This window comes from Miniopterus natalensis, chromosome 14 (assembly GCF_054644295.1).
Source record: "Miniopterus natalensis isolate mMinNat1 chromosome 14, mMinNat1.hap1, whole genome shotgun sequence".
Classification (NCBI taxonomy): Eukaryota; Metazoa; Chordata; class Mammalia; order Chiroptera; family Miniopteridae; genus Miniopterus; species Miniopterus natalensis.
The window spans coordinates 23,106,643-23,178,250 of NC_142094.1; the positions used below are offsets into that span (position 1 = coordinate 23,106,643).

At 43.5% G+C, this 71,608-nt stretch overlaps 3 protein-coding genes across 4 annotated transcripts in view; all 3 read right to left on the minus strand.

Annotated features, from left to right (window-relative positions):
* Positions 1-1,547: 1,547 nt before the first annotated feature.
* HKDC1 (hexokinase domain containing 1) lies at positions 1,548-35,776 on the minus strand. Its single transcript, XM_016198428.2, has 18 exons — positions 35,714-35,776; positions 30,644-30,806; positions 27,558-27,706; positions 27,336-27,455; positions 24,508-24,603; positions 23,344-23,443; positions 20,858-21,041; positions 20,157-20,312; positions 18,842-19,075; positions 17,804-18,108; positions 16,048-16,193; positions 15,837-15,956; positions 11,927-12,022; positions 11,636-11,735; positions 9,906-10,089; positions 7,480-7,635; positions 4,668-4,901; positions 1,548-1,692 (listed from the first exon to the last, which is right to left on the minus strand). Exons 1-18 carry the CDS (start codon positions 35,774-35,776, stop codon positions 1,548-1,550), a joined length of 2,751 nt encoding a protein of 916 aa, XP_016053914.1.
* Positions 35,777-43,843: 8,067 nt separating this feature from the next.
* SUPV3L1 (Suv3 like RNA helicase) lies at positions 43,844-66,227 on the minus strand. Its single transcript, XM_016198360.2, has 15 exons — positions 65,922-66,227; positions 64,569-64,646; positions 64,145-64,252; positions 62,860-62,974; positions 61,534-61,702; positions 59,822-59,933; positions 55,337-55,414; positions 53,758-53,849; positions 52,398-52,578; positions 51,756-51,849; positions 50,837-51,056; positions 49,045-49,125; positions 46,796-46,972; positions 45,109-45,257; positions 43,844-44,318 (listed from the first exon to the last, which is right to left on the minus strand). The coding sequence occupies exons 1-15, from the start codon at positions 66,187-66,189 to the stop codon at positions 43,883-43,885; spliced, it is 2,358 nt and encodes a 785-aa protein (XP_016053846.1). The 5' UTR covers positions 66,190-66,227; the 3' UTR covers positions 43,844-43,882.
* A 3,849-nt stretch (positions 66,228-70,076) lies between these two features.
* VPS26A (VPS26 retromer complex component A) overlaps positions 70,077-71,608 on the minus strand; it is a 28,494-nt gene continuing 26,962 nt past the window's right edge. For both annotated transcript variants that reach the window (XM_016198362.2, XM_016198361.2), the window contains exon 9: positions 70,077-70,496. In XM_016198362.2, the coding sequence (XP_016053848.1) occupies positions 70,383-70,496 (114 nt within the window). In that variant the 3' untranslated portion in view covers positions 70,077-70,382. The remainder of the gene's footprint in view (positions 70,497-71,608) is intronic.

Genomic DNA, 71,608 nt, shown 5'->3' on the forward strand with positions numbered 1-71,608 from the left:
GACAGCAAGGCCTGGGGCTCCCTAAGACAGCATCGACCAGGTGAAATTGTTCCCCAAAAAGATGTAACCTTAAAATACGAAAAGATAAATTGTTTTCTTTAATCCTCACTCCAGGATATTTTTTCCATTGCTTTTCAGAGAGAGTGGGGGGGGGGGGGGGGAGAAGGAGAGAGACATCGATTGGTTGCCTCCTGCACATGCCCCAGCTGGGGCTGGGGATGGAGCCTGCAACCGAGGTCTGTGCTCTTGAACGGAACTGAACCCGAGACCCTTCTTTCTGCAGACTGATGTTCTAATCACTGAGCCAAACCGGCTAGGGCCAAAAGATAAATTTAATAAATCCATACAACCTCTCTCCAGAGAGATATAATCTTAAAATACAGCAAAGTTCATTTTGATTAATTTAGCACCCACCCACAGCAGTATCTCCATACATGTTGACTGAATGTATGGGAAAATAATTTCCCAGAGAACCCCAGCTCCCTCATCTGTCCCCAGCCCCAGCAGGCCTCTCTCTCACCAGGGGCCCCCTCTCTCACTCTTTTAGACTGCGGGGCATGTGATAAAGCCTCTGTAAGTATTCATTCAAATGAAATTTGGAAAATCTGTTAAAGATATTGTAGAAGATCTTCTATATCTTTCCCACTGTTGGTAAGGAATTTAGACTAGAGAGATGCTCTCAGCAACATGACTCTGTGCCCCTTATTCCACCAGCAGAGCATGAAGTGACCAAGTAAGCTTCCCAGGTGAAACATTAATGCCTCATGAAAGATTTTGGGGAAATAAAATCTTTTTTATTAATTTACTGGATTTCATATATCCAACAGTTCTTAAAACAAGTATCAACAATAACAACATAAGCCACATGTAAAATGAAAAACAGGTGCCCCAAATGACACCCCTCCCAATGACACAAGCATATTGAGAAAAATCCCTACAGCGCGCTGACGCTACTGCCTACGAGCGTGAAAAGCTTCCTACAGGCTCCCTGGCAACCAGTCCTCCTTCATCCTGGGGCTGAATACTCCAAAGTCTTTGGAGTCAACATGACAAGTTAAGGACAAGTTAGGGTAGATCTCCGGTTTATGACATGAGTCCCTCGCCCTCTCAAGTGTGTATCCACAGTAGAGGGCCCAGTCTACTACCGCGATGGCCGAAGCGCACCAACGGGAGCTCAGCCAGCCAGGCCACAGGGGCAGATCGTGCATATGTTGCCAAGTCCAGTAGCCACAAGACCCAAAGCCATAGAGAACTGACAGATGAGGCCTCAACTGAAAAATTTGCTGAAAGGGGATCTCTTGAGCCATATGCTTTGATTTTACAACTTGACTCATCTTGGGCCCAAATATGCCAAATAGAGATATCATGTAATGCCCTTGAAAACCAGTAACAAAATGCTAAGAACACCGGAGAACCTTAGGTTCTCTTTCTGCCATCCAGAAGGCAAAGTCGGCCAGAAGCTTGCCTGTTGGCCCCTGATCATCTCGTCCGCCAGAGGAAAGGTTTGTGAGCATCCAAGTCGCAGCGGACCCAACCATGAGGGCTTCCTAGTTCTCCTGTGCCTGCTGTAACCTCTTGGCCACAGCAGTGATCAGAGCTGCTCCCTTTCCACTCCCATCTTCTGATAGCATGAATGTCACATCACATTTAGGGGCTAGTTCTTTCACAGTTTCTTGCAATATCCAAGAAAAGCTATGAAAAAAGAAAAAATTAATAATCAGCACTTACATATGGAATCAGCATATTTACAAATTGTCAATCTAGTTTGTTGCTCCCAGCTTGCTTCTCAAGGTTCTAGAACAGCTTACACAGTTTTTAAAAATAGCTGTTTTAATTTTACCTTTTATTGAGTAAATACTGATACCAGAGAATATTCTAGGTGTTTCATATACAGAACATCAAAGTATAACAAAAGTAGTTTGAAAATAATTATTACTATCTTTACTACATAAATAAACTGACACTCAAAAGTTAAGAAACTTGTCCAACTTTGTACAGCTAGTCAGTTTTCAATTCTCTTGAGTAGACCTAGAAATGAAGCTGCTGGGTCACAGGTGAACTCTATATTTCTCTTTTTTAGGAATTGCCAAACTGTTTCCCACCAGCATTGCATCAGGCCTCCAATTTTGTCACATCCTGATCAACACTTGTTACTGTCATTTTGTTGTTATTGTTGTTACAGCCATCCTAAGTGGATGCGAAATGGTGTTTCATGGTTTTTATTTGAATTTTTCTAGTGACTAATTATATTGAGCATCTTTTTGAGTGCTTATTGGCCATTTGTCGACTTTCTTTGGAGAGATGTCTATTTAAATCCTTTGCTCATTTGTTACTTGGCTTTATTGTTGAGTTGTTTTAAGTGTTCTTTGTATATTCTAGATATAAGTCCCCCATCAGATATATGATTTGCAAATATTTTCTTCCATGCTTTGTTTTCACTTTCTATGATATATAAAAATTTTTAATTTTGATAAAGTCCAATTTACCTATTTTTTTCTTTTGTTGTTTATGTTTTTAATGTCATATTTTAAAATATCGTCTAATCCAAGGTCACAAAGATTTACAACTATGTTTTCTGTTAGAAGTTTTATAGTTGTAGCTCTTAATTCAGGTCTTTGATCCATTTTGAGTGAATTTTTTACATGGAGTGAAGTTGGAGTCCAACTTTATTTTTTTTCTGTGGATATCCAGCGATTGCACCATTTGTTAAAAAGAATATTTTTTCCCCATTGAATGGCCTTGGTATCCTTGTTGAAAATCAGCTGTCCATAAATGTATGGGTTTATTCCTGGGCTCTCAGTTCTGTCCCAGTGATCTGTGTGCTTATCTTTACGTCAGTACCATTCTGATTACTGTAGCTTTAGAGTAAGTTTTCAAATAGAGAAGTATGATGAGTTTTGGGTTTTTTTAGCTGTTGGGTTTTTGTTTTTTTATGAGTTCTTCAACTTTGTTCTTCTTTGAAGATTGTTTTGCATTTGCATATGAACTATAGGATCAATTTGTTGATTTCTGCAAAGAAGTCTGCGAGAAATTTGATACTGATTATGTTTAATCTGACTATCAATTTGGGGAAATATTGCTATCTTAATATTAAGTCTTCCAATCCATTAACATGAATGTCTTTCCATGTATTTAGGTCTTCTTTCATTTCTTTCAACGACGTGTTATAGTTTTGAATGTACAAGTTTTGCACTTATTTTGTGAAATTTATTACTAAATATCTTATTCTTTTTAATCCTGTTGTAAAAATTGTTTATTCCAATAAGTTTTTTTGTGTGTGCCTGTGGATGCCTTAGGATTTTCTATCTGCCAAACCATGTCATTGCAAACAAAGAGAGTTTTACTTTTGCCTTTCCAATATGAATGCCTTTTACCTCTTTTTCTTGCCTCACTGCCCTGGCTAGATTTATCCCTGATTTTCCCCTTGAGGTCACATATTTTCGGTCCAATTCTTACAAACCTATCTCTCCTTGCATCAAGATTCAACTGTGAGACAAAAATCACACAACCACCTGGAGGCAGCATTACAAGCCACACAGTGTTCAATAGCAGCGGTGAGAGTGGACACCCTTGTCTTGTTCCTGATCTTAAGGGAAAAGCATCCAGTCTTTCAGCAGTAAATATGCCCACTGTGGGCTTTTCACAGATTCTCTTTATCAGGTTGAGAAGTTCCTTTATTCCTAGTTGGTTGAGTACTTTTTATCTTGAAAGGTTTTAGATTTTACCAAATGTTTTGTCTGTACCTATTGAAATGATCATGTGGTTTTGTTCCTTGGTCAAGTATTGGTTCAAGAGAGAGGCTTGTAAGCACCACAACAAAAATATGTGACCCCAAGGGGAAAACCACAAGAAGAGACCAGTCAGTTACTTTGAACAGTTAGCTAGTGATCGAGGATGACAATAATATGCTCATGTGCACATTTCAACGTGATTGAAAATTTGTATAAGCTTGTTAATGCTTTTCCTCTCCACCAAAACAAAATGTAAAACACTAAACGAAAATAAAAATTATAGCCGTCATCATTGAAGCCTTTGCGATGTGCCACGCACGCTACATACACTGTCTAATTTCATCCTCACAGCGACCTACGAGGCAGGCGTGGCTCTCGTCCTCACTTTACGGGGGTAACACACTGGGTTCAAACTCGTGTGGCCTGGCGGGGCTCTTAACCCTTCCGTCCACTTATTCTGAGTAAGAAAATTATAGCCAGTTCATACTAGACAATGTTCTATGTTATACAAAATAGTCAGTTCTCGTTGCTACCCTGTGAGGTCAGTTAAAAAACACTGCTTGGCCCGGCCGGGCGTGGCTCAGCAGTTGAGCATCGAGCTAGGATCCAGGAGATCGGGGTTCGATTCCTGGTCGGGGAACATGCCCGGGTTGCAGGAGGCAGCCGATCAATGACTCTCTGATCACTGATGTTTCTCTCTCTCTCTCCCCATCCTTTCCTCTCTCTGAAATCAATAAGATATGTTTAAAAAAAACCAACCTATCGCTTGTATTTACTGAGCACTGTGGGAAGCACCTTCCACCTATGAAGCCATTGATCTTCATGGAGCCCCCTGAGGTGGAGATTACCACTGCCCGCCTTTCACAGACGGGAAGCTGGGGCTCAGCCTTTCCGCCGGCCCTCTCCCCGCGCCCTCCCCGCCTCCCCAGCACTCACTGAGGGTGCAGCTTGTACAGGGTGCCGTCCACGCCCACGGTGATCCTCAGGCGCTCCAGCCCCTGGTCTTCCCTCCGCTTCTCCACGACGGCAGCCATGCCGGCGCCGCACAGCTGGGCCGCCCGCCGGGACACCGCGCCACACACCTCCTTCACCACCACGCTGTCCTCACACGTGCTGTCCAAGCCCAGCTGCTGCAGGATCCTCCTGACCTGGAGGAGCGCCAGCCGATCGCTGCAGGCGGGCGGACAGCAGGGCGTCAGGACCTGCGTGCGGGACCTGGAAGCCGTCCCGCAAGGCTGCCAGCTCCCCCCCAGGTGTCCCAGCAGGAGGCAGGAGAAGCCGATCCAGACAATGGCTAAGTTGGGGCAGAAAGTCTTAGAAGGTGAGTCTTAAGTTGTGCCACCCCCAGGGAGTCCCATCACCCTAAAAAATAAAGCGTGAGAACCTCTTATGTTAGGCACGTTCAACTGTCTCACCTCCCTAGGAGCTTTGATTCGTTTCAGCAACCAACACATCAGGCAGCCTTTTGAGAAGAGGAATCTGAGGTTCAGTGTGCTGGAGACTCGCCCACAGAGACTAGGGAGCAGGGGTTCAAACACAAACACAAGCACACACAGGCCCTCTCACACCAATCTGCCCCGTCCCCCGCAACGTGTTAGCTCTGGTGCCCGGGCCCATTCCGTTGGCCAACTTTCCTTCGTCACAGCTGCTCTGATTCTGTGCTTTCTCTTTCCAACCGGACTCCACGCTCTTTGGGGGTGAGACTGTATTCTCAGCAACAGCCAGCACGGGGCTGTGTACGTTCAATGGGCAAACGACTAAATGAATACACAATGTATAATCAGTGCATGGAAACCTGCAGGGCCATAGCACACGCACAGAAGCACCCATCGTGGGGACCTGTTAACCTCGAGTCTAGACCCTGCTTATCTCACAGTGAACTCACAGGGCTCTGACTCCCAAGCTAAACAATACGAAGCTACAGCCTTGACTGTCCGGGTAACACCCAGGAGGAAGGGTGTTATCAAGAGAGAACAACCGAGAGACAACCTCTGTGGCCAAGTAGCAGATTCAACAGGTAAACGGGGGTGTAGCCAAACAGCAGAATCCTTTGGAGACCTTAAAGATGAGTTTGCATGACAATATTTAATGCTGCCCAGCTGGGCATGGCTCAGCGGTTGAGCGTGGACCTAGGATCCAGGCGATCAGGGTTCGATTCCCGGTCAGGGCACATGCCCGGGTTGCGGGCTGCAGCCGATCAATGACACTCTCATCCTTGATGTTTCTATCTCTCTCTCTCCCTCTCCTTTCCTCTCTCTGAAATCAATAAAGATATTTTTTTTAAAAAAAAGAAAGAGTTTTCTTTGTTTCCTGAATGATTTTTGGCTTGCTGGTACCTGGCTATAAAGACCAGGAGAATTAAGTGAAGGGAAGCCAGCGGAGAGAAATTCCAAACACAAAGCCTCTGATCACATCCTGGGCTGGAAGGAAAAGCAGTGAAAGCGACACGTGTGTATAATCGGTGGTGGTGGGAACTGGGACTATCTTTTAAAAAGTGTGTCCACAGGGAAATGCTTCCTTTAACCAAATGCTTCTGCTCCTAAGGAAATCACTCATGAGGTGCAAATGACTATGTGTACAAAAACAATAATTATGGTGTCACTCAGAACTGCAGAAATTTCTTAAGTGACAATCTAGCCATCTTATACTAAAGGGAAAGTTTAATAAATCATAGGATAGCAAAAGAATGTAACAAGATGCAGCCATTTAAAATAATTACACCAAAGAATTGATCTAGGGGAGTTTCCAGAAGTATTTCAGCTAATAAATGCGAGAGTGATAGCATTAAATTATAATCATTTTACAATCTCTAGTGAAATCAGATTTAGGCAATGAGCATCAATAACTACCAACATCATAAAAGAGAGGCAGATAACATCAATGCACCTATGAAATAAATCTTGTCTAAAATTCAACACTAAATCTAACAATGGATCTGGGTCTAACTGTGAGTTTGAAGGAAATATAAGAGACAGACGAAAATGTTAAATACTACAGGCAGCAAAATCTATAACATAGGAAACTCATAGGGCAAAAAGATAGTCTCTTCATCAAATACATTATGAGGTGAAACGAGAGAGAGAAGGAAGTCTATTGATTTAAAAAATGTATCAACCAAATACAGTGTATGGACCTTGTCTGGATACTGATGTAAACTAATTTTAAAAGCCATTATTTTTAACCTTGGCTAGGTAGCTCCATTGGTTAGAGCATCATCCCGACAGGCCACAGTTGTGGGTTTGATCCCCAGTTAGGGAAAATACAAGAATCAACTAATGAGCATAAATAAATGAAACAACAAGTCAATGTTTATCTCTCTCAAGTCAATTTTCAAACAGCAACATTTTTAGGCAATTTGGGAAATGGGAGCACTGACTGAATATTTTGAGATTAAGGGTTTATCATTAGCTATTTTGGGTGTGATGATGGTACTGTGGTTATTTTTTTTAAAAAAACCTCATATTTTAGAAATATATTTTGAAATACTTATAGGTTAGCTGACATAAAATGTAACAGTTTAGGAACCTCGGGGCCCAGACAGGCTGCTGGCCCCTCAGCTGTGTGCACACCCTCGGGCTGTGGTCCTGATGCAGCTGGAGAGAGGGGGCGGCCTCAGGAGGAACCCCCCGTCTGATCTGGCCTTGCTGTTTTTATTTTTAAGTCTCAGACCTGCCTAACCCCGGCATGACAGCAGCACATCCAAATCAGCGCCTCTCACACTGAGCGGGGGAACTTGGCCACATGTTACCTTTCAATCTGGGACAGGAACTTGGTTTCAAAGATGCCCCTGGTCCGGAGGCGCTCCGAAATCTGCCCTCGGAAGAGGAGACCCTGCCTGGTCAGGTCAATCAGGATCTGCCGCACGATCTCCCCCAGGTACATCCCACTGGTCATTTTCTCATATCTGTTTGGGAAAGAGGGGCAAGGTTGGTAAGAGCAGGAAAATCGGTGCTGATGAATGGCTCCAAAAGGACCGTGGGCCGGGGTGTGGAGGCGCACCCTTGGCGTGCGCCAGCTGCCTGGTTCGCAGTGTTTCAGAGCAAGCGCAGGCCGAGAGAGATGCAGCGATGTGGAAAGCCTGGCTGTGGAACCATGTTGACCGGGCCCCAGGCCCCAGCCCTGCCACATGCTAGGGCGCGACCTGGGCAAGCACTAATCTAGCCTCTATGAAACATATATGCATAACCACCATGGACACAGACCGCAGTGCGGAGAAGGCCTCGGAGGGTGGGGGGGATGCCGGATTGAGGGCATCAATGGGGGGAAGAAGAGGACACCTGTAATACTTTCAACAATAAAGATACATTTTTAAAAACACAGGGAACAAAACACTGACTGCACAAGACTGCCGAGAGGCAAGCATGCAGCTTTCAGCAGGCGCTGAGCAGAGGCTAGTCCCTCTCCTGGCCTCAAAGCCAATTCCCCTTAGTTTGTACTACAAATCTGTCCCACTGGAGATTCTCGAGGCTTTATATTTGAAGAAATCTGCTCCGCTAGAGATTCTGCTCCATGAGGTAATAACGTTTATACTGTCTGCACACACCAGTGGTGCTCAGAAAGCGTTACCTCCCTGTCCCCTTTCCATCGGGCTGTGACACGGGGGAGGCAGCGAGAGGAGAAGGTGCTCTGTGACCAGCAGGCGCTGACCAGGCAGCCGGCACTGCTGTGAGTGGCCGTCATCAGTCACAGTGACGCAAGCTGGACTGCCGCTGCCTGCAGGGCCAAACGGAAGGCGGAGCGTGCCTGAGGCTTGGGTGCTGGACTGGTGTGTTCTCTTCACTGCTCAGGCCCTAATGTGAACCCAAGGAACCCAAATGAAACAGACAGTGATGCCAGCAAGTCCCAATGTGCTGCCTCACATTCTCTCTCCAAAAATGTAAGCTCCAGTGGGTTCAGACACAGAACTAAGTCAGAAGGAACTTGCCCCTTGAGAAGCACCATGATATTTGGATGCCCCAATGTGAGATTTAGAGATAAATACGTTTATCTGATTTTTTCTTTTTGGAGCAATCCCTGGTCCAGCTGGGCTTACCACAGCTCGCCTGCCTTCCAGCTACAAAGCCCAGTGCCAAAGGAAGGTGAGCGTTCTCAGTTCAACCATTACCAAGGCGTTTGAGGCCCAGGCATCCCATTGCATTTCTTCACCTGTTCAACTTCTTCACTTGAGTATCACCCATCATGACAAATCTATTTCATTCTTACTCTATTTATTAAGACACTGAGTTTAGTTCTGACCTGATAGTAAAACATTTACTCTCCCGTACATTATAGAAAGTTTGCCTGGCCGGTGTGGCTCAGTAGTTGAGCGTCAACCCATGAACCAGGGGGTCATAGTTCAATTTCTGATCAGGGCACATGCCCAGGTTTTGGGCCCGATCCCCAGTAACGGGCGAGCAGGAGGCAGCCCATCAATGACTCTCTCTCATCATTGATGTTTGTATCTCTCCCTCTCCTTTCCTCTCTCTGAAATTAATGAAAACATTTCTTTTAAAAAGAAAAAGGTTGCCAGCCCCTGTTCTAATGGACAAGCCCAGGTTAATGGTCAATTCCTAGCGTGATAGCTCATCCCTATTTACTCCTTTCTCCCCTGCTCAGGAAGGTGGGTATTTGAGAATGCAAGGGAAAATGCACTATTTTTTTTTAAAAAAGAACCATCCATTATTTTCAGTGTTTTTCGTACGGTTAGGCATTGAAATACACCTCACAAGTGATTGTCACCCTGTTGGGACATGACATCATGACTGAGAACCAGGACTCCCATTCTTCACCTGCGGCCACTTCCTCACCCAGCACAACACGTCAGCCACCTGGCAGCCAGCTCTTGGCAGGCGGAGGATGTTACGTCTCAGGCGGAAGCCCATCCTGAGAGGGCCCACGGGGCCACCCTGCCCCTGCTCTATGACACCCGACCCACAGACAGCCTCTGCCTCGCTTCCAAAGCCACCACTAGCCCGTATGGTGTCCCATGGGAATTAGAAAAAGGCAACCCTTCTTACTGCTTATTGAAAATTTGTCACAATATTTTGCTTCTGTTTAATTAAGATAATACAGTGACATCTGATATACAAAGCTATAGTGTCGATGATATGAAAATGGCACACACGCACACACCCCCCAGATCTGGAAAAGCCGTACGTGCACAACCTGCGTAAATGTACGCATCGGCCTTCTCACCTCTGTTTGCCGGGATTCAAGGACCCCTCGTCCACCTCCCTGTCATACTGGGTCCGGATGTCGTCTATGCAGCCGTTATCGCCAAACCCGCCCCACTCCGTGTTGATGCACATCTTCCCGTCGTCGCCTTCCACCGTCTCGATGTTCCTCATCTCCTCCATGTAGCACATGTTGCTGCCTGTTCCTGGAAGGAATCGTGAAGAGGCTTCAGTCTGTGGAAGACACCACCGGGTCTTAAAGAGGCAGCAGAGTGCAGGGGACAGGGACCTAGGCTTGGAGCCAGATACAGCTGGGTGCGGATTCCAGCTTTACACCACTGCTAAGTCACCTTAGGCGAGCATCTCATCTTTCAGAGATGCAGTTTCTTCATCTGCGAGAAGGAAACAATACCTGCCTTACGGATTGTTATGAAAAGTGAGATGATGTTCGTCAGCATCTTCCACACGTTAAGTATGCAATAAATGGTGATGTCGTCATCATCATCACCATTGCTAAGTTATAGGTACACAAAGTGTGCTTCCAAGTCGTCGCAGAGTTAGCAGTCAGAGCTGGACAAGGTTTGCACAAGCTAATGTTTGGCATCTATAAGCCACCTTCTTCTCTTTTGCCTATTACCTGGCCTCAGAACTATTCTCAACACAACAGTCAGGCAACTATTATATTTAATTAAACAAGTCTCCCCCCTTTGCTCTCCTAGATCTAACCCAATCCCCTGCATAGATGAGGAAATTCAAGTCCAGACAGAATAAGTAACCTGCCCAGGGTCACAAAGTGGGTAAGAGCTAGAGTGAGATGAAACCTCTTACTTGGCATTGAAGACATCTCAGTATATTCCTACCTGCTTGTTCCACCTACTACTCACCTCCAGGAACCCTAGACAACCAACTGGAACGACTTTCACAGATTGTCATTACTTAACCTGTGCCAGTCCGTTGGAATGCCTTTCGTTCCCATCTCCACTTGTTCAGCTCCCACCCTTTTCCCCACTTTTTTATTAAAAAAATATGTTTTTATTGATTTCAGAGAGAGGAAGGGAATGGGAGAGAGATAGAAACATCAGTGATGAGAGAGTCATTGATCGGCTGCCTCCTGCACGGCCCCTGCTGGGGACCCAGCCCGCAGCCTGGGCATGTGCGCTGACTGGGAATCGAACCATGACCTCCTGGTTCATGGGTCGATGCTCAACCACTGAGCCACGCCAGCTGGGCTCCCTACTTCTTAATGAGAATCATCCCACTGGAACCCACCCTAGCCTTAATCACTTCCAGACCTCTCCCAAAGACCCTGAAAATGCCTTTATCACCTCAAGGCACTCCCTTCTCCTTCCATCTCTTCCCTGTGCACCCTGATAGCCAGAAAAGGTCAAAGAACAGGAAGTTGTACATTAGAACCAGCCTCAGGCCAACATGATTCAACCTTGCTCTCCTTCCTCCCAGGGTGACCTGTTCCAAGGCCCTCATCTGAAAGTCCCCTCTTTTTATATCATTCTCCTTCAACAGAAAGAAGAACCTTGGCTTAGTAACCTTAATGAAGAAAGATACTAGGTAAAGACAGGAATTAGGAAACCCAGTGTCCCAATTTTAACTTCATCTCTGCTTTGGACAAAGCCAGCTTCAGAGCCTCTGTATAATGGAGCAATGCCTTCCCTTCCCCTGTCCCTCACTATGCTAAAAAGGAACCTCCAAAGAATCAGATGGGAGTAGGCCAATGGGACATGCCTGAGCACTTACCCGCAATCAGGCCAATCTCACAATTAGGATCTTCATAGCCACAGGTCATCATGGTCCCCACTGTGTCATTCACAACTGCAACTATGTCCAGGTCAAACTCCTACAAAGGAAGCAGCTTTACTGTAGGCAGAATGTGCAAGCCAAACAGACTCAGGAGGGGCATATCAACCCAAGGTGAGGGTGGGGGTGAGAGACACAGGTCACAGTCATAGGTCTGGATGTAGGATGGTGGAGCAGAAGGGTCTGGGGGAACGGACTAGGTCAGGCATGAGCCTCAGCACCATATCGTACATTTCTCCTCTTGATGGCTTCCCTGAGCATGTCCACCATGTCCTCCTCTTCACAGTCAGTAGCCTTAAAGCCTTTGGTCCACTCAATGAGTATCCCCTGAAAGAAAGGAGGGGAAATTCATTTGAGCAGTAGTTTTCTGGGACCCAGGGCACGACCTCAACATTTAATAGGTAGTTATATGTGTGTGCTTTTGACTGCTTCCATTTATGCAGCACTAACACTAGGCCCAGAAGCAATACAAAGCATGATGCTCAGACGGAGTCTACTGCTGAGCGGAATAATTGCAGCAATTCATATTCCATCATTGGTCAACTTGTGTTCTCTGGCCCTGACTGCACAGAACAAAGGCCTGGATCATAGTGATCCCACTTCTAATCTAGCCAAGGACAGATTAAGATGTGACTAAAGATAAAGCTACAGAATATTTATCAAAGCAGTGTTCCACAGTAAAACACTAGAGGCATCCTATCATTCCAACAAAATGGATCTATCATCTTGTACATCAATATAGGAAACGTCATATAGCCATAAAAAAATCATGCTGTAAGAGAACACTGGATGTTAGAGAATGATGTTCACCACACACTAAGCAAACACACATTAAACAAATGCAGATGGCGGATCATTCTATTACTCTTAAAAATCAATCAATCTCTCCTTCTCTCTCCCTTCTGACAAAACATCTGAAACAATGCATATTCCAGGGAGTTGATAGTGGTTTTCTCTGGGTGCAAGATTATGAGTGCCTTTTAGTCTCTCCTTTGTTTGTCTATATTTTCTAGTTTTCCTAAAATTAGCATGTATCATTTTTATAATACTAAGAAAAAAGTATTTTTAATTTTTACAAGGAAGCAAAGGCTATCTGTTAGCTGGGAATAGCAGTTAGTCTAGCCTCAGACTCCACAGCTGAGGTGGGGTGAGGGCAGATAGAGCTGTACCATCAAGGCCTGGAGAGTTCCTGGGATAGGAGAGGTGAGCAGCAACTCTGAGGGCAGTGCCCCCTGTCAGACTGGACAACCACCTCACCTGAGGCCCTCAACCCAGTGTCCCTCCTCTCCACAGTCTGGAAAACTGGGCTCCCTTGCTCCTTTCCTGGTGGATATTTGTAAAACATTAGAGATTTACTCCCAATTGAAAAATCTCTCTTATTAGTTGCAGTTACACAAAAGTAATGCTTTATTTTAATCTCTTTTTTCTCTCCAGCCATCAGTGGCTTTGCTTCATTGGTTTCCTCCTTCCTCTAAATTGTGTCTTCACGAACCTGTCAGAACTTCTGAGACAGGCCCGAAGGCCCAGTGTCCTGGGTAAAAAGGAGCAGCTAGCTGTGTCTTGTAGCCCATTGATTGTTCAGGACCATGGACAGCTGCACATGGCTTCACTCCCCCACCGTGTATTAATTTTTAAAGGCAGCAGTAATACAGGAATGCATTACCCTTGTAAAAAATTAAAGTCCCCTTTAACTTCTCATCCCCCAATCTGAGAGCTAACCTCTAGTATCACTCTAATATGAATCCTTCCAGATCTTTTGCTGTTTACATGTATTTTTAAATAAATTTGTATTGTATGTGGACTTCTGCAATTTGTTTTCCTCACTTCATAATGTATCTCCAGACCTTCCAGGTCAGTTAATATAGATCTGATACATTCCTTCACTGAGTGAAATATCCCTCAAATATAATTACACAAAATTTAAAAATCCGCAAAACATCACTATATGTTAAGTACTATTTTTATCTCCATTTTTCAAATGAATAAACCAAGATCCAGAGATGTCAAATCACTTGCCCAAGGTCACACAGCCAGTAAGTGGAGAAGCCAAGATTCAAACTGAGATTATGAGATTCCAGGCCCATGCACGCTCTTAACTAGTGCACTCTGCTGTCCCCCCACTAGGGAGGAATTCTGTGAGGCTCTTGGAACAGTGTCTGACACAGACCAAGCACGACAGGTGTGTCTGTTAAATAAAAATCAAGTAATCAATCCATATGATTGATATACTATACTTTATTTACTTAGTCTCTATTGCAGACATTTGGGTTGTTTCTAATTTTTCATGATTAGAAAGCAGTGTTGTAGTGAACAGCCTCATTTACTTCTCCTTGGGTACATGTTTAAGAAATGGAATCTTGAGAAGTGGATCTTCTGGCTCTTAGCATTTTGGCATTTTTAATTTTCAGAAATCAGCCTTATTACCAGATAATTCAGTCTTTTGACCCCTCTCTCTCCATTCTCTGAGCGGCTGGAAGCCTGCTGAAGCATTTGTTTTTATGGCATCCTCAGAGCCCCAGAGGGCTGCATTTCAGTTCTGATTTTGTACCTACCCATCAGATGAGCCCTGCATGCCTCAGTTTCCTTATAGGAAAAAAGGGAAGTAGGATAGAAAGTATAGTGTAATGTACACAATAAGGGTAAGTTTTATTTCTTGATTGGGGGGGGTGATTATACACACATGTAGGTGTACCGTGCATTATAGCCAAAATAGTTTAGAAACTCTGGTATGGAGAGCAGGCCTCCTGGCCTCTGGGCCCTGGTCTTGGGCGGTGGGCCGGGCTGGAACTCTCCACCACCATTTATAAGTTTGGCAACTTGGACAACTCATTAAGCCTCTATGTGCCTCCATCTTCCTCAGCTACAAAATAGTGATTTAGAACAGTGTGTATATTTACAGTGGAATGTTATTCAGCCTTAAAAAGGACAGAAATTCTCACACATGCTACAATATGGATGAACCATGAGGACATTATGCTAAGTAAAATAAGTCAGTTACAAAAAGGACACAGTATGATTCCACCTAGGGTCGTCAAACTCATAGAGACGGAAAGTAGAGGGTGGCTGCCAGAGGTCAGGGGCAGGGGTGGATGGGACGTGTTTGCTGAATGGATGTGAGGTTTCAGTCCGGGAAGATGAAAAAGTTCAGAAGATGGGTAATGATGATGGGTGCACAACAATGTGAATGTGCTTAATACCAAAAAACTGCACATTTAAAAATAAAGTGCTAAGTGTTACGTTACGTATACTTTACCACAGCTTAAAAATGATAAAAATATAACAAAACTAAAATAGTGTGTATCTCATGGAGACACTGAGTGAATTAAACAAAATCTTAATAAGTCTTTGGTGCCATTTTATTATTATTATTATTATTATTATTATTATTATTATTATTATTGTCGTGAGCCCTCTGGTTGACCTGCTGTGCTGACCAGAGCTCTCTGCGCAGATTCAGGAGGCGCACCCTGCTTTATGCCTGGTTGATGTGAGCCTGTCAGAGGGGGAGAGCGCTCCCTGCTCCATGAGCTGGTGAATGGTGTGTCTATCCAAGAACCTCAAGAAAGACCTTGTGATATATGTTTCTAAATTATTATGAATAATGTATTAAAATTATTATCCTTGACATTCACCAATGTCAATTAAGTAAGTGTCCATTTGATAAAGTCCTTCTGAGAGTCTCATGTCAGGAAAGAAAAGCATTTTTTCTGATGCACCAGCAAGCTTCCGTTCATCAGACAATAAACCCCACAATCCGCTGTGCTTCCTGTTTACCCTGGCTGCCCAGAAAGACACACATAACATTACTGCCTACGTGTCACAAGGGGCTGTCACTGGTCATGACCTCTTTCTACCTCTCCACTATGTGATTTGACCTCTCTTTTAACAGTACTCTTACGCACATGTCCCTTTATTGTATATTACCCTCAATTCTTTTGTGAACTTCAATCCAAAACCTAATAATGAAAAATGCAACATCATAAATAGAAAAATTAAATGGTTAAAATTCTCAGTCATGTGTCCCCAGCCGCCCTGACCTCAGGCCCCTACATAAGATGAACAGTGTCTCAGAGGCACCTTGAGATCCCCCTGGTGGAGCAGGGCAGCCCCTGGGCTGGCTGTGAGTGTGGGGGGCTCTTACCTTATCGATGCCTGTCTGCCTGCAGGGAAAGGAGAAGGTGAAGCCCAGAGGCAGCTGGGCCCCCTTGAGGCCCATGTAGTCCAGGAAGTCTGCGATGCACTGCACGATGTGGTCAAACAGCTAGGGGAGAGGGCGGCGGTCACACCGGCTGGCAGGGCCCCGGGTGGCAGGCGGGCGCCTGGGAGCCCAGAACCCTCAGCCCGCCGCTTACCTCCTCGCCGGTGCCCTGCATGATCTCCAGGGGGATGGCGAAGATCTTGTTGTACATTCGCACTGACCTCCGCCCACTTCTGATCTTCACCAGGAGGACTCGGAAGTTGGTTCCCCCCAGATCCAGGGCGAGAAAATTTCCTTTCTCTGCGGTGGAGAAAAGAGGCTCCGTGCCACCAGCATGCGCGGAGCAGGGGCTCGTGGAGGGTCATTGTGGGGGGGGGGGGGAGCAGACTCAGAGCCGCCCTCCAGGCTCAGGGCCAGAGGGGCGGAGGTCCCCGCGCAGTGTCAGAGTGCCTGGCAGGCACTCAGAGCCTGTCTGAGGTCAGCCTGCTTGTCCTGGCATCTGCTAAAGGCCACACCCGACACCTATGCGCCAGGAGCCTCTGAGGGTGAACCAGGCCAGGCTGCCCTGAGTGCAGGGGACTCTGGAAAGTGATTCCATCCTGTCTGTGTGGCTAGAGGAGCCGCTTACCCCCTGAAGAGAACGGCTCTTCCCATCCCCGCTCTCCCTCCCCGGATTCCCACACCCCACCTGACTAATAAGAAACCATATCGAGTTCAGCCCTCAGGGGCATCACGTATCTCACTTCTCCCGCATCGCAGGGCATCAGCCTGTTCTGTGAGGCCCCTCGCCCTGCTCTCTGCCTCACTCACCCTGCCGCAGCCACACTGATCATTTTGCTGTTCCTTGAATTTACCAAAGACATAACCCCAGCCGGTCCCCAGCCAGCTCTCTTTCCCCTCACCCTGCTCTATTTTTATTTACAGCACCTGTCTTACACGGCATCACACGGCCTTTGTTTAGTGTCTGCCAGCCCAACAGAACGTAAGCTCCACCAGGGTGGGGACTGTGTTTCCCTCACTGCTCTATCGCCATGACTAGAACAGAGCCTGACGTATAGTAAGTGCCTAATAAAACTCTGAGGGATGAAGGCAGGAGGGTAAAAGGGATGAAGGAATGAATAATTGAACAGCATCTTTACTGCTCTCAGTTTTTTCCCCATGGAGGCTCCAAGGTCATTGGCCCTGGAAAAGATCTTTGTTGTTGAGAGGTCCAAAGTACAGCTGTGTGACCTTAAGTATGTCACCTACCCTCTCTGAGTCTGTTTTGGCATCTATAAAATGGAGCTCATTCTCTCTTTATGTAACATACAGAGTGGCTGTGAGGATGGAAGAATGAAATGAAATGTTCACAAGCAAACTATAAGCTATAAAGCATTAGATGAAGGTCATCGTTTCTGGGTGCAGTTCATGAGGTTCAAAGAGGTGGAGTAACTTGTCTAAAGAACCGACTCCACTGTGGAGTGGCTCCCCTCAGCTGAGCAGAGAGGACCAGGGGTGGGATGGGGCTTGGAAAAGTCAGGGGCAAAAAGTGACGAGGGGAGAGCAAGAGAGCCAATCCTCGGGAGAGAAGAGAGGCGGAGAAGCCGGCAGGAAGCCAAGCCAGACAACTCCACGTGTCCAAATGGCAGCTCCCGGGGACGGCATCTGGGTCTTCTGTTTGCCAACAACATGGGGCACACTCCATGTTCTCAACGACACAGACACACCCCCCCCCAAGGGAGGTATTCTCTCCCTGCAAATGCCTTGGGTCAACCACGGAAAAAAGGTGCAGAAGGATTACTGACCTACCGTACCCCCCACCCGCCACCCGCCATTAGAGACGTGGATCCAAAGCTCTTAAAACAAAAAATCTAACTGGATCGTGGGAGTTTTGGGTGGCCCTTCAGAAAAGAGAGCTGTGCCCGGCCCACCTGTGCCATCTGGCATCCCACAGACGTAGGTGGGCAGCATCTTGACTGTGGCCCGCAGGTGGGTGTCCCTCTTCAGCCCGTACTCGAGCTCAGCCCGCATCTTGTCCCGCACACCCACGAGCTGCTCTCGGGTCAGCCGGAACAAAGCCAGCACCCGGTCAATCTGCTTCCGCTGGGCCCGCACGCGGGAGGCCACCGCTGTCACCATGGCTGCCCCCTTGGTGCTGCCGCTCTCGGACAGGAGGAAGCGCACGTCACAGTTCGGGACCAGTTTCCTCACCACCTTGTGCAGACGTTTTGGGTATCTGAAGGCAGGGGTGATGGCAAAATACATAACAGTCATACAGGCCCAGGCTCAGCCAATGGGACAGGCACGGGGTAGCAGGGGCCAGGTCCTGGGAGCCCTGCTGGGCCTGGGCTCACTCCTTTGGCTGCCAGATGGTAGGGGGCAGGGGGTGACTGGGGGAGGGACTGGGCAGCTAGCGCAGTGGAAAGGACACTTGAGAGACTCAAGGAAGTGGCTATTTTACCATTAATGTTTCAGCTAGCAGGGCATGTCCACGCATAACGTATTGGCCAAACATCGTCTCTGCCCAAAGGGGAACTTTCTTTCCCCAGCTCTTCCAGGTGTACCCACCTGGCCTCCAGCACCTCCTCTACTAGCCAGTGGGGCTTCTGCACTCCCTCCTTCTGGGGAATTCTCATTTCCACATGTTCTCCTACCAGCATCCTTCATGTGAACTTGGCAATCTCTGTCATCCCGATTTTCCCCCATCTATAACTGGGTGTATTTTTCTAATCTTACCACATAGTAGGTATTCAATGGTAATGGATAGATAGATGGATGGATAGAGGGATGGCCAGACGGCTAAACACAGAAATGGATGGCCTTGCTAGTCAGGCAACTGTTTCTTTAAGAATGACCCCCCACCCCAAAGCAGCCCAGCCAGCTAGCTGGATGCAGGCTCTGAATTCTGCCTTCCCCTGAACCCTCAGAACGGGGACTCGTCGGCAGGGTGGCCGGCAGGCGGCACTCACTGAGGGTGTATCTTGTAGAGCGTGCCGTCCATGCCCACCGTGGTCCGCAGCCGCGCCAGCTTCTTATTCTCCCGGAGACGCGTCAGGATGGCTGCCAGGGCCGCTGCGCAGAGGTTGGCTGAGCGGAAGGAGACGATGGTGCAGACGTGCTGGACCGCGACGCAGTCGGCCTCTGAAGGCTCCAGGCCCAGGTCGGTGAGGATCTCTCTTGTATTGGCAAGGCCTTCTTTATACCTGGCCAGGGGACAGGAATGACAGAACCACCCTTTTCCATCCCATGGGAGGCCCCCTCGGAGAGCCAGCTTTCTCACCTCTCAGGATGTGAAAATAAACAGGCCGGCATATAGTGATATAATAACAATATCAAAAATGATCCTAGGAGCTACCATTTATTGAGCACTCGCTATATGCCAGACACTTGTCTAAGGATTTGACATGTGTTAACTCCATGCTCACAACACTCCTGGGGGAAATTTTGTCATTACCCTGTTGTTCAGAAGAGAGACCTGAGGCACAGAGAAGGTAAGTAAATTGTCCACAGTCACACAGCTAGTAAGTGTAAGGGCCAGGATTTGAACACAGGTAGTTAGATTACAGAGTCCATCCTTTTAACTACTTTGTACTATACTTCCTTTCACTGAAACTCAGTCCTTGCCAAACTCTGTACAAATACAGACTCTGGGAGTCACGTGCCACTTCGCTGAGCTCAGAATCTAAACTAATTACAAAGCTCAGGGCAATGCCAGGGTTTCTAAGCTGGAGGAACAAGATCCTGAGTTGACTGGGACCTGGCCCCCTTGCACGGACCTGTGTATGAGGCCTCAGATCACCAAAGCCAAAGTCATTCCCCAACAGTACCAGGTAGAGAAAACTCTTGCTAACTCAGGAGTTATTAATTTGGATTCCATGCTTGGGCTTTTCTGGGTTCAAAGATGCCCTGATATTATAGGTAAAATTGTATGCAAATGTACCCTTTGGGAATAAAGGGTCCGGAACTTGAATTAGATCCTCAAAGGGGTTTGTGACCCTAAAAACTGTATATATCACCACTTTAGGGAGGCAGAAGGCAACAAACATGAGGAGTGCGTAGACCTCCGTCAACAGAATCCCAGGCTGATGGAACCAACCAGAAGCCACATGGGAGTGGGTCAGGCATTGCTAACCCACCTCAGGTTGTGAGAGGTCTAAAGTCACCCTGAGGAAGAAGGACCATCTGGTCCCTTCTGTAGCAACCTCATGAGAAGACCACGCCTTGGCTGCCCACCCTAAACTAACCCTCTGCGGTCAAGGTGGGGGGACGCAGCCAGCAGCTTACTTCTCCATGGCAGCCACATGCCGCGTTTCAATCTTGCCCTTAGTGTGGAGACTGGAGGACCTCTTGCCGCCAAACAGGAGGCCTGCCTTGGTCATCTTCACCAAGATGAGCCTGACCAGTTCGCCGAGGTACAGGCCGCTGATCATCTTCTCAAACCTACAATTTGGTGAACAGGTCAGTGGCAGAAAACCCTGTGGTTGTGCAGCATCCTTTCCCAAAGCCAGGAGCATGAGCAATGGAGGGACTGTTCCACAGATCAAGAGGCCTGGGAAGGGATCACACCAGGCGCTGTGTGACTAGGCCTCCAAGGAAGCAGGGTGTCGGGGAGCACTGGAAACACAAATGAGGAGTTTGGCCGATTCCTGCTTCCGCTGCTGCGCTGGCCTGGCCTGTGGCCACTCATCCAAATGCGCCCAGAGGTCAAGTCCCGTCATCTGGCCCACAGCTGAATCTCCCCTGCCTCACACACATGTGCTCCGGAGATATGGACTGAATTGGAATTAGGGTTATGACCAAGGCAAATCCATGTCCTTGGCCTCACTTTCCTCACCTGCCCAGTGAAACTGAAATGCAAACCTGGCCTCATAACTCACTGTGACGACCAACGAGTCACAACTAAAAAGCCTCCTGGGCATCACATGTCCCCGAGTGACCAGGTATCCCGCGGTGCCATGCCCAGATTAGAGCACCAGGGTACTCACAGTTGCTTCCCCGGGTTGAGAGAGCCCAGGTCCAGGTCGCGGTCAAACTCCGTGCGGATGTCTTCCAGGGCGCCATCGTCCCCAAAGGCCCCCCACTCGGTGCTGATGCACATCCGCCCCTCGTCGCCTTCCACCAGGTCAATGTTGCTCATGTCCTCCATGTAGCACGCGTTGGTGCCAGTGCCTGAACGAGGGACCAGAGAGAAGATGCAGAGACGAAGGGCTCCGGGCTGGGCAAAGCAGAGAGGCCGCTGGGCTGCCCGGGCTCTCTGAGGGCACCAGAGCGCTTTGGATCCACCGGCCCGTTCTCAAAGAGGCCAGCAGCCTGGGCAAGCCCGGGCACATGGAAATGAAGGCAACGTGTCAAGTCTGTACTTCTCAGGGCGTCAATGGGCTGCTGTTACAATGAAGTCAATTGTGAACACGTCCCTAATGAATATGTATGAAAGCTGGCAAAGCACACTTACAAAGAGAAGTTAACCTAACTTTATATATTTTTTAAAGAATTACCAACCCACAGTAATTTTAAAAAGCCTTTCCCTAAGTTATTTAACCTCTTTTCTATTTGATAATAAAAATATTCTTTATTCATGACCTGCCACAAATTGTTCCCAGCATAAGATACATCCTTACCTTTGACAGTGATTAGCTATCACATAAGAAAGCAAAATTTCATTGTTCCAATATAGAATCTCTCCGAGGAAGTGCCTCCCACACTCAAGCATTGGGGTGTGAGCGGAAATGTTTCAAAATTAAATACAGGTGGTGGTTACAAAACTGTAAATTTACTAAAATATGTTGAATTGTACTAAAATGAGAAAATTTTTATGCCTCAATAAAGCTGCTTTTTTTTTTTTTTTTTTAAAGCATCTTTCCTGGCTGATCTTCTGGTCTAAGGATTTTAAAGCCAACATGAGAAATAAGAATGCACAGAAGCAAAATGTAATACAATATTTGGGAAAAGCTTTCTCAGGAAAGCATGGGCAATGTTCAGGCGTGGCACCGATCCTAAACATCATCACTGTGTGGGGCTACCTGACACAGTCGCTAAGACAGACACAGTGGCCAGCAGCCGAAGCCGTGGCTGGCATGTGCCCGTCCATGCGGAGGTGTGGGGCTCCAGAAACAGGAGGCAGATCAAGCCCCTCAGGTGTCAGTATCCTGACCTTTGGGAAAGCCAGGCTGTGGCCAATGTAGTTGGAAAGAAAAAGCAACTCAGAAAACTTTTCCCAGTAGTGGTAAAGGGATGGGGAGCTGGGAGGACATAGTCAAGAACAGCCTATAGGCCTGGCTGGCATGGCTCAAGGGTTGAGCATCGACCTAGGATCCAGGAGATCATGGTTCAATTCCCGGTCAGGGCACATGCCTGGGTTTCGGGCCCGAGTCCCAGTGTGGGGCGTGCAGGAGGCAGCTGATCAATGACTCTCTCATCATTGTTTCTCTCTCTCTTCCTCTCCCTTCTTCTCTCTGAAATCAATAAAAATGCATTTAAAAAAAAAGAAAAAAAAGAACAGCCTATAAATCCAATCTATTGGACTTCAATTGACCCCCAAACTGCCTTCTCCTGGACCCTCCAGCAGAGTCCCTCCCAGCTCGGGGACCCACCCACTGGACGCCTCCACTGCACTGCAACCTCCCTGGTGCAGGCCTCTACCACGTCTCACCCACACAGTGCAACGGTCTCTTGGCTGTCACCTTACTTCCACTATTGCCCCCAAAGGTCAGTTCTCGACACAGCAGCCCAAATCAACTTTTAAAAACTACACAGCCCCTTTACTCATCCCCCACCCAAAGTCTCCCTTGGTAGACAGAACCTAAGCCAAAGACCTTCTGCCACTGTATCTGTCCTATGGAATCTGTCCAGTCTCGTCCCCTCCACTCTCTCTAACCTAAGTACCTTACTAGTCTCAGCCTCCACTCACTTTGACTCAGCCCCCATTCAGCCTTTCAGGGTGCTTCCTCGAGCACCCAGACTCATTCCCACCTCAGAGGCCACCGCCGTCCCCTTTCCTTTGCCAGTTACTCGCCTCCTGATCTCCACTTTGCTCCCTCCTCCTCGTTGCTGAGGTCCCTGCTCAGATGCACGCCTCGGAGTCCTGCCCTGACCGCCCACCACACTCACTCTCGGTCACATCACCCTGCTCCATCTTCCTCATCACAGTCACCACCACCTGAAATCATCAGGCCTTTGCTTGCCCTTCACCTGCCTCCCCACTGAAAGCTCCTCGAGCACAGGAACCCTGAGTACTAACTCCTCGCTGAGCACCCAGTGCAGAGACAGGGCCTGACACCCGGTAGGCACCTAGTAAATGCTTGTTGAGTGAATGAATGACGTGTGCACCAGCTTTTCGTCTTCCTCTGTGGTTTCTCCTAAACAGAAAGCGCCAATGCCCTTCCCACAGAATTTACTCTGAGTTTTTGCTGAAAATAAGCTCCAGACCAGCCCGGTTCCCGCATCTCCCAAAAAGCAAGTCAAATTGAGTTACCAATGATGACACCAACTTCACAGGCAGGATCATCATAGGCACATGTCATCATGGTTCCCACGGTGTCATTGACCAAGGCCAGGATGTCCACATCGATGTCCTGTCAGAACACAAGCCCCGGAGGGCGTCAGTGGGTAGGAGGGGGCACTACCCCTCCATCTGTCCCCACAGAGAAAGTAAAAGCAGTGAAGGTGGCTGGGTGAGAAAGTCACCAGGTCCCGCCTACAGGGCCCGCCTGAAAGAAGCAAGGCTTTGCCAAGGTCCAGGGGTCCAGGGGAGAGAAAGAGCAGTTGGGGGATCAAGGGGGAACCCACGCTCCTGCTTTATGGCCGAAGGCCTCTGTGCAATGGAAGTGGGAGAGAGCCCGCCAGGGCTCCAGCCCTGTCTCAGGGACCCCGAGGAAAGCATGTTTGGCCTGGAAGCAGTGGTGTCTTCAGGAGAAGACACGTCCTCACTTGTGGGGACATCTTAGCCAGCTTCAGCCACGTCCTCTCCACGGCCAGCACCATGGGATTCCCACCCGGGTTTCCCATTCTGCCAAGTCAACCCGGGTTACTGCACCATGGTTCCCCAAGGTTTGGGGGGAGTATTTTAAAGTAAAATGAAAACAATAAGAGCAAAACAAAGACTACCTGAGAATACGATTGCAGCTTTAAAGAGGAAAAAAGGACTGGAAGGGTACACACCAGAATAGTCCTCTGCTGTCAGGGTGACAATTAATCTGGATGTATTTGTGTACCAGCAAGGAGCATGTCTTACTTTTGCAATTACTTAGATTATAAAACTTATTTGACAAATAGAGATATTCAATGAACAGAGAGTGGAAAGTGGAATAGAGAGCCAGGCTGGAAAGAAAGTGATCTCTTGAGCCACTGTGAGGAGAGGTGGGGGCTGGAGCATTACACACAGCATGCGGGCTAACCAGGACCCCCGAAGAGGCTGTGGCCTCTGGGGAGGCCCCGGGGGAGTGCGGCCCACCTTTCAACAGTAACCAGAACAAGCTCCACATACCAAGGCCCACCAGTGGGTCTATCCAAATTGCTGCAACTGGACTACAGTGAGACTGCCTCGAGAGCAATTCCTCTTCTGATCCCCCTTCCAGGGCGGCACAGTGTGACACCCGTCCCCAGAAGAAAGCTCCCCAGGCTGAGACGGATTCCTCACCTCGTGTTTTCTTATGGCTTTCTTTAGACAGCTCACTACATCTGTGTCCTGAACTCCCCGGGCCTTAAACTTCTTGGTCCATGAAAGCAGGAGACCCTGGGGGAAGAATTCAGATTCAGTCAAAAAAAGAAGTGCTCAGTCCTGAAAATGAGCTGCGGAAATTTTATGCTTAAAGTACAACCTCATGTATTCTCTTCTTTAAGCTGAATCTTTCAGTATTTCTTCAAAGGCCTTTTCTAATATGTAAACATCTTTATTATTCCCGTCTGAACAGTTTGGACATTACACGTAGTGACAGAAAGAACAATTGCTGAAGAGTCAGAACACTTGGGTTCACAAGACATAGGGCAAGTCATTTAACCTCTTTGACCTCAGTTTACTCACCTGTAGAATAGAAACATCACTTCCCTGCCTGTCACAGCAATGCTCTGATGGAAATGCCTACTGTGTGGTAGACACATTATAGGATGTATGGTGTGTCAGCTCCACAAAACAGAACTAACATGGTGTTGCCTTATAGAACTCCCTTAGGAACTTAATTTCAATTTAGAAAAAATGGTTCTCAATTTGCATTATCAATTATTTGCTTAAAATTAGTGTTTCCCAAGTTTGTGTCTAAACTAGCAAATAATTACGGAATTTTTCAGGCTGGATGAGATCTTGGAGATTGAGAGAAGGCCACACAGTCAAGAGTAGCTGAGCCCAAACTCACAAACACCCTGACCACATCTTCCCAATCCCCTCAGTTTGTGGATAAAGAAGCTGAGATTTAGAGAGGAAGGAAAGCACTCTAGGTCTCACAGGGAGTGAGGGGCAGAGCTCACCTGAAACACGGGTCTGACTGCTGACAGGCGACCAGACTTTTCCCTGCACCACAGCACCACCTAGCGGCCACTCTCCCTAACTTCTGCCATCACAGGCATAAACTGAGCAATTGGCTGTTAACGTGTGCAAGTTTGGTTTTCAAAGTCAAATTAACTCTCACAGAGCTTGAAAATTGTCTTCCTTCTTCCTGGGGTCTCTGTTCCTGAGCTCAAATGAGATGTGTTGCACTATTTGGTGAATCTAGTCTCTAGGCCTGATTCCTGACTCCTCTTTCCACTTCCTCTACTGACTCCAGGTCCTCTACTCTTTTAGCCAGAAAGAGATGACACTTCAGAGCAAAGCTCCCCTTGGCCTCTTCTAACAGTCCCTGAAACCTTCTTCATACTTTTTTTTTTAATTCTCACCCAAGGACATTTTTCTTCATCAATTTCTAGAGAGAGTGGAAGGGAGGAAGGGTGAGGGGAGGAATGGAGGGAGGGAGGGAGGGGGAGAGAGAAAGAGAGAGAGAAATGTCATGTAAGAGACACATCCATCTGTTGTTTCCCGCATGTGCCTGGACCATGGCAGAGAACCTGCTACCGCAATACATGCCCTTGACCAGGCATCAAACCTGGGAGCCTTTGATCTGCAGGCCAGTGCTCTAACCACTAAGCCAAACCTGCAGGGCCCATCCCTTTCTTTATAAAATAGCAAAAAAGTAAACTTCAGTCCATCTCCTGTATAGAGAGATGAGATGATGGCAAATTCTCATTTAATGGAATCAAGAAAATGATAGATTATATCTTTCAATTGTCAAATAGCTATCGGGCTCCTGGAAATACAAGACATTGTGCTAGAGACCCTGGGGGTGGAGAGAAAGAACAACATAAAGCAGTGCCTGCCATCCAGAAGCATCTGCTGAACTGAGAACAAGGTACAAAAGCTGGAAGAGACAAGTCCCACAGGGACAGTCGCCCTCATCCTGCAGCAACCACAGGTGCACCAGGCACAGTGTTGGGAGTGGAAAATATTTTGCCTGAGCTTTACCCGGGCCCAGCAAGTAAATACTACTAACCATGTTTTACAGATGAGAAAGCAAGGAAAGAAGTTATATAACTGCCCAGGAGACACAACTTTTCTAAACAATGATCCAAAGCCAGGTCTTTGAAACGTGAAAACCCATTTCCTTTCCACTTTCTGACACCCATAAGTCAACAATATCTAGCACATCCCAGGGCGGTCCATGATGTCAAGGTGGTCCATGAATGACTGTCAGCTGGGTGTCACGACCAGTACGTGCGGTAGGAGGTCCTGGGCCTCCACCCCAGATAAGCGTGGCCTGGGAAGACCTGGCTCTTGACCGTAGCCCCTGGCCCCAGAAAGCTTATTACCCTTTTATATGGACTTTTATTTATTTTCATATATTTACATAAAATTGGGTTTGACAGCTCCGTTAAATTGAAAAGCTGAGGCATGTAGAGATGAATTACATGAGCCCCAGCTGGCTGGCTAGTGGAGCAGCAGAGGTGTGGTGTCTGCTCAGCAATACTGTCACCCTAGTGACCCCCACCTTCGTCTTCCTCCCAGGGGCTCTCTGTAGAGGAGAGATTCCCGGAGCCTCCCCACTCGTATCTAGTCGGCTGTCAGTTGGTCCTCAGACCAGCAGCACCCTGATTAGAAATGCAAATCTAAGGCCCCCCCACCGATGAAGAAACCCCCATGGGGCCCAGAAACCTGAGTTTAACAAGCCCTCCAGCAGATTCTGACACAACCGAGGTCTGAGACTCATTGAGGTAGGGGGTGGCAAGCACCCCACTCTCTCACGCTGTGCCCATGTGCAGTCAAGGCAGCCACGCCAACCAGCTCTCTGCCTCACATTCCCACTTCATCATTTACAAGAAGAAAAGAAACAAGCCAGGAAAGTCCTGCTGATCCCCCGTTTCCGACCTGACTCCTGCACATTCCCGAGCCCCAAACTCCATCCAAATCCTGCCCAGCTTCTTCCCTCCCCGGCACCGCCTTACCTCTTCCAGTTTAGTCTGCCTGCAGGGGAAAGAGAAGGTTAGGCCAAGGGGCAACTTCTTGTTCTTCAGCCCTTTGGTCTTCATGAAATCTGCCAGGCAGTCAGCTACGTATTCAAACAGCTGCGGAGGAGAGAGAGCACAGGACACGGGACTAGAGCACGGCCACTCACAAGCCAGGCGCCACGGCCTTCCCTCCCCTCCGCACAGCCCCTGCCCTGGTACCTCTGAGCCGTTCCCCCGGATAATTTCATTGGGTGTTGGGTAGAACTGACTCTCCATCTGGACGTTTTGTTTCCCATCTTCAGAGACTTGTACCTTCGAGACTCGAAACTTAGATCCTCCAAGATCCAGGGAAAGAAACTCCCCATTTTCTATTTAAAAAATAAAAAGCAGTTATCAGTTGTTGAGTATATGAATGAGAACATATAACACCACCCAGCCCAGGGCAAGACAGATGCTCTTGATAAAAAGGGGAAATGACCCACAAGTTGGGGCAAGGCAGCCCACCCTAACGACTTCCACTCGGGATGCAGACAGAATCCCTGCCCAGGACCCCCGCCAGCGTCAGATGTGGGATGAGAGCTCAGCTGTGCAAACCCTTGACCAACAAGCCTTTCTATAGAATTGTCTGGCCCTGAGCAGTGGCTACATGCACCAGGCATGTGTCATGATGTATGCCCAAAGCACATGTAAGTGAAACGCCATGCCCACAGATCCAGGCCCCCAAGTGGTCTTCTTTTGAACCATGTGGCCCCAGATGCACCTGCATGGATCTAGGGGGCCTAGGGGTCTGCCTGGAGGAAGAGGCCAAGAAAAGAGGCAGCTGAGGTGAGACCTACAGAATCACAATCGCCTTCACAATCAGGTGATGGGCAAGTCCCTCATGACCGGTAAAGGAGAGGCACACTGGTAACAACACTTTGAAGGCGCTTTGTAAGAACAGTAACTGCAGCTCCCTGACTGAAACACTGGGAGGAAGCTCCTCTCGGGTAGGTTCGGATGAAAGGAGCAGAAACTACAGAGTGGGTGAACTCACAAGGATTTCTCTGGAAACTGTATACATTTCTGAAATGGAGGCCCAAAGGGATTAGCAGAGTCCTATCTGTTGGTTAGTAATCATGAAATTACACCACCAGCTCACAAGAGTTACTGTGGACTTGAGACAACATTTTGGAGATTTTAAAGCACTCCTTCCACATAACCTCATCTGATCCAGGACCCTGAAATTGGTAGGCCAACTGGCCACAGCCCTTTTACTGATGAGGACAGGAGTGCAGTGGTCCTGGGACTTACCAAGGCCTCTGGGCTCAGGAACCTCACTGCACCAGAGTCACTGGTAAGGTTTATTGTGTGACAAGAGGATCTGAGGAGACCGTAGAAAGCAGGTGGTGTCTCCTGAGGAGGGAGTTTCTAAAACTTGGTCAGTTTTTCTTCTAAACCTCCCTAAAGCAGCCAGGACCAGGAAGGCACGTCAGGCAGGGCAGCCTCCAGACCACCAGAGGCCACTTTCTGATGCTCCTGGGGACACACCTCTGCAGAAGGTGCCGCAGCACAGGAAGCCAGGGGGACTTTGCCCTGTGCCTCCCTACACACACACCCCATGACTCAGACACTTCGTCTGAGTAGCTGGATGACCCGTCAAGGACTACAGTCCCCTCAGCACTCTCAGCACAGTATCGGGGATAGGGCAAGGTTTCAAAGCAGGACTGTCTCTTCCAAGGCTTATGTTCCTCCGGGGTGGTGCATTGCCCACCCTACGCACCCACCCACCTGCAAGGGAACAGGTCTTTCTCATCACAGTTCCCAGGGGATTCTTAAATGGCAGAGCCAAACTACTTTGACCCAAGCATTGTCCCAAAGGGGCCCAGAACCCGGCTAATCCAATCAGAGGCCCCTGAGAACCTCCCAAACTTCAATCCTTGCTCCTTCAAGATCCCCAAAGCCCCTGCTGGAGCTAGGTTGGAAACTGGGACCCTGACATTAGGGAAACCCCTTGGTCCTCAGTACTCTCATCTGACCTGGAGATAACAGTGACAGCATGGGGGTCCTATGGGGATTGTGTGAGTCCCTAGCACCCCATGACCACAGGAGGTGCCTGGTAGACTTTTACTCCTACGGCTTTTCCCAGAGGCTGAGAATGGAGGAGTGTATGGAACCTCAAAGATTCCTTCTAGAAGTCTCTAGACTGGCGAGCAAAATAACGGTCTCCCAGAGGTGCCTACATCCTAAACCTCAGATCCCGTGAATATGTTAGCATGGTGAGAGGGAATTAAGGTTGCAGACAGAATCAAAACTGCTCATCGGTTGAGCTCAAAGTTGGGAGATTGTCATGGATTATCTGAGTGGTGTAATCACAGGGTCTTTACATGAGGACGAGACGAAAGGGCGAGAGTCAGGGGCATATTTGAAGATGCTACACCGCCGGCTTGGAGATGGAAAGAGACTCGAGCCAAAGAATGTGGGCAGCCTCCTGACGCCGGAGAAGGCAAGGAACAGGCGCCCCCTGCAGAGCCTCCAGGAGGCGCGGCCCTCCCCACACCTTGATTACAGCCCTTGAGACCCACGTTCACTCCTGACCTCCACAGCTGTAAGAAAATAAATTTGTGTTGTTTTAAGCTGCTAAACTTGTGGTAACTTATTACAGCGGCAATAGAAAATTAATACATAGGCCAACTCTCTCATTTTACAGATAAAGAAACTAAGACTATACATCTTGCCAGAAGTCACTGAGGAATGGCAGAGCCCGTGTTTCTTGAATATTATCATTTAATATTTTTTCTACTATATCATACTATCTTCCATTACTTACTATTAGCCTAGACTCTAGATACCTAGGAGTGAAATGCCATTTATTATACATTCAACAAACATTTCAGGGCCTAGTATGCACCAGGCACTATGCTGGGTGATCAGAACAGTGGGGAGGCTCTCAGACTCAGCAGGGCCTTGGGCGCTCTGGCAAGCACCGAATCCAGCATGGGATGCTTCCCAGATGGAGGCAGTGATCTCTACAAGGAGACCAAAAAGCATGTTGGTACCCACCAGGGGGAGAATGTTGAGATGTTCCAGCAGGAAAGGGAACAGAATGTGTGGGGCCAAGGTGGGCAGAGAGAAAGTACGATACACTTCAACTTGGGTTCAAAGCTTTTGGTATTAAGTATGACTAAAGCACAGAGAACTGGAGGAGGGGGTGATGTGGAGAGAGGGCTGGAGAGGTAAGCCAAGGTACAGGAGCAAACTTCAGGTACCCATCAGCCAAGAAGGAGCCCGGGGGATCAGAGTCCCTGGCAGCCCCCAGCCCCACTCACCTGAGCCGTCCGGAATGGCCCTGACAAAGGTGGGCAGCATCTTCACTGAGGCTGTGGGGTTGGTATCCTTCCCCAGGCCCCTCTGCATTTCATCCTGGAACCGAGTCATGATGTCCAACAGGGTCTCATCGGAGAGCCGCATGTGATACAGGAACCTGTCCACCTGGAAAGACACCGGGGTGACCAGGTTGGCCATTGGGCATGTGCCCTCCAGTGGAGCTGTAAATCCCCACGCCCATGGTGAAGCTGCGTGGAGACAGCTTTGTGATGCAGATCCTAAAGTTTCCTTGCCTGACCCCTCATCAAGCTGGGGACAAGGTGGGGAGTTGAAAGAACAGAATGGAAACGAAAGGCTGGGGGAGGTGGGATTTATTCTTCCAAAGGGCAAACTTTGAGGGAAAATGATTTCCCCATTTTTCTGATGGGGCAATGGAGGGGCAAAAACCAAGAAAGATTCGAGGTTTCTAATCCCAAGTTCAGAGCCCTCACTATTGTCCCATTGCCTCTCCACTGGAAAAGACCAGCTATAGCTAGAATCTGAGATTCCTAAACATGGAAGTTTTCTTTTTGCCAATCATGGCAATATACTGCATATCCAAACATGTTTCCCTTTGTTTATGGACTACTAGGAAGCTCAGAGCTAAATTCCGTTTCCAACTACAGTCTCTAAAATCTAATCCTTCAGCCCAGCCAGGCATGGCTCAACGGTTGAGTGTCAACCTAGGATCCAGGCAATCGGGGTTCGGTTCCCAGTCAGGGCACATGCCCGGGTTGAGGGCTTGATCCCCAGTTGGGGGGGGGGGTGCAGGAGGCAGCCAATTAATGACTCTCTCATTGTTGATGTTTCTATCTCTCTCTCCCTCTCCTTTCCTCTCTCTGAAATCAATAAAGGTCTATTTAAAAAAAAAAAAAAATCTAATCCTTCAAATCTCCATTTTAACTGAGGTTATTCTAATTTAGATGAAGTTTAATTTCTAAAGCCAGCCCAAATTGCTATTGGAAATGAGTGGATGCCACTCAGGTAACCAGGAAATAGGATCATATGACCCAATGGAGGGAAGTTATAAAGATCACCATGGTTCTTTTCAGTGCACTTGAAGGTAATAATGTCACATCAAGAATGGCACAACAGCCTCCTCCCCTATGCTAATCATTTGGTGGCAGCAACCTGGATTCCCAGGGCTCACTAGGATGGATTATTGACCGGGGCAGGAAGAGGGACAGTGGCATAGGTGCCCTGCATTTGCCACCCCTACTTTGTATACTGAGTGGCCTCTCTCCATCCAGGGCACAAGACTTGGTCCCAACGGCTCTCCCACACTTTTTTTTCTCTCCTCACCCAAGGATATTTTTTCCATTGCTTTTCAGAGAGTGGAAGGGGGAGAGAAGGGGAGAGAGAGAGAGAGACCGATGTGAGAGAGACACATCGATTAGTTGCCTCGAGCACACGCCCTGACCAGGGCCAGGGATCAAGCCAGCAACCAAGGTGCATGCCCTTGGCCGGAACCAAACCCGGGGCCCTTCAGGCCATGGGCCGACGCTCTAACCACTGAGCCAGACAGGGAGGTAGGGCCCTCCCACACTTTCATCTAAGGGTAAGTACCTGCTTGCCATCTACAAAGTGCTTTCATGTATGTCACCTCATCTAATCTCTATGACACCCCTGCCCCTACTGAGAGATAAGGACTCCAAGGTTCAGAGTCACTGAGCAGCATCGGGAGAGCTGGAGGTCAGGGGCAGCACTGGGACTCTAGTGCAGTCTCCACAGTCCTCACCACATGGCCTAGTTTTGCTTCACAATTTCGTGCAGGACCCATAACCCCAACAGACAAATTATACCAAAAGTGTAAGAGCCATGTGACCTTCATCACAGGACTGGTGCCCAACCATCAGCCAGGCCCAGAGGGCAGGTGGGCATCCCAGCTCAATCAAGGCCAATTCGGAGACCCAAGCCAGTGAAACAGCCCATGGCTCCAGGGACTGGGGGCCAAAGAGAGGCCAGAAAACCATCAGAGGGCCATTAACAGAACAGGACAATTGGGCTTTCAGCGTGTTTGAGAAGATAGGACAGAACCAGGTCACGCTTCATTAAGGACTTTCATTCACCCTGAGTTTGTTAAGGACTAATTGGTTGGCACTGCCACACACAGAGAGAAAACTAACAAAAGGGAGGTGACCCCAAGTAATTGGGGCTTGGGAAGGATGAGATGTACTACATAAGAGCTAAGATTTCTCCCTCAATCACCCCAAAGCCCCTCAGACAGTGCCCCCAAACCTATGGCTCATTTTCACTCAGTCCCAGAGAAGTTCTCTGGGCATCCCCACGATGCCATCCCTTCTGTGCAATGGTTTTGAGGCCCCATTTGGGTCATTTGTGAGCTGCAGTTTAACAGTCATTCAGGACTTTGGGTTACTGCTCCTGCTGTTTCAACAAGTTAAAGTTAGGAGAAAAAGAATGTCAACTTAGGAACAGTTTCCTATTTATTTTTGTACCTTCCACAGCACCTGGTACAGCTGCTAGAAGGAAAAAAAAATGAAGCATAGGTTGGGGGGTAAACCCTATATTTTAGACTCAAATAGGTGATTTTGGGCCGGTGTTGCAAAAAATTGTTCCAGGGTCTGAATGGCAACACATGTTGCAGGCATTAAGGGGGGTGCTTGAGTGACAGAAGCCAGGCCCACTTGTGGAATGACTCACAAACCACGGGATATCCTCTAAACAAAAGAGCCAGCAAGCAGCAGGTTTAACGTAAGAAGAGCAAATTTAACATGTAAGCTCAGAGTTTACGGAATCAGAGGTGGGGAGCTGCAAGAGACTTCAGTGACCATGTAGTCCAAAGGTCCCATATTAAGAATCAAGAGTCATAAAAAGGTTCAACTCTTTGACCCAGTGATTTCACTTCTGGGAACCCATTCTTAGGAAATAATCGCAAGGTAAAGAACACGAAATGCATACCAACATTTATCACAGCAATTTTTAAGGGATAAAAAAATGTTTCTGAAAGTAGCCTAACAGAAGGGGAAAGTTAAGTTATGGCACATCCACTTCAATGGGAATCAATATTTCTGATTGAATATTAGGAAGATATTAAAATAACTATAAGGAAATGGAGAAATATGCATAAGGGGTTATAATCTAACAATAACTGAAGGACACAAGTCCAGAAATGTATGTACAGTATAAGTGTAAAAACCTACACAGCGAGAAAAGACTACGAGGGTTTCCACACGGCACATACGACTGAGAGGGGTGGGACTAAAGGTATCGTTTCCACTTTTCGTAATGTTGACTTTCTAAACTGTAAAAAAGACGCTTTGAACACCTAACCAGTCCTTCTCTTGTGAGTGAGCAATCCATAGGTCAGTGACCAGGCCCAGGCCAATGTTATCTATAGGTCAAATAATGTCAATATATTGAGTTGGAAGGGAAGCTGTCAGGGTAGTTTCTTTCGTCCCTCCTTTCGTCCCTCCCTCCCTTTCTTTCTTCTTGCCTTCCCTCCTTCATGTTTTATTTTGTTTTAATGTTGGTATAGGGAGTTTTTAAAAAATTGTTCCAGGGTCTGAATGGCAACCCTAGCAGGCAAGTACAGCTCTGGATGTTGGCACCTGCAGAGACAGGAAGCACAGGCACGAAGGAGGGGACTTGCCACCTGAGTGGGAGGGGAAGAGCCTGTGCCTTTTGACCAGGTGTGTTTTCAACACATGAAGTTCTCAGAACCTGTGACTCATCCCAGCAGCCCATAAACCAGCCTCCCATACTACTGCAGAGACCTGTCGGGTCACTTGCTGAAGGTGGCTCAGTGTTCCCGGCTGTCCCTTAGCTCGCTCTCACAAGCTTTTTTGCCTCCCACAGGGAGAGGAAAGGCCAACTCCAGGCCTTGAGAGAGGACCTGGAACAGATCAGTGGAGGCTGCATTTCCAGTCAGAGGGGCCTCCGCAGCCTGCACGGGGTTGGTGGACAAACATATCTCCTGATTCTAGGGTGTAACAGAACATTAACCGACAGAGTCCCAAGGAAAGGAAACTAATCTGCAGAACTACCAGTCAAGGTTCCAAAGACTCCCCTTGGGGGCATGTTTCACCTTTACTAAGCGGGTAATAGCAGAAAGTGGATCTTAAGCAGTGCTGTACAGCACGTTTCCACCTCAAGAAGCCAGTGAAGGGCTTCGTGAATCTAATCAACAAATGAAAATTAGGACGGGTTAAATCTGGTGGATTTATAATATTTTAAGATTTGCTATAACCTCTAACCCGCTCTCTAATGACCAGGATTTAGTGAGAGTCGATCTTACACATGAGAGCTGTAGGAGCCCCCGCTTCCTCTCTCTGTTGGAAAAGCCCAGACGCATCGTGGCACAACCACAACGGAAAGAACGCAGGACCAGGAGTCAGCAACCTTGGTTTACCACCCCCAGCGCCACCTTAAATACCTGCGTGACCTTGGCTAAGTTCACCTAATGGTGTGGCTGGAGTGGCTACAGTGGCAGGCTGGGCTCATTCCAGCCACAAAAACCCTGACGGCCCCAAGTTGAGCCTTGGCAACTTTTAACCAGCCACCTTGGAATGAATTTTGTAGGCAAGTTTCTTGGACAAAGTGGCAAAATAATGCACACCGTTAATAGCATACCATTGGCAAACAGCACACGCAAATCAGTATTTCAATTATTGTACATTAAGGTTCACATCCCTCTTTGGTGCCATATTCATATTCTTTCAAGCACATGAAAAATCATGTAAATTACAAGTTCTCAACATTTCTTTAAAAATGACTCTCCTCTCCTTCTACCCTTCCCCCCACACATCCCTCGCATCGAACTATCTAAACCGGGTCTAAAGATTCCTCCTCACCCCCTTCCCGTCTGAGCCCTGCAGGAGGTTCTGAGTGAAAGTCGAGGCTCAGGGACTCCACGTGCAGCCTGCGGGAGGCTTACTCCCTCCCCCGCAGGAGCTTTTACTGGCCCTGCGCTGCCCGCATGTTTTCTGACAAGCTCCCGAGGCGCGGTGGGTGCGGGCTGGGCATCAGTTTTGTCGGTGAAAGATGAGACGTGTCCCAGCGTCCTGGGTCCTTACCTTCTTGATGTGATCCTCCTTCAGCTTGGTGAAGTAAAACGCCACCAAGTGCACCGCGAACATTTTCCCCAAGTTTGTTGTCTCCTGAGACAGCCGAGATCTCTGTGCAGCGCTGACCCCCGCGACTCCGGAGCCCTGCCCTCTTCCCGTTCAGGCTGGAGGCCTCTGGGGGACGACGTGCTGCAGATTAAATACTTCCAGGCTGCTTAGTTCAGGGACTAAACTTTGCCCCCTCTCCCTGGTCCCTCCCTCCAGCACACTTGTCTAATAGGAGCCTCAGGATGGCAGCCAAGGGCAGGTGGAGGGGAGGCAGGGGATGGGTTGCGTGCCTGGGAGACTGGTGACACAAAATCTCGTTGCTAAGCAACACTCTCAGGCCAGTGGTCCACCAAGCCCACTCAACCGGGGAAAGTCTTCTGAGAACTTGGGTTTTAAACAATTCCAACTTTCAACCCTCAGGCTTTCTCTCTAGCCCCTTCCTCCTCGGCCCAGCAGTATGACTCCAGGACTGCCTGCTCCTCTGCAGCACTGTCCCAACTAAGACCAAACATCGTCCTGGTCAGGGAGATTTCAAGAATGTTGGAACAAATTCCTCCATTTGGGATAGATCAGATCTCTTAGCGAATAACCCATGGTAATGGAAAATAATCGATTAAAGTTTACCTATTCACAATGGTAAGCCAGAAAACCTAGATTTCAAAGGTAATGACCCAGAAAAAAATATGCAAGAGAAAGTATGAACTGAAGTCACCAGTAGTCTCTGAGAAGCTGCTGCTAGAAAGAAAAACTGAAGTTACAGATGGGAAACGCCTCATGCTACGAAGTTATTTGTTGTGCCCACCTGGTTGTCTCACTCATCAATTTGATGTGAGAAAGACCCAGAAAGGGGCAGATGTGTGGGTATCGTAGACCTTTCACCCTTCCCAGTTGTTGGTGAGCTAACAAAATCAATAACAATAATAATGGTGTGAACAGCACTTACTCTTCCCATTTTTAGATGAGAAATCTGAGGCCCAAAAAGGTTAAGTGACTTACTCAAAACCTCCAAGCTTGTAAATGGTGCAGTGAGCACTCAACGGGGCTCGGCTCTTACCTAATACATAATCTCGCCTCTATTCTTTCTCCTGGCAATAACTGCTCCACTGGTAACTATTAGTAGCAGCAGCATTCTGCTGGGTTATTTGCAAGAATTCCAACTACTTGGAAAACTAAGTACAGACACGTCACTTCAGCAGGGTCCTTCCGTGGGGGAGGAAGGCAAATGAAGGACTTCACCACACTTCCCAAATACTGAGGAAGCGCTTCCTAAGACTAGCAACTGACCAGATGTCAATGCAGGTCCGCTGGGCGCCTTCGCCTCACCTCTCCAGTAGAAGGGAAGAAACACGTCTTCCTGGTCAGCTTAGCAGCCTCAACTTTGTTTGCTTTTCTACTGCACAACCTCATTAATCAAAATAATTACAGCCAATTGCCTGGTGAGAGAGCCTTGAATAGCTGTCTCCCCAAAAGCCACTGATTCTCCTCAGGGCCCGTTACCCATCCATCGTGCGGATGACCCACTGGAGTCTAGCTGAAGCCTGCAGCGCTTGATTAAAATTGCTCCAGACGCACTGGGCGGCAGGGCTGTTGTTGGAGTGTCATCCTTCACGAGGAGTCTTGCGTTTGATTCCAGGTTCCCCAAATATAGTAGCAATTGCATATTCTGAAACAGGTGCACTATGCTTGAGTCTACACAGGCTGAGAAAAACATACTGGGGCAGGTCACCCGCCCAGAAATGATAATGGTATTTAATTCCTTCCATTTAAAAAGTAACCTTGCTCTGGCCAGTGTGGCTCAGTTCGTTGAGCATCGTCCTGTGCACCGAAAGGTTGCGGGTTTGATTCCCAGTCAGGGCGCATTCCCAGGTTGCAGGTTGGATCTCCGATCATTGTGTGTGGGAGGCAACCAGTTGAGGTTTCTCTCTGTCCCTCCCTCCCTCCCTCCCTCCCTCCCTCCCTCCCTCCCTCTCTCTGAAAAGCAATGGAAAAAATATCCTCAAGTGAGAATTTAAAAAAAAACATATCAAGGAAAGACAAGTCATACAAGGAAATCTTTTAACATTTTTTAGAGTAATTACAATTGCACAAAATAGCAAATTTCTAAAGGCAATTGAGACTTCTGGTTAAATGTGGCATAAACCCACTAAGACAGAGAGAAATGAAATAGTGATTGATAAGAGATCTGAACATAATTTTGAAAGACAGGGAGCCAAGAGAAAAGTAGTGGCTTAGCGGTGTAAGCACTGAAACCTAAGTGCCTGCAGAGAGTGATCTGCTGAGAACTGAGTGATGGTATTTGTGACTAGAAAGGCTCCGGAACCGGAGGCCCAGATCCGTCTGAAAAGCAGAGGCAGCAGAGAGCTGAAAGCAGGAGATGGGCTAAAAGTCCATATAGAAAGGCAGTCAGGCCCCAGGCGTGCCGCTCAGCCCAGGGCAATGAGTGACCACCACCCACACAGGGGGCTGTGTTTTCTCTGGGGAGACTGAACCCAACAGCTTCTGGACTTGGGACCATGAAGGCGCCGTGGGAAGTGAGAGTGAGGCACAAGGCTGAGAACAGAGCCACAAGGTGAAACCTTCAAGCTGAACGACGAGTCCCCAAACCCCTTTTTTCTGTCTGGCTTCCACCAGCAGACATCTATCTATCTACATCCCTTCGTTAGGGGATCCATTTTTCCTCTGGTAAAAACTAAAGGGCCTCAGAGGAAAATTTAAACACCAGATATGGAAAAGGCAATGTTACAGATGGTAAACAGATCAGTGGTTGCCAGGGGTTGGTGGGGGGAGGTTGAATAAGTGAAGCACAGGGGAGTTTTAGGGCAGGGAAACTATTCTGTATGGTGCTATAACAGTGACTACATGACACAATACATTTGTCAAAACCCATAGAGTTTTACAGCACAAAGAATGAACTTTTATGCGTGTGAGTTTTAAAGAATTATTTAGGAGGTCAGGGATGTAATACAGACTGACAAAATAACCTAACTGTATTATAAATGTGTGAAATAGCCTCGTGAAGGGGATGGGAAGATCTGACTTAATAATCTTGGAAATGAGTGGAGTCAGCAAGACTAAAGGCAGAAGGAACTATACATAGTGCTGCACCCCGGCTGATAAAGCTGTTTCCCCCAGGAGCATGGCTTTACGAATCTGCAGCCACTATATGTGTATGCTGGAATTGAACAGTTAAGTAAATGGAAGTGGATGGTGGGAGATAGGTTTCTCACTGTTGGAGTGGGAGGTTATATATAGGCAAGAGAAAAGCTAGAATGATCCACATTACTGGATTAGAGTTGAGAACATCTGTATAAACTCATGTTGAGCTTAATACAGAGATGTATATATACATGTATATTTTACATACATGCAGTATACATAAATATTTGTCGATATGTGTACATACATAAATATTTCACATATATTTCCTTGCTGTCAGCTGAGAAACCCTAGAGGCAATGACATCCAATAGCAATAAGCATGCCTAGTGCCCACGCCTTGGTTTCTAATATCACTCTTGGAAAAAAAAAAAGCAGCCCTTGCAGAAATGTCTGATTCTAGAGCTGGGACTGGGTATATATACAAGATGAACTTGAAGTATCTTGTGGTGCCAGGAAGGAAATGCTAGAATGAACAAACAAAAACACCATCCCATTTTACAGAATTTTTAATTAGTTTTGAGCAGTTTAAATTCAGCTAATAAGATAATTGCCTCTAAGAAGTACTATTCTAGGGTTGTCTGTAATTGAAATAAGGAAAACACACACACAAATACATTATAAACTCTGCTATAACAATACAAAATATAATGTATTAAGTCGGTAAGGGAGAGAGTATTAGCCTACGAAAACAAGCAAAATATACTAAAAAGTTTTAAGATCAAGGCAAGATCTAGAGTGAAAAGGATATGTGAAAGTACATGAGTTCTAAAATTACTAAAAATTAAGTAACAGGAGGCAGAACTAATAATTCAGCTGAAAATCACTTACATGCATTTGTACCATAACTAAGAAAAAAGTCATAGTGTATGAACCAGGTGGTAATGAAGTTAAATTACTGTGCAGAATTTCAGAGACTGAGTCTTGGGAAGTTTTTATTCCATCATGTCAAGGGAGAGGCTCTTTTAATGGCTGAAAGCCTCCAGGAAAAGCCAGGGCTGAAATCATCTCAGGACTGTCAGCTGTTAGAATGCCAAGATTCTCACAAGCAACAAAATCCTTACCTTCTTTCTCCCTCAATACCATGCTCCCTTTTCTTCTTCTAAATCCTATGACTCCCTTTCTTTACAATGTGTTTCTGAATCTCTTCTCAGATGTAGGCATTACATTGTTTATTGTTACTGCTCCTACTTTCAAAATGAAAAAAGGAACTATCAAATATTAATAAAGTCTATGAAACTAAAACTATGATAGAGAAGACAAAAATTTCAATAGGTTGGACGGCATTAGAGAATTACCTAGAAAGTAGTATAAAAGTCATGAGTATAATTTCTAAATACTCATTTAACAACAACAACAAGGCATAGTAGCTACACCAAAGAGAAGTGGGGAAAAGGAGTGACTTCAGAAAGGGAAACCCTCACCTGGTATAATAGAAAATCAGTAGCTGATATCTTAAAATGATGACTCAGGAGACAGAATATGCGTATTATGTAGTCAATGAGGTAAATACTAGAAAAATAAAAAATAAGGTTGAAAGTGCTTGTCTCTCCCTGGGCAGTGTGGCTCAGTTGGTTGAGTGTCATCCCATGCACCCGGTCAGGGCACATGCCCGGGTTGAGGATTCGGTCCCCAGTAGGGGGCGTGCAGGAGGCAGCTGACCAATGTTTCTCTCTCTTTCTCCCTCTCCCTTCCACTCTCTCTAAAATCAATTTTTAAAAAAAATACTTTTAAAAAAGAAACTGCTTATTTCTGGTTTTAAAAGAGGTAGCATATATTCCTTTGTCAAAAATCGATTAAAAAAATTACTTAAGCTTATTTGGCTTATGTATATAGATTACAGATACATTAATGTGCAGAAGCGTGGGTTATGGGAGAGTTCTTCCGAGTGAGCTTTGCTTTGAATTTATATTATGCATTACTTTATATACTAATACACAGAGGAAATTTTGTAGAGTGTGATAAACACCCATTTATCAATTTTAAAAGAAAATGAATGATAAAAATGTCAAGAAAATGAAAATGTAGCTATTAAAAGAATAAGGCAATTTATGAACGTTCTAAATTACTTAAGGAATTTTTTTTTTAATGATCTCAACCTGATAACAAGCGCCTGAGGAAAAACATTTTCCAGCAGGGGATTATCAATTTCACCGCACTTCCCAGGTGTGTCAAATGGCAGGTCAAAGTAGTCGGGGTTACAAGCCTTTCCCAAGCCTCCGTGAGCTCCAGGGGCTTTCCAAGGGCATGCGGTGCATGGGGAGCAGCTAATAGTAATCCTCTGGCTACCAGATTCTAAGAGTGGAGCTTTAAAGGGCCAAGTTCAAAAATCACCTCCTCTACCAAAGTCTGCCAAAAGTAGCCTCATGAAGTCAGTCTTCAAAGGGCGATCCTACTTCAAGTACTTTTTCCTTCTTCTCTAGCATTTTGTTGCCCATAAAGACCACTGTTGTTTATCATCTATGTGGAATTGTGCCACGATGTTGTGACAGGCTTTTAGGTAACAATGACAACTCAGAAGTATGTTTATAAACACTGCTATCTCCTTTCAAGTTTATGTATTTCATAGCTTTGAAATAGAGAAGTAAAATAACCTAATTCATTTACCATTTGTTTGTCTTTTAGCAAATTACAACTTTTCATTATATTCTAATAGGTTGTTTTGAGTTAAACACATAGAATGACTGCAACTTAATTTGTCTCCCAGTTCTGAGCTGTAACAGACTTTGGTGATTTGTGATGATAGTTTTGTATGTTTGTGACTCAACAACAGGCATTTTTCAAAAGACCCAATTTCATTTTGTAGATTTACACCTGTCCACAAATAAAATGTACACAGCATTGCAAGTCATTGGTTTTATTCCTAACCAGTTATGTACTAACCACATTTTATTAAATTACCCAGATCTGTACTGATGGAACTGAGGTCAGCGTCGAAGTCTCAGTCTATGCCCCATGTTGATGTTCAACTGAATTCACAATAATCCAGAGGGCTTCAAAACCTGTTAGAAAACTGCAAGGAAATAAGTGTTGTGTTTAGAAAAGTTGCAAAAATGACCTTAGTGAAACATATACTTGGGCCTTAGCTGGCCCAGAAGCCCTCAAAGAAAAATAAACATCAAGCTTGTTGCAGAGAAGGAAGAGCAGGTTGTTTTCACAGTGACAATTTTAAGCACTCTGTTGATAATTATTCAGCCACTCCAATTATATTTTCCCTTTTTTGTTTCACCTGATTTCATCTTTCTTCAGTCTCTTCTTCTGCCTAACCACAGAGCTCTCCCTCCCCCACAAAGGGAAAGGTGAAAGGTAAACTATTTATCACTATTTATACTCTTTAGCTGTGTTCAAGCAGCCCTTTCCTTACAGCATCCCCACCTCCACTCCTCTTATCTGAGACTTCACTAACATTTAACTTGGCGAAGTTTGCAAGGGTCTTGCTTAAGTGTCTTCTGTGAATTACTAACTCTGGCCCCCAAAATGGAGAAACTGGAAGAATAACCCTCTAGGTGCTGGACCTCATCACTTAAATACAATGAGACCAAATTCATTATCCCGTTTGGTTCATGGTATTTCTTGAGACCATCTGGGCAAGAAGGGACTATGTCTGCTAAGGTGTGAGTCACAGGGGAAGGCAAATTCTTCATTGGAAGCTGAAGGTGTCCAATGAAGAATATCAAAAGAAATAAGCCCTTCCAGGCATTTCACTACTGTTTACCCACAAGCAAGGGAGAAATATGGTCAGTGCCACCTATTCAGCCTTTATTTCCACAAAGGCAAAGGTGAGAATAAAGACTGCCATCTCAATTAAATGAAACATCATCTGAACTCAGAACTACCAAAGAAAAAGCCAAAAAGAGATGACTAGCTTGGCAATCTGGCTGTTTCTTGACCCAATTTCAACCAAATCAGTTCCTAGTCTGAAGTCAGCCTGTTTTGCAGTTGCTCAAGAAATTAGTTCAGTTCTTAGAATGACCCAAGAGGTCAATTCACAGCCCAGAATGAATCCAAACCTTCAGGTTCACTTATAAAGCACTTCTGTATACCAGGCACTGTGCTAAATGGCACCTCATCACATTTAACTTCCTGAACAACTCTAAGTAGGCGTTATTGTCCATCTTCAGATGCGGAGACCAATCCCCAGAGAGGACAAGGTCACTGAGCTGGTAGTGATGAGAGCTGAACTCAGGTCTGTCCAACTCCAAAGCCTATGCCCTTCTGCTTCTTTTAGCTCTATCTCTAAACTAGAGCTAAAAAGTCTGTTGGACAAGTAGAGGCCACTATGCATCAGAATGATTTTTGGACATGGGAAGACCACCCACTCTATCTAAAATAGCCCACCACTACCACTTGCTACTCTCTTCTCTTATTCTACTTTACTCTAGCAGTTATCTCTGAAATTACATCCATTCATTGAACAAAGACTGATTGTGCTTCTACTACATTCTAGGCACTGAAAACATATAGTCTGAACTAGACAACAATCTCTACCCTCACAGAGCTGACATTATTTAACTTATTCCTACTTGTCTCTATATCAAAATCTCCATATAATACGTCTTGCTTACTGCATATTCCCAACACCTAGAACAACTCCTGGTATGTGAGTACAAGAGACAGCAGTGTCTGTCAAAGAATTCCACCATTCCAAGAATTCAGCATCCACATCTTCAGCAATGGTGCAGAAAACTGGTCAAACAATTCACCAAACTGGTTTTATTCCCATGCAGAGTTCCTTAGAGTGCACTTAGTGCCATACCATGGCTGTTATATGAAGCTTTAAATAAAATCTTTAAGACATTCCATATTTTTTAAATGTAGAAACAAACCCAGTTTATTCGTCTGTAAGAGTTAATTTTTCTGAGCAAAAAAAACCCACGAAAAAAACCAGTAAGATAGCCACAATACTATAAGGTAATAAATGCAGATGAGAAAAAAAGAATTTTAAAAGATTTTTATTTGCAAAATAAAAATAAAACTAATCTGAATCAGGTTCCTTCTTCTTTCTTCTTGAGCCTTTCGAGTTAGTCCCAGGTTCTGTTCTCCCTCTGCCATGCTCAGTTCGTTGTGTCAGCCATTCTTTCTCTAGCTGTTTCAGCATGTCTGCAGTGAGGAGTCCTTGCTGCACCAATCTGGAAGCAAGGGATTTCTCTGCTGCACTGGGGCTGGGTGGCTCAGCAGCTTTACTCCCTAGAGTTTTGGTACCGCGCACCCTTCTTGCTTGGTTTTTCAATGTTCCTGGCAAACGAGACCGGCTCTCTGCTGACAAATTCTCCAAATTCAACAGCTTATGTGTCTCTGAAATTTTAATAAGTTTGGTGATGTTGTGTACACCCTCTTGGATAATGCCATCTAGTTCTTTCTGGAGGTCTCGAACAAGGCTGGCATCTGGAAACATATCTATAAACCGATAGCTGGGAAAAAGACATGTTACATTATAGCAACAGCTCTTATCACAGTTGCTGAACTAATATAATAACCTCAATGACAAAACTACATCTTGACACCAATTAATTACAAATGTTCTGTTTTTGCAAAATTTGCCCAGTGTTTTTGCTCAACTTTTATTCTGCCCCAACACACCTCAAGGATATATCATTATGAGGATGGGTCATCATTCCTACCACCTTAAGTGATTCCTATACAATCCCCTAGTGGGACAGGCCCCTCCTTTGAGAATCACCGATCTACAGTAGTACAGCAGGTCCTTGAATAACATCGCCTTGTATAACACTGTTTCATTATAACGCAAGATGCCACAGAAACTTAACTCTTGTTTATATCAATTAGCCTATGGTAAAATTGGTTTTCTTGCATGTCTTGTCCTTTCGATTAAAGTCTCAGAACCTATCAACAACATTAATTGAGGACTTTGTACCTCTCGAATGTGAATAAATAAATGAATCACCTGGAGAATCTTGTTAAAATGCAGAATTTGATTAGGTCTGATATTCCCTATTTCTAATAAGCTTCCTCCCTTTGAGTAGTAAGGACCTACCTATCTTAACTAGAATCATAAGAACTCTTTAAGTCATTTTTGGAATGGGGATAAACTAGGCTCAACTGCCTTTATGGACAATAAACATAATATAGAGCATCCTGCAAATATGTACCTAACTTGAAAGAGCAAAAGATCATTCATAAAACCTCTGATTTGCCCTGTTACTTAGAAAAATGAGAGCACATAAAGGAAAAATTTGATACCTTAGCCACAGGTAAAGATCCAAGACATCATGGATAGCTTCAAGATCCATGAGGTCTTTAATATTCTTAGGTGGAAGCAATGGCCATTTAATATACCGCCGTAACCATGCGAAGGTCAAGGGCTCATTCCTGCTATATTGCCTGGCAAACTGAGAGAAACAGAAGAAAAAGTTTAGTAAAAGAATTAGGAAAAAAAAAAAAGTACAACAGAATGTTAACTGTGACTGTGTTTCAACAGGCAAGCTGGTTTCTTTCCTTCTTTATACTTTTCTGTATTTTAAAGAACATTTAATATTTTATAAAGGTAATTTTTTTAAAAGGTGGGGGAATGACAGCCTTCTTTTTACAAAACCACTGTCCTCAGAGGCCATCAATGGGATTGAGCTCTTTTAAAGTTCATTAATAATGGAGACCAAGGAAAACTCTCTCGATTTCACATTCTAATCTTGAAACAGCGCATAAGCAACAGTCACAACTGTCCTTACTCCTTAGTAAAATGCTTCTGCTTCCTTAGAATAATTCACAGAGTGGTGTAAATGGGGCCACGGCCATGGGCTCAGGCTCTGTCCAGGTCAGTCTGCAGCACCTAAGACTCTGTTCCATAAACTTCAACCTTATGCCAGCTGGCTCTCTAACAAATGGTAGCTCTAAGAAACATATCTCCTAGGTAACTACCTGGACAGGGAAGACCTCTAAGACATAATAAGGGAAAAGAAAATGGCAAGTTGAGGAATAATTCATTATAACATTTATGGGAAAACACACCTACACACCAAAACTAGAATCCCTACATGTAGACCTCCAAAGGCAAATGCAACTGAAGAGGTCTGAAAGAACACACACAAACTGATAATAGTTATGTCATAGGACTGAGACTGGGGGAGGCAGTCCAATTTATCCTATCTGCAATGTTCCAATTTTGTGCAAAGAGAAAGTATGTATGTATTACTTATGTAATTTAAAAATAAATTTAGAAATAGAGTTGATAAAAAGAGCTAATAATGCAGAATGCTAAGGTCTATAAAAGAAATGGCAGTGGAACTATAACCGTGAGTCAGGAAAATATTCAAAGAGGTCAGACCTTTGGGTTCAGTGTGGTGGCAAGGGTATTCCAAGCAGAGCAACAGAGAGAGCAAGGGCCCAGAGAGGTTAAGAGGACACAGCTTCCACTGTCCTTCCCTGGCCACCTTGTTTTGGTGAATCCTGTGCTCCCCAGAAGTCAGCAATTTGTATCCTTACTCAAATGAGTTAAAAGGACTGGAAGCCCGGCACCAAACTCACACAAGATAGCACTCCCTGGCTCAGCGCCTTATGGTTAAGATAAGGGAATACCACTGCCACTACTAAACCCCTCGTCCGCCTCCCTTCCAAAAGTATTACCCAACACCAGTAAGGAAAAGGTGTATTATCAGGCAAAGGCCCCCTTCCCCTGAAAAAAACTGTATTTAATTATTTTTGTTTTAGCTTCTCCACAAAGGCTACCATATAAGCCTCAATATAAAGCAAGGGTCTCCTTTCCCCAAAAAATTATTTGTAAGAAAAAGAGAGTCCCTTTATATTTAAGTTTTTACACAGTATCTCATATTAAAGGATAGTCTCCAACTGTTTTATTTTGAGTAACGAAGTACTGTTGGGGAAAAATACCTCAACCTAAACCAACTCAAAATATCCTAAAGATAAGGCTTACCTGTAACAATGAGGAGCAGACAAAGGGCTGCTTCTTGTTGATAGGGGCTGTGCAGAAAACATACCTCACTCGTAGACTTAATGGAATATGCTGGATCAGTTCCGCAGAAAATTTAAAATCATCCATATTGCAGACAAAATACTGCCCATCGACTTGTGAAAAGTCTACGAAAATATCCTGGGAAGGAAAAGATATATTAAATTACTGGACTGCGTAACTGGGCATGAATAAAGTGCTCAAATTACAAAAGACAAGCTCTTTAACCCAGGGGTGGGGAACCTTTTCTCTGCCAAGGGCCATTTGGATATTTATAACATCATTCTCAGGCCATACAAAATTATCAGCTTAAAAATTAGCCTGCTATATTTGGTCAAACATTTAATTAACTCACCCCTAATGTGATGGCTGGAACTGCTTCTCTTTGGTGAGGCCTTGGCAGGGCCAGACCAAATGATTTCAACGGTCCATGGGTTGGCCGCTCCCACCCCTGCTGTAACCCAGTACAGACTTCTAGAAAGGCCTGCTTTATTCACAGCCTCCTCAAGCTAACAGATTCCTCCATAACCTTCCCAATCTAAAACACTCAGACAAAAGTCCCTCAAAATTTTGAAAGTTTTTACTTTCAACATAAACTTCATAAACCGCAACTTCACAAAAACAGACTATCCATTCATGTTAACTAGTAATGAGGTTAACTAGTAATTATCTGATGGATCAACATTTTAATTTGTTTTCATTTTAATTTTCTTTATTTTTGAGAATTTTTATCAGTTTATTTGAGCTAAAACTGATGACAGTTTCAGGGAAGCAAGATACCAAATGCTCCAATTTTTTGTTTTTCAATTATAGTTGACATACAATATTATATTAGTTTCAGGTCTACAACCCAGTAATCAGACATTTAATAACTTATGAAGTCATCACCCTGATGAATTTAGTACCCACCTAACACCATACATAGTTATTACAATATTATTCACTAAATTCCCCTTGCTGTACTGTTTATCTCCATGACCATAATACCAATTTGTACTTATTAATCCCTTCACCTTTTTCACCTGTCCTCCCAACCCCCCTCCCATCTAGCAACCATCAAAATATTCTCTGTATCTATGAATCTGTTTCTATTCTGCTTGTTCATTTATTTTGTTTTTTAGATTCCACATGTAAGTGAAATCATATCACATTGGTCTTTTTCTTTCTGACTTATTTCACTCAGCACAATACCCTCTAGGTCCATCCATGTGTTGCAGATGGCAAGATTTCATTTGATGGCTTAGTCATATTTCACTGTATATATATATACATATATATACATATACACACATATGTGTATATATATATGCACCACTTCTTTATCCATTCATCTATCAACGGACACTTAGAATCAAAGGACAGATAAAGAACTTCCCAGACAAGAAAAAGCTGAAGGAGTTCATCACCACCAAACTAGTATCACAAGAAATGTTAAAGGGTCAAGAAGGAGAAAGAAGGAAAAAGAGAAAGAAGAAAATATAAAAAATGTAAATAATAAAATGGCAATAAGTATATATCTATCAACAATTATTTTAAATGCAAATGGATTAAATGCTCCAATCCAAAGACACACAGTGGCCCTGGCCCGTTTGGCTCAGTGGTTAGTGCATCGGCCCCCGGACTGACAGGTCGTGGGGTAAATTTCCAGTCAAGGGCAGGTACCTTGGTTGCAGGTTCGATCCCTGGCCCTGGCCAGGGTTCGTGAGGGAGGCAGCCAATCGATGTGTCTCTCTCATATAAATGTTTCTCTCTCCATCTTTCTCCTCTTCCTTCCTCCCTCCCTCCCACTCTCTCTGAAAATCAATGGAAAAAATATACCCAGAAGAAGATTAGCCAAAAATAATAATAATAAATTAAAAAAAAGAAAAAGACACACGGTGGCCGAATGAATAATAAAACCAGACCCTTCCATATGCTGTCTACAAGGGACTCACTTCAGATTGAATTCACACACAGACTGAAAGTAAAGTGATGGGAGGAGATATTTCATCAAAATGGGAACAAATAAAAAGCTGGGGTAGCCAAACTTATGCCAGACAAAATAGACTTTAAAACAAAGTGGGACCCAGCATTCCACTTCAGGGTATTTATCTGAAGAAACCCAAACACTAAAGAGAAAAGACATATGCAGCCATATATTCATTGCAGCACTGTTTACAATAGCCAACATATCAACAGTTTTAGAAGAGATTTCAAAATGATTTTCTACTTACAATGAGATTAGAAAGTGTTGTATCAGGGAGATGGTAGGCAAACATTTCAATCTGTTCAGCAGTTGGATGAAGGCCAGCTGCCTTTAGTAAAAGAAAAAAACAACCATAAGCTTATTTCTTTAAAAAGGACAAGTTTTCCTAAGTTAATTCAAGATAAAGTCCTACATAAGAATTTGAGTAAAATAAAGAAAAGCATCATCATTTTCCCACTTATTACCTATTAGGAAAGCTTATGAGATAATTTAGCAAAACTAACCAATTATACCCACTGAGTAATTAGTCAATCTTTTACTCCCATTTTAGTTATATTTCTAAAATCTATGATGATCTGATAGAGTACCAAAATGCTTTCCTGGGTCTCAATTCTCTCCGCTGAACAAAAATGAACAAGGAAAACCCAAATGCTTTAACCAGGACAGTAACACTAACATACAGACATATATAAATACATGAAAAAATGTCTAAGCTGGAGGCCAATTATCTCTACCTGTTTACCTGAAATGCCTACAAGCTAGGAAAAAAGGGAATGAGAAAGAGGACAGGAGAGTGACATGAATCACGGTCGGAAGAGAGTATGAGCACAAGAAATGAGGCACTGTGCACAAGAAGGAAATGGTGTGTCATTATCAACTGCACTCTTAATAGCTACAAAAATTATTTCAACCTCAGCTTTCCTCCAGGAATTTTCCTTGCATTATCTCATTTATACTCCCCTTTACCCAGGGTCACTGAAAAATGAGAAGAGCCACATTTAGTAAATTATCCAGGCAACTTAAATTGTAATAGTAAGCCCTGGAAAGTTTGGCTCAGTGGTTAGAGCATAGACCAGCAGACTGAAAGGTCCAGGGTTCAGTTCTGACCAAGGGCGTGTACCTCAGTTGTAGGCTCGATCCCTGGCCCTGGCTGGGGTATGCACAGGAGGCAACCCATCGATGTGTCTCTCTCACATCGATGTTTATATCTCTCTCTCTCTCCCTCCCTTCCACTCTCTCTGAAAAGCAAAGGAAAAATATCCTCGGGAGAGGAAATAAATAAATAAATAAATAAATAAATAAATAAATAATAGTAACAGTTAGTGGAGAGGAAATAAATAAATAAATAAATAAATAAATAAATAAATAAATAATAGTAACAGTTAGTGCCTGGCCACAAAGTGTGGCCCAGTGGACAGAGCTTCATCCCATGCACCAAGAGGTCACTGTTTTAATTCCTGGTCAGGGCACACACCTGGGTTTCGAAGGCATGCAGGAGGCAGCTAATCATCAATGTTTATCTCTCTCTCCCCCCCTTCCTCTCTCTAAAAAATCAATTAAAACACACTTTTAAAACACTGAAACAGTTAGTTTGTTTAAAATATGTGCACATTCGCCTCATTAACTACGCTAACCAAAATTTAACCTTGTCCTCACTGGCTCCAAGTTGTATTGCTTAGTGCTGTTTTTGGCCCCCCCGCTCACGGGTTTCTTCTACATTCAAGTTTCTGGCGATTTTTCAGTCTGCTTACATAGCGGTGTGCCTGCCTGAAGCACCTGTGCCCTTATCCCCACCTGCTGCTAGATTATAGGAAGAACCATGGGAAAATCAGGTTCCCTAGACTTGTTCAGTCTGGATCTTTCACCTGCACACCATTCTCAACCAGGGGGTCTCTATTCCTCTCCAAAGCAATCAAGTAAGGCTTTCATGGTATAAATTTTTCCTTTTGTTTATTTGCTTCCAAGTGTCTGAGGCAAGAGGTTGGAAGGAGGGTAAAGGAAGAAATGACTGTCCTCCAAAGAGAAGTAATTAATCTCACCCTTATAGGATCCACAGGCCTATTCAAGATTTCCTTTAATAAACGGAGGTCTTCTCGATTCATTGTTGTAACCTCTCCTTCTTTATATCTCGAACTGAATCTACCAGCTCTGCCGGCAATCTGCAAGGCTTGAGAAGTGGTGATTGGCTCTATTTCTTTCTCTCCTTTTTCATTGATACTGGGCTTTATAAGGGAATAAAAAATAATTCTTCTTATGCTCCTGAAATAGAAATAAAAGTGATCTCACAGATGAAATCTCTCCATCATCTGGGTCACTGCAGAAATGCTCACTCAATTCTAGTTTAGGCCTACTTGCAATTTTGACCACTGTTTTCAAAATAAGGAAAAGAAGTTTGTTGGCAATTCTTTTTCTTCCCTTTAAATAGTACTTTTCAACAACTGTGTAAATTTACTAAAATTTATCAACTTGTACTTTTACAATGGGTGAACTGTATAGTGTGTAAATTATACCTCAATAAAATTACAGAACATAACTTTTTTACAAATAAACCACATAAAGTGTTCTCAGGCAGGCTGCTTTTAAAAGTTGGTTGCTATTATGGCTTTGGATAGGTTTTTTTTAATTCATTCCCCCGAGAGGAATATTTATGCTTAATACTGTTACCCCTCCAGATAACAGCTAGCCCTCCATGCATGCATAGTAGGCACTCACACAACTTGTTGACTGCGAAACTAAAAATAAAGTAAGGCAATATAATAGGATAGCAATGAAAAAGAGCAGCATGCAAAGTCCCAGAGCTATGTGATACTTTCTTTCTACTCTCCTAAATCTCAGATCTACATGATAATACCCATTCACCTAAATCAAAGTGTTTGGTCATTCTAATGCCAACTAGAAATTTTTTCATTGCCATCTAACCCACTGAATATCTATGATTGTTAAAAACAGATCACTTACAAATTAAGTCCCATGCCAATTGCATCTGTAGCTACCAGGATTTTGCATGGATCATCAGGATCATTAAACTTTTTTGCTTGAGCAAGTTTGGTTCCTAAAATAAGAAGTTTATGTTAAATCAGGGTTCTCAATCTTTTACTATATCACATTAAGTTTATCTTGGAAACCCTCACCTCCTACTTTCCATTTTATGGATAAAACTTATTGTTTCAAACTTATTTCTTTATATCCTCAAAGAGCCACATATCCTTTATTTCTACTCCTTTATATATCCCCACATACAGCAACACAATCCCACACCACACTAGCTTTATCATTTCTGAAAACACGTAGTAACAGATTTCAAGACTACAATTTGAAGAATATTACCAAGTTCATATTTTAATGATATTTCTGTAAGAAACTCATCAGCATAACATTTAAAATAGTCTAATAACAGCAAATAATAAGAGCTAGATATAATTAAAATATTTCTATCCCCAAGATGAACTAGAGAAACATTTATTTTATATGATGTATAACAAATTACTAATATATCAAGCATCTTAATTCAATATATTTTACTGTGTTTTCCACACATATCTCAACATAAATGGCAAAAATAAGATTTCATATTCTGTCATGATAAAAGCCAGTAATTACCAGGTGGAAGACTGCCATATATAACAGCTGATTCCAATCCCCGAATTTCAATCTGTCGACTCACAGAATAAATATCATTCTTGCTAAAACAGACAATGCAGTCCCCAGGCTGAAGGTTGTCCAAAGATTCTAATGCATGATCCAGCACAGAAATGGGTGTAAGCCTCTGATAGGTTCGAACCTTTAATAAAGACATGATATTGTAAAATAACAAACCTAACTCAACTTCTTGTGATTAACAATTAAGTGAAAAACTTGCAAACATTTCAAGAGTAGCTAGCAGCTGACAAGTTCCAATGTCTTTCATGGGGAAATAAAGAAAAGCATTTAATATTATAATAAATGTTACCATCAATTCTTGTTGCTGTTTCTAAATTAATAAAATGCTAAACAGTGTTTCATAAATTTTCAAAGCCCTTTCATATACATTTGATTTTCACAGCAACTTGCTAAGTTCAGAAGGGGTATTAACTGTTACTGTCTTTTATGAAAAGGTAAAATAGAGCCCAATAAAAGATCAGGTATAAAGAGGATTTTTCCAGTTCTAGCCTTCAGCAATTTGCCTAAGAATACAAAGCTAGTAACAGCAAAGTCAAGACTAGAACCCAGAATTTCTTCTACTACACTCCACTATCTAAGTAAGGGACCAATTTTTAAATATTTCTTCATCTTATTATAGAACTCTGGTAAAGAAAAAAAAAAGTAAGTTTAAAAGAAAACCAGTTACTTCCTACTCTAGGAATCTGAGAAAGGGATACAAACTACTTCTAGCAATTAGATGTATACCAAAGGCCCTAATTATCTGACATTTCAGACTTTAAAAACCACAAACTTCTGCCCTGGCCAATGTGGCTCAGTTGGAGTGTCATCCTGCGCACCAAAAGGTGATTGACTCAGTTCCTGCTCAGGGCACATACCCAGGTTGTGGGCTAGATCCCCAGTCGGGGAGAGTACAGGAGGTACTCTCTCTCTCTCTTTTTCTCTCTCCCCTCCCCTTCCTCTCTCTAAAATAAATAAATAAAAATAAAATAAAACCCACAAACTTTTGCCGAGCCTCAAACTTGCAACATTCCTAACTTATTTAATTCTAAAGAGATCTGCTGAAACTCTAGAAAGTTTTGTCAAGAAAATAGGAAGAATCTCCTATACTTTTGGAAGACTTAGGGTGTTGATGGCCACTCTGTCAGAACTTCAAATATCAGGTTCAACCAAATATGTATTATCCAGTCAACTACAAGGAAGAAAGCTTTCTTTTTGGTTAAGCTCTGACTTTGCCACTACCTGGGCCTATGAAGCCAATGCCTGGGTACTCTGGGCTATTTGCTATGCCATCTTGAGAACAAAGCATATAATCTAGTACCTCCACTTCCTCCCCGGTCGTGTACAAAAGCTCAGTAACCAGGTCAATAGCAGCAGTTTCTCCACATAAATGCACCTCTTCAGCACAGAGTCCTGTTGAATGCAAAATCACAATTTAAAAAATTTTAAAGATATAAAATTAAATATGCAACACTTTACAGTGTTGGATATATATTTTAATAAATATAAGGATATATATTTTAATTCTCACCTGAGAATATTTTTTAATTGATTTTTTTAGAGAGAGAGGAAGGTGCAGGGGAGAGAGAAACATCAATCAGTTGCCTCCAAATGCGCTACAACCGGGGATGGAACCCGCAACCTAGGTATGTGCCCTGACCAGGAATCAAATCTGCAACCTTTAGGTGTGTGGGACGATGTTCCAACTAACTTAGCCACTGGCCAGGGACAGAAAAATTGTTTCTATTGCTTAACAACTTTACCAAATGTTTTCATAAATATTATCTGGTTGAAACCTCAAAACAACAATATACTGGGCAAAGATTATCTACATTTTTAGAAATCTCAGGGCTTTTAAATTGCTTTGGCCAAGGTTTTGATCTACTAGAGAGTGATGCCAGCCAGGACTAGAACCTGGCATTTTATGATGAGTACTAAACATTAGTCCCATGCCTTTGTTTTCAAATTAGCTTCCATGGAATCACTGAGGTGCCTCAGAAGCTAGGGGCTAAAGGGTAGAAGAAACTCCAAGCTCCTTACCCCTTAACAGATCCACTTATCTCTTTTACATTAAGTCTTCAATGAATACTCTTTATTTGAAGAAAGAGTTCAGCTATTTGTTTTTTAATCTGGAAATACCTGCCCTATAACATGTTGATCAAAAATTCACTCGAGCCTCGGCCAGGTAGCTCAGTTGTTGGAGCGTCATCCTGGTAACACCAAGGTTGCAGTTTGATCTCTGGTCAGGGCACATACAAGAATCAACCAGTGAATGCATAAATAGGTGGAACAATAAATGTTTTTTTCTCTCTCAAATCAATAAAATTTTTTTTAATTCAAAATATCAAGCAGTAGAAACATTCATTCATGTTCATGGACCTCAAGAGCCCCACTTCCAGGAACCTATCCTAAAGAAATAATAAAATAAATGAATAAAAGCCACGGCCACAAAGATTTTTACTGCAGCATTATTCATAACAGGGAGAAATGTTAAACTCTGTGGAAAAAATTATAGTACAGCTCTTCAAGGGAGACTATGCAATATTAGCATGTAGTAGAAAAAAATGTCTAAAACAACAGAACTGAAAAAAGCAAGATACAAAATTATATAGTCACAAAAGTGGCATGAAACACATCAAAATCTTAATAGTGGTTTTTGTAAATATGGTGAAATTTAAACATTTTAACTTTAATTAAATGATTGTGCTAATTTTATAATAGGGAAAATGGGTTTCCCATTATTTAAATAATATTTGGAAACTAAAACTCAACACTTAGCTGACTTTTTTGTTTGTGTCAAAAAGAAAATCTAGCTGGCTCTACTTGGCAATGTCCAACAGATAAATGCATCTCAGTGCAGATGTCACAAAGCACAGGTTTAGAGCATTAAGACCACCAACCTAGAAGTGCTCTGGTCCAGGCCCATCCTCTGGCTGGGTCTTTAATCATTTGAATTTCATCAATCACAGCCACTTCATCTTAAAATAAAAAGGTATCATAAGCAACATAATCTACTTAAATAGTATTCTAAACAAATTACAACACCAAAATTCAAGCTTTCATCTTCATGATAATCATCATCATTGATCACTAACTGCTTCTTTTCTGGCAGTCTTCATCTCAGGGCTTTGCAATTATAACTCACTTCATCCTCACAACAAATATAAGTAGAAAGTCATCATCATCTTCATTTTACAGAAAAATAAACTGAGACCCAGAGAGTTAACAAGGACACAGTATGTGCAATTAAGATTTTTAAAAAAAAGAAATTCGAACTCGGGCCATCTATCTCCAAAGTCCAGACTCTTAACCACTCTACTGCACTGCCTCCCAAATTAAGCAGGTTCATTTGTCCTATTTTCTGCAATCTCAGAGGCAGCCTGGAGAATCTGCTAATAAGCACACACCTACACCAGTAAAAAAAAAAGATCTATGTTTCCAGGAACCAGGAATAAGTAGATAGCCCTGCAGTAAATGAAGCATCTCTACCACAGGAACCCAGACAGGTGCAAGGAGCAGAAATCCCAGCTATGATCATTCTTAGGGAATTTAAGCTTATCACTACAGCAAAAATTAGTGCCTCATTTTATTTTCTAATGCCAAAATGCTTCCAACCATATTATTTTATTCTCTTTAAGTCATATAAATTATATTTTAATTTTATTTTTGTTTTCTGTATGAAGCTATAATTGCTTATGTAATAAAAAAAGTTAACTTTCATTTAAAATGTTTTCAAAATGACTTAAATAGTTTACTGCAGTACCATATATAATAGTGAAAGACTTTAAACAACTTAAATATCCTTTATTGGAGGAATATATAATTTTAGTTATATAATGAAATGTTTAGTTAAATAACAGTTTAAATAAACTTGATATATATATTTATGACATATATATACACAAACAAGCCTAGATCTAAAAACATGTACAGGGAAAAAAAACCAAGTGTGAAACAATAATACAATATGATAATCATATAAATGCTTTAAATCACACCATCTATACTATTGATAGATAATATATATTGGTAGTATTAAAAAGACAGAAAAGATACACCAAATACTTGATAACAGTGGGATCAAGAGGGGAAAGGAAGTTCTGGTCAAGATGGTGGTATAGGTAAACGCAGTGTTGGAACCTCCCACAACCACATCAAAATTACAACTAAACTACAGAACAACCATCATTCAGAACCACCTGAAATCTAGTTAAGTAGAAGTCCTACAACGAAGGACATAAAGCTGCCACACTGAGACTGGTAGGAGGGGCAGAGACACAGAACTGGCTGGTCCCACACCCGCATGTGGAGGATATGAACAGGAGCAGCAGCTCCGCTGTGGAGGTCTCCCTGAGGATCGAGGGGTCCCAGCCCCATACCAGAGTTCCAGTGCCAGGGAGGGAAGTCCTATAACTTCTGGCCATAAAAACCAGCAGGGAGCCCTAGTCGGTTTGGCTCAATTGTTAGAGCACCAGCCCTCGGACTGAAGGGTCCGGGGTTCGACTCCAACCAAGGGTATGTACCCGGGTTGCAGACTTGATCCCTGGCCCCGGTCGGGGTTTGTGCAGGAGGCAACCAGTCCATGTGTCTCTCTCATGCCAATGTCTCTCTCTCTCTCTCTCTAAAAAAAAAAAGCAATGGAAAAAATACCCTCGGATAAGGATTTAAAAAAAAAAAAAAATTCAGCAGGGATTATGCTAAATGGGACAGTGGGTAGCTGTAGTCCCAGGTGTGTTCCTCTTAAAGGATCTGAGCATGAACTTCCTCAGACTCATTCCTTCTGAGTTCCAGGGCTAGGGCAGCAGCTCGAGAGGCACCAGGGACATATAGGGAAGAACTGAGTTGTCTGGGATCAGGAGGAGTGCTGGAGGGGCAGTTTTCCCCCAAACAGATGTGCTGGCAAAGGCCACTGTTCCTTTTCTGAGCCCTCCCCCACACAGAGCCTGCAGGCAGGTGCAATATCTGAGTCTCCTTCAACCTAGAACACACTTTTCATTCCATCCTGGTGATTTCCTAAGACTCTGCCCCATACAACTTGTGGGCCTACCCAAGCCTTTTCTAGTGGCTTTTCTATACAAATGGCTTCTCTCACCTCATGCTTGGGATTTTCCTAAAAATCTCTCAAACAAGCAGCATCCGCCCTCTGTGTACCCTGTACCTCTTGCTAAGTGACTCTAGGCCCAGGTCGGGTGGCAGACAGCCTTGGCTCAAAGCTTGGCCTCTCCTGGGCACCTCCAAGCCCAGCACAAATAACAGCCATCTGCAGATCACTCTGTAGCTTGTGCCAGGTGGCCACAGGCAGGGCACAGGCGGTGGCTGATCTTACACCTCCCGGGAGGCCCCAGAGCCAGTGCACCCAGTGGACAGCTTCAGATCACACCGGATTACAACCCTACCACCTTCATAAGAGACACACTCAAGGGGTGGACTCGGGGAGCACCAAAGCCCACTGAAGCAAGTTCTACTCTATAGGATCAGTTCCAGCACAGCAGCTCCTTCACTGTAGTAGCAGTCAGTCCTCAAAGCCAATTGGCCAGGGAGCCAATCCCTCCCAGTGATGCCAAGAGCAATCAAAGCTCAACTACAAAAGGACAGTGCACACAGCCCACACAGGGGCACACCAGCAGCGCCCAGCTCAAGTGACTGGGGAGGCTGTGCCCCTGGGTCCTACAGTACACCTACTACACAAGGCCACTATACCAAGTCTGGGAGACACAGCAGCTCTATCTAATACGTAGGAACAAACATAGGGAAGGAGCCAAAACACGGAGACAAAAAAAAACAGTCCCAAATGAAAGAACAGGAGAAATCTCCAGAAAAAGAACTAAATGAAATGAAGGCAAACAAACTACCAGACAGAGTTCAAAACAATGGTTATAAGAATGTTCAAGAAACAGTAAGAACTTCAACAGCATGAAAAAGGACATAGAAACCATAAAAAAGAACCAGTTTGAAATGAAGGATACACTAACTGAAATGAATCAATTAGAGGGACTCAATAGTAGAGTAGATGAAGCAGAGAATCAAATCAGAGATTTGGAATATAAGGAAGCAGAAAAAAAACAATCAGAACAACAAAAAGAAAAAAGAATCCAAAAATATGATAGTGTAGGAAGCTTCTGGGACAACTTCAAGCATACTAACATTTGCATCATAAGGATGCCAGGAGAAGAAAGAGAGCAGGAAATTGAAAACCTATTTGAAAAAACAATGACAGAAAATGTCCCTAACCTGGTGATGGAAATAAACATATAAGTCCACAAAGCACAGAAAATCTCAAACAAGTTGATCCCAAAGAGCTCCACACCAAGACACATCATACTTAAAATGCAAAAGGTTAGAGACAAAGAGAGAATCTTAAAAGCAGCAAGAGAAAAGCAGTTAGTTACCTACAAGGGAGCTCCCATTAGACTGTCAGCTGATTTCTCAACAGAAACTCCAGACCAGAAGGGAATGGCAAGAACTATTCAGTGATAAAATGCAAGAATCTACAATACAATCAAAATTCCTCTATCCAGCAAAACTATCATTTAGAATCGAAGGACAAATAAAGAGCTTCCCAGACTAGAAAAAGCTAAAGGAGTTCATCACTACCAAACCAGTATTACAAGAAATGTTAAAGGGTCTTCTTTAAGAAGAGGAGAAAAAAAAAGATCAAAATATGAATAATAAATGGTCATAAAAAGAATAAAATTTTACCATTTGCAATAACATAGATGGACCTGGAAGGTATTTGCTAAGTGAAATAAGTCAGTATGAGAAAGACAAATACCATATAATTTCACTTATGTGTGGACTCTAAAGAACAATATAAACAATAAACAAAACAGAAACAGACTCATAGATACAGAGAACAGACTTATGACTCGCAGAGGGGAGGAAGATTAGGGGACAGGGTGAAAAAGGTGAAGGGATTGAGAAGTATAGATTGGTAGTTACAAAACAGTAATAGGGATGTAAAGTACAGCATAGGGAATATAGTCAATAATAGTGTAATAACTATATGGTACCAGTTGGATACTGAAAATATCAGGGGGAATACTTTGTAAAGTATATGATTATCTAACCACTATGCTGTACCCCTGAAACTAATACAAATAATATTGAAAAAAAGGGGGGGGAAGGAATTGAACTGATTGGTACAAAGGTAACTTCAAACCTGTTAATATTTTAGTTCTTTTAAGAGAAAAAGGGAAAGATTATTCAAAAGCAAACATGACAGAAAGTTTTGGGCATTTATTAGTGATAGCAGATACTGAGTATTTGTTTTACTATTATTCTCTTCTTTGTCTCAATTTAAAATTTTTTCACAATAAAAAACATTCACGTTTATCAGTATTTAAAATTTTTTTTAAATGCTATTTTTTTAAATCATGTGTACATACAAGGAGTTGTAACACTGCACATCTCAACAGTACAAGCAACATGGGTAGCCTGTTTCCCATTTGGATCCACTGTCACGCGCTCTTCACCTGTTACCAAATCACATGGCACACCCTAGGATGACAAAAAGAAACTTGGAATTATTTTCACTTTGAAAACAATAGCAAAAAGAAGTTTTGGGTAATAGAGTGTTCTCTCCATTACAATCAAATTTATTTGTCTACTAGCCGAAACAAAATATTCTCAATCCTTTAAAAAACTTTTTTCATAAAAAATAAAAGCTACTCTCTTACAAAACCTACGTAAACTTGGAACCATCTCAAGGCAGCTAAATTCTCAGGTAACAAAAGCATGAGAAATTATAGCAGTTTCACTTTTTAACTTTGTATGTTCCTACACTATTTTAGTTTATTAAAATAAAATGAACATAATTGTTTCTATATTCAAATAGCATATTATAAATAAAAGTCAAGAATGTACATCTTCCTAATATAATTCCCTGAGAAGGACCAACATCAATGCTATGGTGTACTAGAGTGATAAACCATGCTGGTTTGTCCAGGACTAAGGGGTTCCCAAGGATGAAGGACTTTAGGTGCTAAATCTTGGAAACTCCAAGCAAACTGGGACAGCTGGTCTCCCCAGTGGCCTGAAATTAATCATGAGTAAATATCACACTTATCCAAACTGAGCAACAGTTTACAACACGACTGACCTATAGCAGTCTTCCAAAATGTAAAGGAGGGCTAAGAAATTGTCTCACATTAATAGAAACTAGAGACAGGAGAACGAAAAAAGTGTGAGACCCTGGACAGAATTTGGAGGTGGGAGGCAGTGGGACTGTTATTATCATTAGACAATTGGCAAAATTTGAATATAGACTATGGAATAATAGTAGTCTATCAATACTAAATGTCCTGCTTTAGATAAATATCCTGTGGTTATGTAAAAGTCTCTGTTCTGAGGAAATACTTTTTAAGTATTTATGGATAAAGAGGCAATGAAAATACATACATTATTCAGAACAAAAAATAAGAGAATACAAATTACCTATTAAAACTGGTTAATCTCACATTAGTCATAATAAAACAATGAACCAAATTTTAGCCCCTTTCGTTAAACAATGCCTCAGACAACAGGGCATTCAGTCCTTTTCAGGTTTAGTTCAGTTGATAGTATCAAACGTCTAATCTTAAAAAAGGTAAATTAAACATCATAACAGAGTAGTGGTTAACTCTGAGAAGGCAAAGGAAGGGTGCACAGAGTTTCAACTATATAAATAATATTTTATTTCTTAAAAATGTAAATAAAACAAGTATGGCAAAATGTTAGAATCTGATGGAAACTGGGTAGTGGGTTCAGGTTATGTGCGTTATTCTCAGCGTATCTCTGTACGTGTGAAATATTCTCTAACACTGTATTTCATTCATTCTAATACACACATTATTTTTTCACATTTTAGTATCTCTGAAATTAGGATACATCTTAACAATTGATGGCATGTCAGAGTTCAGTTGGCAGTACTTTTTCTCAATTGTACATAAAATAATGGTACATCTTACAACTGATGCCTTCTTAGATGCAATGAAATAAGGCAATTTTTGTTAACAGAAGGCATATTACATATGCACTCCACCGTCCCATCTTCCTTCTCACCTGCCTCCCCACACACAAATTAATAAGAAAAGGAGCAAATATCTGGTAATATACTGACCTCGGCATTACTCTTTTCAAAGATCTCATGTGCCAGTAATTTTAAAGGGCCACAATACACTCCAGATTTTGCTGACAAGTATTTCTGGATTGCATGGTAAGTCTTTCCACTGTTTGTGGGGCCTGAATGGAATATTATCTTCCGCTGTATGGCTCTGGCTTCTGGGTACCTGAAAGATGCGTAGGCTAACAGCTTAATCTCATTAATTTCAAAATCCATCTTGGCAAAGTTCTCAATTGAAAAAAATTCCAATGAAACATCCTTTTAACATTCACAAGGAAACATCTTTTAAAAACTTAATTAAATGACAAATGTCATATCCACACTAAAATAATGACTGCTTTCCAAGAATGACATTTACTAACTAGAGGACAGAAAAATCCAAATGCAAATTAATTTATTGGATATTTTTGTCATTGTACAAACCCTTTTTCCTCTGTAGTTATTTAAAATAAGTTTAAACTATTAGCTCCATAGATATGTTCACATTACTTCCACAGCTCTAAACACATGACCTTATAAGCAAATATTCCCAGGTTTCTGAATTTCAATATATATAATAAAATGACTAAGTCTTCTGTTTCTGACCATGATGAGTGGTACTGGACTTGCCCTCCCACCATAAACAAGTACAAAACTGGACAAAACATATGCAGCAGCTGCTTGGGGACAGTGCAGGGCTATAGGCCCTAGAAGAAAGGTACACTTGAGATGAGCCCTACTGCACCTCAGTAGGGCACAAGGAGATACAAGCAAAGTACAATAGTCCCACTGAGCTGAGCAGCAGAGATCAAGTTCAGAAGCAGCTGAAGTTTAAAGGACAGAGTGTGGAAGAAAAAAAAAAGGGAGCACTGAAGAAATAGCCTTGAAGTCTGTGTGGGAGTTCCCTGTGGTCCTTGGCCAAAGGCTTGAACATGTGCAGGGCCTAGCAGAGAATAGCTTACTAAGGGTTTGAGCAGAAAGTCTCAATGAGGTGGTAAAGTATAGGAGACAAAGGAGGTCTAGCCATGGAGGTTGTGAAAGCCCATTAACACTCCAGGCATTCAGCTGAGACACCAGAAAGGCCACACATGAATTGTAAGGAAAACACTCTAAAGTAAGGGCTACTCTAGATCTGCAGTCATAAAACCTAAAACTGAGCTATATCAGGATAAGGGGGGAAACCAGTTAAATGCCTGCCAGAATTAACTGCCTCTTTTTCTAGGGAAAACACCATCTAGACTCCAGATTTATCATCCAGAATACAATAAAAAAATAATAATAATAATAACTAATCTCCCAAGATTAGAAACTGAAAATTTCAAATTGACAAATGAAGAAACTAACCAATTAGGTGGTATTCTTAAGTCACTGATTTTACGTAGATCATCCTTACATTCCAACACAGGAAATATCTGTTTTGCATGTCTCAAGAAAAATGGAAATAAATCATCCACGTGAGCTGGAAAATAAAACACTGCATTAACAGGTGCAATCTACATGTTACCCATAACTACATTTAGTGAAACCTTTTTTCTTAGTGAGCTAAGTTTCGGGAACATTGCCAGGATAAAAAGAAAAACTCTGGAGCAAGGAGCTCCACCCTTTCTGAGATCCTGCTTTGTCTTACATGTTCCTCCTAATTTCACTTATATTTTCTAGTAAAACAGAAAGTTGGCTGCCAACCACCATGTTCTACTCATCCAATGTAAGCAGGTAAAGATCAGTATTGTTGAAAGTTAAATTAAAAAATAAAGAACCTGCAGGAGTAGGGAGGATGGGGTCAATGGGGGGAAAGGGGGGAGGACATCTATAATACTTACAACAACAAAGATAAATTTAAAAAATAAAATAAAATATGCCATAGAGGAACATTTGAATCTTGCTCCCCGGCATATGTCATCAGTTTGGCTCAAATAAACTCTTACAAAAATTCAATAAATAAATTAAATGAAGAACCTGGAAATATACATTAGAGAGAAGTCCTGTGGTTACTGAAGAGAAATGCAGGTGCAAACATTTCTTAAACTACAGAGACCACTGGGAGACAAAACATGAAAGTGAACTGATTTCTCAGCAAGAAGTCTCCATGCCCAGTGGCTCTGAGAAGGGTGGGGCCCTGTCCCATTCTGCTTTGTATCCAGGTTTCTACCTCAGTGTCTGGCACAGGGTAAAGGTCTAATTATCAAATACACTTAAAATATATAACCAAAGCCAAGCTGCCTATAACAAAAAAATGATGCTCTTACTTTTTTTCTTTTATGGCAAGAACTCTGTCCTGATATGAAGGAGAAAGAAGCAGTGGCAGAAACAGATGGAATCTGCTATGCATTAATTCCACCTTGTGTTAGAGTTCATTTCACTGGCGCCTATATTAACACAGAGTAAAGAGCAGATGGTGACAGATCAAATCTACCTCCAGTCTAAAACTTATGGGTGATTTAATAACTAGCTCAGGAACCCAATATAAAAGCAGGACCTTAGAGCCTCCTATGCAAGCACTAAGTTATTAACAGAGAATGTTAATAGGGCCTATTCTAAACAAATAAGCCCTGACCACAGAAATAAACATGAAGTATGGGAAGACACAGTATGTTCAACAAGATTTTAAAAAATCTCTATAAAAACTTGCCTGCACTGAAGCAAATATCATTCAAAATAATGTGAATGTCCACATCCAAGGAATGAGACTGCATGATGTAATTCCTAAAGCTTATGAAAGCTTGGTGGAAGAGACGAGCTGCAGGAAATACAAAATCAAAATAGGCAGGGCTTAGTTTTCATTTCACTTCTCATTTTAAAAAGTACATATACACATCACACCTAATTAATCAGTTTGTTTGTTTGTTTTTTGGTTTATCAGATCTGGGCTAAAACTGAAATCCTAGCACCACATGAAAGAAAGCTGAACACAGCTCCTTTGCTCTACATCTGGCTCAGACAAAAGCAGAGGTCACAATTATGTACTTATGTCCAGGCCACACAAGGTGCTACACAATACTGACAAATCTATAATTAGAAAGTAATATCTCTAAATGGAATGTTATCTGCATTACCATCGAGTCCATAATCAGCGCCCAGTTTCTGAATTTCTTTCCTCCTGTAAAACTGGTCTAAGATCTTCTTTACTTCATCTGGAAGAAAGGTTTCAAAATTTAAAATTTATTTAACTTTTTTTTTTCCAAACAGAGAAATGCCTAAAAAACAAAAGAAACTTGAAGTCATAACACTCAAGGCAGCAGTCTACCAAGTGCTGCAAGAACTTAGAAGGTTTTACTTGGTCACAAGCTCATGACTTAATAGTGAGATAGAGTGCCTAGAAAAATGATAACGTCAAGCAATGCAATATTCCTGTTATTCTGCAGAGGAATAAGCAAGGTGCTACAGGATTAGACGCTGCCTCTAGCCTTCATTAGGCCACTTTTAGACAACCATGTTCTATTTTGTTTACTTACAACCATTATGAACATCTAATAGTGAGCAGCTTAAAGGTGTCTAGAAAGACAACCAATACTGCAAGGACCAGACCATTACGCTTTTATGCAAATAACTAAAGGAGCCAGGGATGACCTTTAGTTTGAAGATAATGATTTTAGGGAGAACAGGTTACACTTATTTTGTTCTAGATGGCATAACTAAAGTCAGTGGGAAGGGAGGGGAGCTGATTTCAGTGGAATTTATACAAGAGCTTCCTAACAACCAGAACCATGAAAAGGGTCTGCCTCACAAAAGTGCCAGCTCCTTGTCAATGAAAAATACTCAAGGCTTAAATGACTGTATTTCAAAGGTGATGGCAGAGAAATTGCTGTACTGTAGGGGAGGTCGGATTGGATGCCTGCTGAAGTAACGTGATACTATGAATCAATATTTTAAATATTTTATTAAAAATATTTTATATTAATCAAGCTGAGACTGTATTGCCATTGAACATGTTAAAGTATTACTGCATTATTCTGTGGAGATAAACATTTTACTCATCCAGCCACACACTGTGAATTGTTAGGAATGTGGTGGGCAGTTAGGACAACATGAACAGAGGAAGAAGGATGGGCAAAACAGGGAAAACAAGGGCCCCGCTCCCAGGGTGGCCTTTCCTCCCCTGGCATATATACGGCTGGTCATGCGTCTGAAACCCCTGACCTATCACTGGTCACGAGGATTAGACCCCCTGACCTTTCACATCACTGGTCATGTGGCTCGAACCCTCCTACGTTTCTAGAGCGAAATAGATCTGGATCTGAGTCTGGTTCCTCGCGGCAACCACCACACAGCCCAACACGACCCTGGCAGGCACGATGACAACGCTCGGGGGGGCCTCGGTCTCCGGGGGGAGAGGGGCCGCAACCGCCTCAGGGCCGCGTGTAGGCCCAGCGGACACCGCCCGCCGCCCCGCTACCTCCCGCACTCACTCTTATCCAGGGGCCGGGTGAGCTCCGCCCCGACGTCGCCATCTGCGCTGGGGCCCTGCGGTTTCACAGTCAGCGGCACAAACAAGGACGTGTTCGGGGTTTTGGAACCTCCTGAGGCAGAGGAGGAGGCAACGGCGGGCACGCGCCCCAGGGGCCCAGGGAAGGGCGCGACCTGGGCGCGAAGAGCAGAGCAGACGGCCGCCCGGTGGCCAGCGTGGCGCCCCGCCGGGAGCCGAGCCCACAGCAGGGCACACCGCGGAAAGGACATTTAGACCGCAGGCCCTAAAGGAGACTGGCTGGAGCCGCGAGAGGACCGGCGGTTGACAGTGACGCACGTCGCCAGCGCCTATTCTCCGGAAAGACCCAGACCCAGCAGAGGAGTTGCCCAGGAAAACGCGCGATCAAAAAGAAAAAGTGCCTGCAGGAGGATTACTCCGAAAGGGGAGGAAAAGATTAGGAATGAAAACTAGAAAAGATAAGCTCGTGTTCTCTGTCTTTCATTAGATATTGGGGCCAGCTTTCTCTAAAAAAAAAAAAAAAAAGAAAGAAAATTATCAGGCATCTTCACGGATGTCACAGATGAGAGGAGGGGCCTGCGGAGTGTCACGTGACGTCAGCTGGCCCGGTCAGTAGGCGCAGGTTTGGAAGCACGTGGGCAGCGCTGTGAGCTGTGTTCGCGAGAAGCAGTTTGTGTGCTGTGAGCGTGGCTTGCGGGCTCCAACACTAAAGACGTTTCCCCGAAGGTTTCTTGTAATATTGACTTTAGTTTTCTGATAGAGTAGCATTAGAGAGCATAACTTGATTTGCCCAACAGGAACGTTGCTGGTCCGCATTTCTTAGGTAAACCCCTCGTATGGCACGTGCCAGTACTTTAAGGTGAGCAGTTTCTGCACTTCCACGCAGCTGGTATGTCACAACCGCGTGGCAAAAATAGGTCCTCTGCCCCCGGCCAAAGTTTAGCTTCATTTGCATTGGCTGGATGCTGTCATGAGCTTGCAACACTAAATTGACAGTATGCTGTTACATTTTTCCACCTTTCATTATACATAAATCATTAAGATCTTGCAACTTGAAGTGTCAAATAGGATTTCAATAACAATTTGCTATGTGCCTTTTATTCGCTTTTTTAAACATCAGGGATACAAGAGTAATTTTATTACATTTGGGCACATATACCTTTCTAAAGGACACCTTTGATTTTATAATCACTAGGAAAGTTAGGTTCGTTCATTTTTTCAGATATTGTGTATGATAAGCACAGAGTATACCAAACTGAACAGGCTTAGCCCTCAAGAGGCTTAAAATCCATTTAATGAACGTCTTTTAAGTGTGGTAAGCAGAGTCCTGGAGGTGTACACAGCATGCCTAGGCAGCACAATAAACACAAATCTCTGACCTGGAGATGAGGTCAAGCCAGATTGGCCAGGAGAGACTTGACTAGCAGTTAGCTGGCGTGTAGGAAGGTGGGTGGGTATTCTCCAGAGTCTGGCATAACTGGAACTGAAGGTGTTAGTAATATGGATTTAAACTTTACCCTAGAATCGAGTCACTGTAAGATTTTAGGTATGGGAGTGACATAAGAATGAAGCTCATAGAAGACCCCAAGCCTAAGAAAGGATGCATTATACATATTTAATGATTTGCTTCACTATGCCTTTATCTGGTTTGCAACTTAAAATGTTACATTCCAATCCAGGCTAGTAAAAACCCCTAAAGATTTCCTTTCTATACTATGTTCAACAGATTCAGCTGAATATAAAAGGAACATAATTAAATATGACTACTGACTCACATCGTAATTAGAATTGAGTATTCCAACTACATACTAAAGGGTTCCAGAATATGACACTAAGGCATAAAAGTTTTGACAAAGTATTTGAGTTCCTGAAATCCTTATCTGCCAGAAGCAGACCCTCCCAAAAGAACTCAATTGTCATAAATCTCATGGAGCAACCAAGGGAGATTAACTCAGCACCAGAAAGAAGTCGTACCACATCTAAACAGACTTTGTCACAAAATGATCGTATCTACCCTCTATTCTCCTAAGAACCCATATATTTTTCCTAAAAGTCATTCGCTTTTCCATGTGTCCTTTCTCCCCGCAAATTCCCCTATTAAGACAGCCTTTGTGTCCTTTACCTACTCTTTCCCTTATCAATGAGATGACCCTTAAGCCCCAAATTCTAACCAACCGTGTCATTTTTGTGAACTCACTTATATGCAATTAAATGTTTCTTGCTAATTTGTCTTTTGCCAGTTTAATTAGCAAACTCCCAAACATAGAAGAGTTAGAGAAAAAGGTTTTCCTCCCCGGTTCAAAACAATGAAAATTCTTCACTAGTGAAAAAAATAACTAAGTGGTTTAGACAGTGGTTCTCAACCCTGGGCAGCTTTTTTAAATGCTTGTGTCCAGGCCCCTGAAATTCTGATTTTATTGCTCTGGGTAGGACCTGGCATGGTTATTTTCAAAAACTGCTGAAGTGACTTAAACATGTAGCCAGGATTGAGAACCACCAGATTAGATATTGAGAACCACCAGATTAGATATTGTACTCTATAGACACAAATTTCTTTTCCATTCACTTCCGATTAACTGGCCAGCTTTTTGCTCAATTCACCAAAAACTGAATTCAAATTTTTATATTCCAAATTGGCTATGCAACAAAGTCTCAAGCAAAGTGAATAAGCATCCTATTTATGACAGTGTTTTAAGCCACCTAATAGCATTACATAGCTATTTAAAATTGGAACTGACAATATTTATAAAAATTTTTGTCACAATTATAGCTTCCTGGCCTCAATGATAAATATCACACTGAGAAGAGAGCTGAGAATAGAATTATTTTAATCATTCAAAGCAAGCTCAGTATCTGCTTCAAATTCTTTATTATACATCATGGTCACACAATTTGAGGCTGGATAAATACAACTGGGTTTTCAAATTTTCTTTGAATATTTTCTAGATTACTACATGCAAGTGACCATGAAAATATTTGGCATTTTTAAATTTTGAAACTCTGAACAGGCACTTACATGAAAGGAAAACATTACCATTCACAGATATCCACATTTAAAATAGATGCTCCAGCACATGGTACATGGAACCTCTTGCCAGTAAAGAAGTTGGCTACTGACATTTTATCAAAGTGCCATAGTAGTAAAACAAGTTTAAAGAAATGTAATTTGGGTTATGTAGCTTACTCATAAAGTAAGGTTAACTGACAAGACTTGCACTTAAGTGTATAAAAAATATTGGTACAAAAACCAATTAACCGTATGTGAAAGTAGTTTCACACAACAGGCTTTGTTGTTTTAGTTCCTACACCCCCTAGTGTATCTGAGAGCTGACCTTATGCACATGACTGCAGCCTTCCTTTTTATAGACTCTGAACAAAGGACTTGAATTTAGTATTAAAATTTAAACAGAGTGGGTGGGATTTAAAATTTAGTTTGAATGAGCCAAAGTTCCAATTTAACAAACACGATATTGTCCAGATCTGGATAACTACATGCTTATTAACAGGTCTACCTGAAGCACCCCAATCCTCAAGTTCTCCCCTGAAAAGGGAAGAGAGTATTTGTGAAGTCAAGAATATTATATTTGCATGTATGCGGTAAAAAGATTCCTTAAATTTAAAAAAATGTCAAAGTATTTATGGAAAAATTATATAGTTTTAACAAACTTTAAAACGCCAACATAGAGTCAAGTCCACATTGCAGAAAACATACAGTGTACCTGCTGGATAGAAGTAGCAAAATCATTACTTAACATGACAGAAAAAAAGGGGGGCTGTAATAACATGCTACATAATTCCTGGGGGAGAAAAATTAATATTCTTACCACAGAAAGCTTCAAAGAGAATAAAATTCAGGAACTATGGAATGGTAGGCTCAGAAGCACCTACAGTGAAACATTCCATATGCACTTCTCAAATACATATGTAAGATAAATGTAGGATGCAAAAATATTGAGATGCCATTTTAAATCTCTGTAGGGTATAAGGGCCACTCAGGTTTTCCAATTTTATTTGAACACAAAATATTTAATTTTGCATGTAGAGAATAAGAGGTAATTATCAGCATGAAAAAGGAAAAGAAATGGATTTATAATCAACATTATGCAGAAAGAAAGCAAAATTAGAAATACCAGCCTACTCATATGAAAATGTTTAATGTTTACAGTTATGCATATATGAGTGCTTATCATCAAAGTGTGCAGTAAAAAAACCAAAACGGCAGCTTAAGGAAGTCCCAGTGTTTCAAAGAAAGCACTTTTTTAAATGTAGTACATGAAGAATATTTAGTTGTATCATAAAATAAATGCAGCGTGGTAAGATAAAGGAACACTATTATACATGGACTTTTGGCCTTTCCCCCTACATGCTGCAACCATCTTTAACCTGCCCAACTTCATCTCAACAATTATGAGAGTTTTTTTTTTTTTTTATTTTCCTATTCAGTTCACATTTCAGGCTGTTCAGCAGATGCCTGTGATTCTGGTGATTCAAATCGCTGGTGAAAGTTTGTTCTCTGTTTCCTCAGTTTTTCAGGAGCTTTTCTCCATAAAATGATCTCCTAATAAAAGAAATGCAAGATTAATGTTCTCATATAATGTCTTAAATTTTCACCATGAAAACGCTGCCACTCCCATTTTAACCAAAACAAAATGAAATTCTTCCCAATTAACGCCCTGACTGACCGACTTTCTTCTCATTCTAATCTGGAACGCCCTTTCTGCCAACTCTGCTCCCCCCCACCAGCACCCATGCACACTACCACCACCAATCCAACCTGGCACAAAATCCTAGCTATTATTGATTTAAAGAATAAACTGGCCTTTGGTTTGCTGTTCCACCACCCTTATCCAAGTTCAAGCCCTTGTCCCTTCAATCTTAGATACTGAGATGAATGCCTCGTTTCACTTAAGCCTTACCTTCCTTTTTTTTTTAATATGTCTTTATTGAATTCAGAAAGGGAAAGGAAGAGGGGGAGAGAGAGAGAGAAACATCAATGATGAGAGTCATCGATCAACTGCCTCCTGCACGCACCCCACTGGGGATGGAGCCCACAGCCCAGGCACGTGCCCTGACCAGGAATCAAACCACAATCTCCTGGATCACAGGTCGATGCTCAACCACTGAGCCATGCTCGCTGGGCAAGGGTGGAATTTTTGATGACCTTTTACTTCAATTTGTTCTTTATTGCCTGATTTATTTTTATATTTTTACAAACAGCGAGTAGTATTGTTTTTATAAAAAACAAAACTCTCACCCTAGCCGGTTTGGCTCAGTGGTTAGAGCATCGGCCTATGGACTGAAGGGTCCAGGGTTCGAATCTGGCCAAAGGCATGGCATGTAACTCGGTTGCAGGCTCCATCCCTGGTCCCAGTCAGGGCCTGTGCAGAAGGCAACCAATTGATGTGTCTCTCTCACATCGATGTTTTTCTCTCTCTCTCCCTTCCACTTTCTCTCTGAAGAGCAATGGAAAAAATATCCTCAGGTGAAGATTTTTAAAAAAAACACAGAAAACTCAAGAGAAAAAAGCCCTGCTAAATTGTAGCCCATTCTGGAGTCCTGCAGAATGACTGGGCAGACGCGATCACGGCGCGATTCCGCTCACACCCGCTCCTGATCACACGCCCGGCGGGCGGCCAGCTCCTCAGGAAGCCCGCTCGGGCAGGGAGCCCG

Coding starts and splice junctions, on each gene's coding strand:
- HKDC1 (XM_016198428.2), bottom strand. CDS start 35,776: ATGTTCGCGGTGCACTTGGTGGCGTTTTACTTCACCAAGCTGAAGGAG. Junction 16,194..17,803: donor TGGGATGCCAGATGGCACAG/GTGGGCCGGGCA, acceptor TCTCCACCGCAG/AGAAAGGAAATTTTCTCGCC. Junction 7,636..9,905: donor TTGAATCCCGGCAAACAGAG/GTGAGAAGGCCG, acceptor TTTCCCAAACAG/ATATGAGAAAATGACCAGTG.
- SUPV3L1 (XM_016198360.2), bottom strand. CDS start 66,189: ATGTCCTTTCCGCGGTGTGCCCTGCTGTGGGCTCGGCTCCCGGCGGGG. Junction 62,975..64,144: donor TGATATTTGCTTCAGTGCAG/GCAAGTTTTTAT, acceptor TTTATTTTCCAG/CTCACGTGGATGATTTATTT. Junction 52,579..53,757: donor CGACCGGGGAGGAAGTGGAG/GTACTAGATTAT, acceptor TCTTTATTAAAG/GTTCGAACCTATCAGAGGCT.